Source organism: Erinaceus europaeus, chromosome 19, assembly GCF_950295315.1.
Source record: "Erinaceus europaeus chromosome 19, mEriEur2.1, whole genome shotgun sequence".
NCBI lineage: Eukaryota > Metazoa > Chordata > Mammalia > Eulipotyphla > Erinaceidae > Erinaceus > Erinaceus europaeus.
Window position 1 is genome coordinate 43,767,572 of NC_080180.1, and position 72,089 is coordinate 43,839,660.

The 72,089-nt window shown below is 41.0% G+C and overlaps 1 protein-coding gene across 1 annotated transcript; it reads right to left on the minus strand.

The window, feature by feature from the left end:
• Window positions 1-48,482: 48,482 nt before the first annotated feature.
• LOC132534691 (uncharacterized) lies at window positions 48,483-49,850 on the minus strand. Its single transcript, XM_060179158.1, has one exon. The coding sequence runs from the start codon at window positions 49,848-49,850 to the stop codon at window positions 48,483-48,485; it is 1,368 nt and encodes a 455-aa protein (XP_060035141.1).
• Between the last annotated feature and the right edge of the window lie 22,239 nt (window positions 49,851-72,089).

Consider the following 72,089-nt stretch of genomic DNA (forward strand, 5'->3'; position numbering starts at 1 on the left):
TGTTGCCCTCACTCCCTACAAGCATTCTCATTAATTCATTGGCATTTCAGACATACCATACTGAATGGGTGATTTTGTTGAAAGTGAAGACATTTTATTCTCTTTCTCTGAACCTAAAGTTTTCACTAGTACAGGCTCTCTATGTTCCACTCAAGATGGTACTAGAAAGAAGTAGTATTGCTCTACTGCCTTAATGAAAGACAACTCTGGACTGTAGTGTATCATTTATTAATAATGACAGCACAAACGTATGTAAGGTGAACATTTGATATTGGTTAAGGTAAACATATTCTGTACAGTGAAAAATATACTTTAAAAAAAGTAATACTAATCTTCTTGGTATTCTTTTTTTTTAATGTTTTATTATCTTTAGTTATTGGATAGAGAACCAGAAATCCAGAGGGTAGTGGTAGAGAGAAAGAGAGATACCTGCAGCACTGCTTCACCACTTACAAAGCTTTCCCCTACAGGTAGGGACCAGGGGCTCGAACCTGGGTCCTTCCAAATTGTAGCATGTGTGCTCAACCAGGTGCATAACTACTCAAACTTTTTTTTGGTATTCTTTAGCTAACTGATATTTAGGTTTCTCTTTCTTCCTTCCTTCCTCCCTCCCTTTCCTTCTTTCTTTTTTATTTTATTTCTCTTTTTCTTTCTTTCTTTCTCTCTTACTTTCTTCTTTTCTTCATAATTTATAGAGATTGTGAGGAAGCACCATGGCACTCAAACACAACCCTAGACCATGTGCATGGCAATGGTATGAACCCAACCAGGTGAACTATTTTTCAAAGGTTTATTTTTTTTAACATTTTATTTATTTATTTATTTGTTAGAGACAAAGAGAAATTGAGAGGAAAGGAGGAGATAGAGAGGGAGAAAGACAGAGAGACACCTGCAGCACTACTCCATCAATCATGAAGCTTCCCCCTACAGGTGGGGACTGGGGGCTTGAACCTAGGCCCTTGCACTTAACCAAGTAAGCCCCCACCCAGTCCCCTGATATTTATGTTTCCATTATTAACAGTGTTACATTTGTGATTACAAGGGAGGATTATTTTCATTTTATGCTACTTTAATCAAAGAAGTAGCTAAGTTTTGTTACTTGCCACCTGCAGGCATTTCATTACCACAGTTAAGAGGTGAGAAAATAAGTCATTAATATGCATAGATGCTTTCCTTAAGCAATTGAGAAGGGTATATACAACAAGAATTCTTTCCAGAACTCCACCACTGAAAAAACTAAAAATTTATGTTGAAATTTAGCTGTTTAACCTTCATAAATGAAGTAAGCGGCACAGCTCACATTAAATGTTTGATTGAATTTACTTGCACAGGTAACTCACTAAGAAGGCATTTAACCTTAAAGTTAATGATAGCAGATCTATTCCACAGTGTATGTGCTTCCAATTGCTTTCTACAGCACTGCACAAACTAATATTAAATCCTCATTTTAGTAATATCTGTGGGCAGGAGGGAGACATCATCCTCAATTATATCGGCATAACATCTTTGCCAACTTCAGATGCCTTCCACTTCAGGAGCAGTCAATAAGGGCAGTGGAGGCAGGACGTGGTGTAGATAACCTCTGAAGCAGATTCAAGGAGCAAACTCTTAGAAACAAACAGGAACATCTGTTTTCAATTATGTCTAGGCCAGCTAGGCCTCCTCTTTGATTCTGATATTTATACTTTGACCACTGTTAGAATGATTAGGGGAGAGAGAGACAGAGACAGAGAGAGAGAGAGAGAGAGTTTAATGGCAAAATGTGATTCTGAAAGACTTCTTTGAAGAAACTGTCCTAAGAAGACTTTTCTAATCATGATTTTCAAACACTGAAGTTGTAAGATTTTGAAATGAATCAATGTAACCTACATACATATCAAACAATTCAGAATAGCAAAATGCACCAAGCAAAGTCCATACACATGACAAACTATAGGAGAAATACAACATCATCATAAAGTGTTTCTCTCCCATTTAATGTATACTTTCTACAAATTAATAAGTGAATGAAATAATGTCCAAGTTCACTCATAGTAAGAGAAATAGAATGGTGTCAGGATCAAAATATTGACTGTCAGGCTGACAAGGATTCAAAGACTTAAAAAAGATAATGTAGGTGTTATTATAGAACAAAAGACAATCAGACAGTGTTGATTTTCCAAACTTGTATGGAAAATAATTTGCCAGTGTTCATAAAATGTATATATATATATATATATTGAATTCTGTTTCTAGGATTCTATCCTATCAATGTACCTATGCCCTTGAGTAAAGGATATTCTGTATCTTGTAATATTTTAAAAGAGTAAGATGAGTACACAACCTACATATCTGCATACAGTGGGTTTGTTAAATAAGAGCCAATACATAAATGAAAACACTAGAATAAAGAATAAATAAATGAGGTATTATAAGTAAATTAACCTTCAAGATACACTCTTACATTAAAGAAAGCAATTTGTCTAATAATACAGATAGTAAGCAAATAAGTTGCCTAAAAACAGTAAAAAAAAAAATCCACAGTAAAGATAACCAAGAGCAAATAAAGGATGCACAAAAAACTAATAATTGATCCCTACTATCAGTTGACTGCTTTGGCATTTTATACTGGAAGGACAGATGTGGAAGAAAGAATTAGTATCCTTCATACATTTGGGTTTTGAAAGTGAATCTACTTACACAGAGAGCACATAATTATTAAAGTAAATAAATAAATTAAAGATGGAGGAGGGGCCAGGCAGTGGCATTCCTGGGTGAGAACACATATCACCAAACTCAAGAATTTGCATTCAAGCCCCATACCCCCAACCACAGTGAGGAAATTTCAAAAGTGGTGAAACAGTGCTGCAGGTGTGTCTCTTTCTCCGTCTCTATCTCACATCCTCTAGCAATTTCTTTCTGTCTTATCAAGTAAAATGAAAAGAAGAGAGAAATTTTTTTAAATGAAGTCAAATAAAAGTACATAAAAATAAAGTAAAATACAAGATGGAAGCAAGTATATATAGTCATTGCCTTAACCATGGCTTATATATCTACTGTGAAGTTCACTCATTAAAAGTTTTTAATTCTTACCATAATGGAACACAGATAATTGAAGTTGTTTCCTTAAAAAAAAAAAAAAAAAAAAGAACAGTTTTAGGAATACACTTCTAAGAGGTGTAATAGTTGCTCAAGTGAGTTCCCTCTGTAGACTATAAATGCCTTCTTAGCACCCTCTCCATTCTATAGCCTATCTCACGGAACAAAGTGAGACATTACTGAGCAATTTCTCTAGAAAATTTAATACAAACTCATACCTTTGCCCAAGATCTAGCAAATGAGCCAAGACTTGTTCAAAATCAAGTTACATATCTTCTTGGGACATAATTACTGTATTCTCAGGAAGGGAGATTTACATTGAAAATGGATTCCAGAAGAATTTAAAGACAGGTGCTGTCTTTGTTGATCTCACAGCAGCCTATGACACGGTCTGGCACCGTGGTCTCCTAGTCAAGATCTCAAGATGCCTGCCTCCATGGGTGGCCAACACTATATCGTTTCTTCTCCAAAACAGAAGATTCTGGGTGCATCTGGGTGACAAGTCTAGCAGATGGAGACTTGTCTCAAGTGGCCTCCCCCAGGGCTCTGTTCTGGCTCCTACGCTATTTAATATTTACATCAATGACCTCCCAGAAACTTCTTCAAGGAAGTTCATCTACGCCGATGACATCTGCTGTGCAACTCAGGCATCAAAGTTCGACATCCTTGAGGAAACACTCATGAAAGACATGTCTCTGATATCTGATTACTGTAAAAAATGGCGACTAATCCCTAGCACTGCAAAAATGGCATCATCTGTTTTCCATCTACACCATGCCTCGGCCTCGCATGAGCTTAATGTGCAGCTTGGCGATACAAGAATCCGGCATGAAGCCCAGCCAGTCTATCTTGGCGTTACTCTCGATCGCACTCTGTCATTTCACAAACATCATAAAAACTGCAGCAAAGGTGGGCGCGAGGAATAACATCATTGCAAGACTGGCCAGCTCCTCATGGGGCGCAAGCGCTTCCACACGACAATCATCATCTCTGGCATTATGCTATTCCACTGCAGAATACTGTGCCCCAGTATGGTTCCGTAGCCCCCATGTCCACTTGGTCGATTCCAAATTATATTCCTCCATGAGGATCATTTCTGGAACCATCCGTTCCACCCCGGTTCCATGGCTGCCAGTTCTTAGCAACATCACCCCGCCAGATATTCGTCGGGATGCGGCATCATCTAAGTTCATTTCCCACGTCTACGCTCGACCGGACCTGCCAATATACGCGGATATCTTCGCCCACCCTGCCCAATCCTTGACGTCTCGTCACCCAATCTGGTCCCCTACGCCTACACTGAACTTCTCTGTTCCAGACTCTTGGAAACAGAGCTGGCAGTCAGCTGAGGTAAAGAACAAACACCTCAGCACAGACCCCTGCAAGCGTCAACCCGGCTTTGACCTAGCACGTTATGATTGGGCCCTCCTCAATCGCTATCGAACAGGCCATGGCCGGTGCGCCGCTATGTCCCATCGCTGGGGAGCCAGAGACAACCCGGGCTGCCCCTGCGGCTACAGACAGACTATGACCCACATAGTCACCGACTGCCACCTCTCCAGATTCAAAGGAGGTCTCGAAACTTTACATCAGGCTCAACCTGACGCTGTTGACTGGCTACGGAAGAAGGGCAAACGCTAGAAGAAGGAAGGGAGATGTTGTCTAGCAGATAAGTTAGCACTATTATAAGACATTTTAAATAGTGCCATTTAGAAAATTGGGGGCATGGAGCCAGGCGGTGGAGCACCTGGTTAAGTGCACATACTATAGTGTGCAAGGGCCTGCGTTCAAGCACCTGGTCCCCACCTGCAGAGGCAAAGTTTCATGAGTGGTGAAGTAGAGGTGCAGGTGTCTCTGCTCTATCTCCTCCTCCCCCTCTTAATTTCTCTGTCTAGCCTATAATAACTAAATTTTAAAAAAAGAAGAAGAAAATGAGGGGCATAAAGCAAGATAATTTTTAATATAAGATTCTTCTACTATTTTATTTCCTTTTTCTTTTCTTAATGTGGATGCTGTTTGATTACTGACTAGAGCCAAATGTTCAATCCTAACAAAAAGAGCTGTGAGCTCTCCCTCAAGGCTAAGCCATGGAAGAGTGGGATGACCAGGAAGAGACAGAAGCTGATGCCAAAGGCTAATGTGAATGAGGTAAAGTCATGATTATTCACTTTTAAAAAAAAAATTGTTTCTTTGTTTGTTTGTGGGGGAGAGAACCAGACATGACTATGGTATATAGGTTGCCAAAGATGAAACCCAGGTCCTTATGTGTAACAGTCCAATGCTTTATCCACTGCACCCCCACCCCTGGGTCCAGAATTATTATCATTTCAATCCTGAACATGATCCGGAGATGAAGGGAGTCAGAGAGGATGGAAAATAAAAAATGTGACCCCCTAATAACTACTAAAAAATTATCACTTAACTCCATAGCTATTTTTGAAACTTAAAATGATCTCCACTCTAACAGGACTACAGAAAAAAAAAAAAAGCATGTTATCATAATTGAAAATAGATGGTTTTTAAATACCACCCAGATAGCAATGTCAGACAAAGCCAAAATGTATTTTGTCTACACAAAATTTATGATACTGATGAAAAAAAAAACTAAGCCAGATAATTCTCCACATTTACATTTTCTGAAGTCATAAAATATTTTCCTTCTGGCGCAAAATCTTTTTCTTCAGAAACTCAAGCTGGACACAATATGTTCCTTCTCCATTCTTCTTTTTTTTTTAACTTTCCCTTCCAGCTTACACTTTGGCATTGGTTTGTTGTCATTAGCATCACCTTCAACAAATCAGTTTCCTCACTTGTCCAATTACAGACAACATAAAAATGCCTGTCCTCCATGTTTCTTATTTCAGCACTGGACTTGACATGACTATCCTCTAAATCACAGAGGCTGCTTGTCAGATTCTATGACTTCAAGTTAATTTTCACTCAGCTTTCTCCTCTTTTTATTTCACATTCCTTATGGGTAATAGCCAGGGTGAAAATGATGGTTTAAGAGCTTCTCTCCTTCAGACCTCTACCTTTTCCACCATGGATTTATAGCGCACTTTTCCACAGCAAAATTTTAGTATGGCTCCCCTCCACTCAACAGTAAAAGAGAAAAGATGCTCATAAACCTGTATACACATCCTCTTCTTGAGGGGCAAGGTCCTTCTCTTATTCCAAAACATACAGTAGTTAGTTACTATAGCAAGTGAAGAAAATGGAGCCATCGGTGTCCGAAGAACACATGCACCTTGTTATTCGTGTCATTCTACTGTACCCAATCTGAGAATAACAGAAAAGGTTGTTTACCTCTGGGCTACATTCAGACATTGGCAAATCCAGTGAAGTGAAAGAAGATCCTTCTTTCAATCTCAATTTCACTGAAGAGGAGAGTAACTTCTGTGGTTTTAATGCCAACATTCTGCACAGAATAAGCCACAATGGAAATATTAGATAAAAACATTAAACAGAAGATGTCAAAGTCTGTGTATTTTGTTTCACTGTGCTATCTTGGCTTCTCTTGAGGTCATTGACTTTCAATTATGTTTGACGTTTTCTTCTTTCCCATAGTTTCTTCTTCCTCTCGCGTTCTTTTCTTCATTTGGGTACCTTTCTAAGATTTTCAAATGATTGGCTTACAGTCCCTACTTCTAGATTCCCATGGGAACCAGGATTCACCTTGAAATATAAGATCATATTCTGTCCAGCATTCTTAAACACCTCCAGGGCTCTGCATTGCACTGATTGAATGATTACTGTCAAACTTTTATAGGTGAATTTCAGAGTTCCCTTGGATTAGTTGAAAATGAGAGTGTTTTGAAGATGAAACATCTCTCACTACCAATGTCTCCTGCCTGTGTATGCTTTATCTGCAGTCCTATGTGTGTCCATATTACTTTTTAAGCAAATAGATAGATAGATAGATATAGATAGATACATATAGTCACGGTTTACACTCCAATCATTTATTTCCAATTCAATTTATGCTTCTTTAAATTCTAAATCAGTTTTTTTGGACCATAAATTACACACATTTATCAAAAGTAAAGTAATAATGTGCCAATACTACAGACTCACCTATCATGGCTTTTATGATTTACAGTTAGTGATAGACTCTTCACCAAAAATCATTCACTTCACCAATTTTCTTCTTATTTATTTGATAGAGAAAAGAAGAAGTTGAGAGGGAGGTGGGGAGATTGAGATGGAAAGAGATAAAGAGACTCTTGCAACACTGCTTTACCACTTGTGAAGCCTCATCCCTACAGGTGGGAATCAGGGACTAGAACCCTGGTTCTTGTGCACAGTAACGTGTGCACTTAACTGGTTATGCCACAGCCTGGCCCCAAATAAATTCTTTTTAAAGGTTTATTTATTTTTAAGAGAGAGAGACAGACACAGAGAGCCAGAGCACTGAGCTTACATGTGATGTAGGGAGTCAAACCCCAGTCCTTAGTCAGCAAGTCCTATGCTCTTCGACTGAGGCACCTCTTCAGCTCTTAAACAGTTAACTTTTTAATATTCTGTTGGAATATGAGCATGCACTGATCAAAGAAAAGTAGCCAAAGTCAGTTTACTGAGGTCAGAGGGAACGAATATGCTTTTTAAATTTTTTTTGACACCTGAAGACCTGCTTCACCGCCTGTGAAATGACACCCCTTCAGGTGGGGAGCCGGGGGCTTGAACTGGATCCTTATGCTCGTCTTTGCGCTTTGCCCCACGGGCGACGAATATGCTGTTCATCTGCACTGATGCTGTTTAGTTCTGCATCATGCTGGTATTTTATATGAGCTTCCCAACTTAACAAATCCTTCACGGCCTACTATAGAGCTTTGCAGTCACATGTATTCAATTCTTATTCAAATTGTATGTTGAAATTATAACATTTTACTTATGGGATTACAAAAAATATGTTATGAAGATTAATTTCACTTGTTTTTAATATTTTTAATATGGTTACACACACACACACACATAAAAATTCAGATTTGATCGTTGTTCGCACTACACTTCTGAAAAACACTGAAGTAGAGACAGCGGCATTTTAACGGACTCATGCAAGGGAATAGGATCACTGTTGTTTCCTGTCTCTCAAGGCCTAGCACATGTTCGAATGATTCCTAGTCCTTGAGTGCTCAGTAAATAATTATTAAATAAAATAACAAATGAAATGGAATAAACAACTTCTTAGCTATCAAGTATATTTTCTCCAAGAGAGTCAAAATGTCTCATAAATATGCAGAAGTGAATAATTTGCATGATTGAGGCCTAAAGGAAGGCAAGTGCTAAGAGAGATAATCTCAAAAGTAAAGAAATGGTGCTTAAAACAAAAAGTATTAAAGTTGTAATACCAAAGGCAAATATATATTTATTAGCTGTACTATATGTAGTAAAATAGATAGATAAATAGATAGATAGATAGATAGATAAGGTTTCTAAGGAAGGTGGAGATATAAATTAAAGATCAATATAACATATAAAATTTAAATCATTTGTTTGAAAGGCAACGGATGTAAAGTCATGATTTAGGTACGTCAAATCAATATTTGCCTCTAGTAAATTTAATGAAGTTTCCAAATGCTATATAGAGAAAAGAAATAGCCTTCAACGTGGAACCATTGTAACAAGTGGCATCACATCTAAATTGATTTGGGCAGGAAGACAGCTCATTGGGTAGGACAGGCTCCTTACCACGCACTCACTCCAGGTTCAAGGACCAGCACCACTTGAAATGTCACAGCACTGGGGGAAATTCAGTTGTGTGGCATCTTTCCCTTTTACTCTGTCTCTCCTTCTGAATGAAAAGTTAACTTGAGAGTGGTGAAATCATTCCTGTGTGAAGCCCCCATTCCACATGGAAACATAAAAATTACACACACACATATATATATATATATATATATATATATATATATATATATATATAGTTTTAATATATAATTTTAATGTATATGTTGGTTATAAATGTTCACTCGGAAAAGTTTCCTTTTGTTTAGAAGATTAATTAGAGATAAATATCTATTAGTTTGACCAGATTATAGAAATTCACAGGAAGAATTTCTAAATGTTGGGAAGCAAATTGGGCAGTTTGAGAGTATAGGAAATACAAAATAAGGGTGACATCTCTCTTGGTAGTTTTGACTGTGAAGCATAGAGTACTAGATATATGAAAGAAATCAATAATAATATTAGTTAACATCAAATCATGCTTAATAAAATCAGGCACTATCCTAAGCAGTTTAGATTAACTCATTTGATTTTCACAAGAATTTCATGATGTAAACACTATAACTATTCCTATTTTGTCAATAAAAAAATAAAATAACAAATAGAATAGTTTCCAAAGGTTGCACAGCTCAATGGCATAACCAGAACTGAAACCCAGGTAGACTGGCTTTTGACTTCTCACATCTAATCTTCTTACATTTCTGAGACTGTTTCCTGTGGCAGGTAATTTACATACACCATTCATTTAATCTGTATACATTTGGATGATGAGATACAGCTATGGCTGGTTTAATAAGTTAAAGAGATCAGGATTCAGAAACCTTGTGTTCAAAGTGACCCACTAACAAGTAGCAGATTCAAATATAGATCAATCTGATACCAAAATCCCACTAAATATTACTACCAGGTATATCATGCTGCAAGTGACTAAACCTTTGTCCCTAATTCTATGTCAATTGCTCATCTTGGTTAAGACAGATTCCTCAGATGATCTGTCCCCAGTATTCTAAAACTGTGCAATTTGCTATTCATGTTATTTTCAAATATTGCGGTAGGTGTTGAATTTAGCATAAGACAGCATATACAGTGCTATGAACAATGCAAGTGTATTGTTGGTACCCTGGGAAGCTCCACCAAGTAATTCCCTCTCCAACAAAGGCTTGATGGATTTTACAGAAAGGTCTTCTCTCAGCAGAAACTTTCTTTCATTTTTTTTTAAGCCAATTTGTATTGATTTACCACTGGTCCACAATGCTGTAAAATTTGAGCAGGACAGCCTCACAGCTGCATATGTTAACGGAAATTTTCTATGTTCCTTGCAATCTAACCCACAAATACATGAGTTTCAAATGTCAGTAGCAGATAAAGCAAGGAGACAGATGGTCATCTTTTCTTTTTTTTTTTTTTTTACTTTAAGATCTCAAGTGAGAGGCAAGAGGAGAGAGGCTAATTCTAATTGTGTTGAAAAACTGGGATGCAGGGAAGTTAGAAATAAAAAGTTATGCTTCCCCTAGTAACTGTAACTTGGCATATTCTATATAAGGGCATAAATATAACAGCAAATATAGTACATAAAATACTATCATGTGTGCAGGGAATGAATAACAATAGCTGGGACGATCATAATTTTGACATTCCTGGCTTTTATGTATTTAAATTCTCAGCTGCATTGTTGCATTAATACATACATGGTTTGTTTTTTTAACAAATCCTGACTTAATTTTCACCTCTCCATATACAGTTGCCCCCTGGGCTTTCTTGACACTACAGTAGACTAAAGCAGTAACATTTGAACACTGACCTTCTAAGTTTGTTTCTGATTCAAGCCTTGACCTTTAAAGGAAAAAAAGAAAATGGGAGGAGTGAGTATTTCCTCTTGCACTTCATTAAGCAAAGGGAAAGAAAGCAAAGGCAGAGCTTTCGGCTGTGCATGATTGTTAAACAGTGAGGAAAATTCAGAAACCGTTAAATAAGACAAGTCACACATTGGGCCAGGAATAAAAGCTGAAGCAATCATTTAAACCAGCATGCTGCTGTTTTTTATTTAATGCTGAGGGGTGTTTACAGTGTTGTGATTGCCAGAGAAGGGTTAATCCAGATGAGTAAGAATAGCCTTATATGAGACTGTTTTGCACCAGCTCTTTGCAGTGAATATTTTAGTAACCACTGTGAATCCATGTCAGCAGTGCAACCATCAAATGTAACAGGAAAGAAAGCAAATATTACCCTGAAGAATGAATTCTGATTTTAAACAGAGGCAAAAGGCATTTTCATTGCCCTCTTCTGTAGCGATGATGGGGTGAACAACAGTTTTCATCAGCGTAAAATGCTTTTTGTGAGCTCCTGTATTCTCAACTCACTATCCCATTTGTGAACTTGAGAGACAGGGAGGAGTAAAAACCTTCACTCATTCTCCTTCCCGATTTCATTTAGTTTCCGCCCCCTCCCTATGAATTTCCAAGCATAGCAGCAATTTTCACCTTGGAGAGTATTACCTTGCCTTTGCATCAAGCTATGTCAAAAACTATTCAATATTCTAAGCAGTTCTACTAGGGTATATGCTCCTGTCTTATATCCTTTTCTGAAAAGTATCTTTATTGATCGCTCCAAAACCTCAGGGCCAAATGAAAATAGCAGGAGAGGCTTTAGGCAAGAGGAGGATGTAGATTTTTACTGTCGGTTACTTTTTCCAGAATATCGGTGCAGACAGAACAGTACTGGAAACTCAACATTAGTTTCTCTCGTTTCTTCCCGGAGGCTTTGTTAATAGCAACCGTTTGTGGTCCTGCCTTTAGAACTTTAGGACCAAACATCAATCTTAGTCCTCGTTCCAACTTTTCCTTCCAAGATCAACTGCCCAATCATAAAAGAAAAGGCAACTTTACTATTGTTGTTCATGGTTGCCAGTTTCTGCATATTCAGCAATTCAAATTTAGTTTGGTTCATTTCTGGTGCCCAGTTCACTTTTTTCATGACTCTGAATTCCGTTAAAAAAAAAAAAAAATTTCTGATATTTGTTAAGGATAAGGCAAACTTTGCTCAAGGAGGGTTCTTCTAAGGGGGAAGAGATTAAGGCAAAAGAGAATTTGAGTTCAGTTCAGAATACTAAAAGGGCAAATAGAGAGTTAAAGTCAATGAATAGAGAGGGCAGATAAGTGAATGGAAAATTACTATAAAGAAACATTAGGAGTAAGTGGAATCTGACTAAACCTGACTGCTGACAGATGATATTGGTAAGCTATCAAGGGTGAAGACTAAGACATTTGATCAGATTATCGAGGGTGGGAAGTTCTCCATAAAATAACCAGCAGGATTTTTTTGTTAAAACTGGACTAAATCAGTCAAGGACAGACTGAGCCCAAGAGCAAGGATTAGTCTAACAAGAAAACATAAGAAATCTACTGACAAATATTAAGTCAAAAGAGATAGTCTTTATCTCACTTTTTGAAAATTAACTGCATATTTAAGTTAAAAAAAAAAAAGAATCTGTGATCAGGCATAGTCAATAAACCATATTATTCTGACTGTAATACATATTGCAAGCAAATGAATTTTGATACTGACATAGTCCAAATGAATCTAATGTCCCTTCCTGCACAAACAAAAGCAAAACAGTGTACACCATCCTTTTGTAAGCAGGAAAACTTTAGATATATTGTACACTATGAAATCAGAGTATCTTTGTTATTCAAAAGAACTTTCCTCTTCCTGGTCATGTCCATTTTTACATTCTTGGAAATGGTGGAGGGGTGGATCTAGAGGTTTAATATTTGGAGTTTTCAACTGTCATGAATTTTTCTTCTACTCTCTTCCTGCCTGAGAAGGTGTTGGGTAGCATGATGCTATTTCCTAGACTCTTCTCTTCCTGGCACAAGAACCTATTTCTTCCTTAAGAAGTCATCAAGAAGGTGGTAAAGACCTAAGTCCCCAAGGGGGTGGGGGAAGCTCTACTAAGATTTTCTTACATTTTGCTGGGATTAAGTGTTACCCAGTTCCTCAGCTCCACACAATCACACAATGCAGTCCACACACAGTTTGGAGTTTGTTTGCAATATTATGATTCTTATATCTATGACTATTTTCAAATAATATATTACTAAAAACATTCCAGTATCTCCTACATAAAGCAATGCCCAAAAGTCAGGGAAATAAACAATTTCCTAATTGGCTTGGTATCTGAATGATAAATTAATAAAAACATCTATCTATGAGAGATTTCATATTTAAGCTATTTTTACAATATCCATAATATATAATGTTCTCTTATGTTAATGTCCCCTAGCAAGACCCCTACTGAAACCCTGCTCACTTATCTAATTTAATCCTTTTTAGATTGACTTATTATTACCTTCATTTTAAGTATTAGTAAACTATCACTAAGATTATTACAAAAATAATAAGTGTTAGAATTCACATTTACATATATAGTTAGCCACTGTGGTATAATAATAATCTGTGATTTCAGTTTCTCTTTGTTGCATTCTTATAAAACACATAGGAGATAAAATTTTATTTCTGCTTGACAGATGTGCAGACTCTAAAAAGAGAAGCTATTCTATAGGCCTATATGCACTATGTTCAGATTTCAAAGTGCTAACTTTCATCTAGATATATAGGTTTTACTGATGACTCAAATCACATATTCTTACAATATGATTTATTGAGGGAATCCACATTGTAAGGATATAAGCATGCAATTTAGTGGGGAGATTATAAACCATTGAGGCAAAGTTCAAGAAATCTAAAAGCAAAGATATGGAGTTCATATTCTGGAATGTTCCATGGGACATCAACTCCTCTGGGATGGGAGTTCCTCTGAACAAAACCTCTGCCAATATCTGTAGAAGGCTTCTGAAAATCCACAGGCTAAAAGTTCAAGCATCTAAGATTGGCTTATTTCAGTTCCTGTATTCTGTCTTCAGAGAGGAATTATCAGGTGCTGGAGAAAAGGACTTAGATGCCGTGTGTGTGTGTGTGTGTGTGTGTGTGTGTGTGTGTGTGTGTGTGTGTGTGTGTGTGTGTGTAAATATCACTTAGACGTCTCCTTGGCCCAATTTTTATTTTATTTTATTTTATTTTATTTAGCAAGGAACATACAGAGGGAGAGATACCAAAAAGTTAAAAATGATTCAGACAACTTTTCAAGGTGTGATTCATTTAAGCTTACATGCAATTATGTTGTTTGTAAATAAAGGAAATCACATTTTACCACCAAAATGTAAACATTCCTTTTCACAGTGTTATTTACTATGTGCAGTTGCTTATTTTTTCATTTATGAAAGTAAACTTTGAGATTAGCAAAATAGCATATTTGGGAAGGTGCCTGTTTTGCCATGCTTGAGTCCTAGGTTCAAGACACTAGGAGAAGCTTCAGTGCTGAGCTCTCTCTCTCTCTCTCTCTTTCTCTCTCTCTCTCTCTCTTCGTTTCCAACTTCAGTATCACCTTATTGATGAGAAGCTGTACTATAAGATTGTTGTTGTTAAAAGGTTTATTTCAAGAGTTGGGGTGGGAGGTGGTGCACCCGGTTGAGTGCACACCTTGCCATGTACAAGGACTCAGCTCCAAGCCCTTGTTTCCTACCTGCAGGTGGGAAGCTTCACAAGTGGTGAAGCAAGTATTGCAGGCGTCTCTGTCTCTCTCCATCACTCTAGTCTCAATATCTCTGTCCTACCAAAATTTTTAAAAGGGGGCATGGTCATCAGGAGCAGTGGGTTCACTGTACAGGCATCAGCCACAGCAATACCCCGGTGGCAATGAGAGAGAAAGAAGGAAAGAGAGGGAGGGAGGGAGGGAGGGAGGGAGGGAGGGAGGGAGGGAGGGAGGGAGAGAGATTTAGACCTCTAATGGATCCCTCTCTGCACCACTACTGGTCACTTCCATCAGGAACTTCATCACAAGTCCTCCTGTGTGCCCTCCCAGGACCTTGCCCTTACCATAGAGCAGCTACCCTAGTCTCCAAAGGGAGGCTGGGGTATCTTGTCCCAACACTAGAGGAAGATTGACCCTGAAATGAGTGCAGCCTGCACTGTTCCCAGCTGTGACCATGAGATGCGAGCTCAGACCAATAGGAACTCAGAGGCTGCAGAGACTCTGGCACTAAATATAGACATACATACATACACACACACATACATACATACATACATATATACGGGTCGTGGGTCAAGTGGATGGAGGAAATGATCCTATCCACAGAATACTTACAAGAATGGGAACTATTCTCTGCTGTAATCTAACTTTCAAGCCCTTTTCTCTATTTTCTCAGACAATGTTTATCCAACTTCATGCTAGCTATCAAACTCAGGCAGGGACTACCATAGACATGTGCCCCTGGAAACATGCCTAGGGTGGACCTACTAGCTTTCTTCCACCCTAGGATTCCTGACCTCATCTGCTCTGTTGCTACTTTAGGTTCCTGCTCATTAACCATTTTGTCTCACTTTTTGTGCTGCCATCTTTGACACCAGTTGCAGACCCTATCATCATTCCATCCTGACTTCCATCCTGGAACCTTGCCTCTCCAGAGCTCTATCTACCCCACTAGGGAAAGACAGAGACAGGCTGGAGGTATGGATCAACCTGCCAACGTCCAAGTTCAGCAAAGAAGCAATTACAGAAGCCAGAACTTTTACCTTCTTCACCCCCAGAACAACTCTGATCCATACTCCCAGTGGGGGAAAAGTGATAGGAGGAAGAGGATAAGAGGGCTCTGAATTCAAGCTCCATTGGGTCTAGAGAGAGAGTACAAAAAGGGAGGAGATATTTGGATGTATTAATAGGAATATGTGTGGCTTGGAGGGGAAGAGAGGACTGGACTTAGAAGAAAAGCGGTGATAATTATGTACAAATGCAGACAGATAGCTGTAGAGATGATGGTTAACCCATGCCTGCAACCTTGGGAGAACCTCAGTGAACTGTAATGGAGGGATCAGGAATTCTGAACTCTAGTAGTGGGAATGGTGTGGAATTGAACCTGTGTTGACATGTAATTTGGTAAATTAATATTGAATCACTAATAAAAATAATTTTAAAATCAAAAAGAGTTTATTTCCAAAATTTCCCAAGTATCAGAATATTTTATCCTCAACCATAACATCATCTTGTTCCATCATAGGAACTTAAGTCCCAGCCTCCTCATACTACTTGTCCCTTCCCCCTTCTGGATCTTTAAATCTGCTGCAACGGATTATAGTCCCTTGAGGATTCACCAGTCTCATCCTTTGCTTTGTTTCTTTGATCCCAACTGTGTATAAGATAGATCATTGGTGTTCATCCTTCTCCTTCAGGCTTATCTCACTCAACAGGATTCCTTCTGGTTCCTTCCATGTTGTAGCAAAGGAGAAACTGTTAGTGTTACCTCTCTCTCTTTTTTTGGGAAAATTTGTGTAGAGTGGTAAATACCACATGATAGCAAAAAAAAAAAAAAGTAAACTTCAGAATAGGTTGTGTTCATGTAAAATACTTACTTATTTAGAGAGAGAGGTGGGAAGAGAGAAAGAGAAAACACTGCCATGACAATATAAAATACCAGTGATCAAACCCTGGGCTTCAGGTTTGCAAAGCATACACTTTGCTCACTGAACTACCTCCCTGATATAAAGAGGTAGTTCTTATATTAATTAATTACCTCCCTGATATAAGGAGGTAGTTCTTATATTAGTTAATTAATTAGCTACCTCCCTGATATAAGGAGGTAGTTCTTATATTAATTAATTAACTACCTCCCTGATATAAGGAGGTAGTTCTTATATTAATTTTAAAATTAATATAACTTTAAAACTTACTTATTTTAACCTGTATAACAACTTTGTAATTTTTTAATATGTTACTTATTTCTTTACTTATTTTGGATAGAGAGAAACATTGAGAGGGAAGGGGGAGATAAAAAAAAAAAAAAGGAGAAAGATAAATACTTTCAGTACTGTTTTACCACTTGTGAATTTCCCTCCTTACAGGTGGGACCCAGAGTTCTAAGAACTTTTAAGTGCTTATTTAGGGAATAGGGAGATAGTGCAACAATTTTATATAGAATTTACATGCTAGAGGTCCCAGATTCAATCCCTTATATCACCAATAGCCAGGGCTGATCCGTGTCATGGTTAATATATATATATTTGAAGAACTATGTTCTATCTGTAACTCAGAAGGTCATGCAGTGGTAAATAGCCCAGACTTACAGTTCCAATTTCCTGAATTTCATTTCTGGAAGTATATGCCAGAATAATTCTCTGGTGTACACTCTCAAATAAATAAACATTTTTTTATTTAAAAATTTTTTATTATCTTTATTTATTGGATAGAGACAGTCAGAAGTCAGAAGAAGGGGGGGAAACAGAAAGGGAAAGAGACAGAGAGAAACCTGCAGCACTACTTCACCACTTGGCTTGAACCAAGGTCCTTGAGTATTATATCATGTGTACTCAGTCAGGTGCGCCACCACCTGGCCCCAATAAATATTTTTTAAAGTACTGCTTTCCATTGAGAACAAACTTTAGCTTAAAGGACGCATTTTTAAAATTAAGACTTCAGCCCAAAATCAAAAGTCCTGGACCAGATGGCTTCACAAATGAATTCTACAAAAACTTTAGGAAATAGTTAATACCTATACTTCTAAAGCTTTTCCACAAGATCGAAAAAACAGGAACACTCCCTCCCACCATCTATGAAGTCAACATCACCCTGATTACTTGGATGATACCTTTCCTTTCACAGTATTCTCTAATTCCATTCCAGAAGGCTCACTTCCTAACAAAGTCCCAAAACCTAGATATAGACCAGGTCCCATGAGATAGAGCATATGTTCACATGTATTCATAAATTAGGGCAAAATATATACCTGAAAGCAAAAATTCACAGTAGTCTGCAGTGAGTCAGTGTAAATTTCATAAAGAAATAGTGTCCACTTAGACTTAGATACGTGCCTAACCTATTTCCTATTACAGTTCTCTCACGCACTCCAAAGCTAACCTCATCAAAGCAAGGACTACAAAAGCTGAATAAGGGCAAGAGACTGGCATACATTAAAGATGACTCTTTAGTCACTATAAGGTCACCCCATCAGCTGGGGCCCTAATTGGGGAATCCTGAGATTCCCCAATTACAGACATGATGGTCCTAGACCTCAAATAAGTCCCTTTTTCCATTGCTACCGGACATTTTTTTTTAATCTTTTAACCTCTAACTATATTTATAATGTACATATCTCTGCAAAAAAATGTGAGACCTGTAATGGCACAAATAATGATGATAAATAAAAGTAGAGATTGGGTCCAGGGAACCAGTGTAATGGTTATGCAAAGAGACTCTAATGTCTGAGTCTCCAAAGTCTCTGGTTCAATTCTTCTCACCACCACCGATAAGCCAGAGCTGAGCAGTACTCTGATAAAAAACAGAAGACAAAACCCAGAGAGATTGACAGTTACATTTAAATGTACTTTTTGAGAATGGAAAACACAAAGCAGAACTTTGGCCTGGAGTTGGTGTATTGCACCAAAGCAGAGGACTCTGGGACGGGGTGGGGAAGTGTTCAGGTCCTGGGACATGATGGCAGAGGAGGACCTAGGGAGGATTAGATTCTTATGTCTAGGAATGTTACATGTATACAAACTACTGTATTTTACCGTCGACTGTAAACCACTAATTCCCCCAATAAATAAAAAATGTACTTTTTGCTTGCCTGCCAATAACACATCATGGGGAAAATGAATACTCACCTGGCAAAATCAGGAAATGTTAGCCTCTTCAATGTGAAATTACTTGGAGTGTAAAGTTATATAGTTTTTTTTTTTTTCTATCAGGAACAACAGAATAGACCCCTTTGTGGGCCCCCATAGGAACTTGCTCTCAACTTGGATCAACAATTGTAAAGAATGTTCCATCCTCAGAAGGAAGGCTGGACAATATACTCTATGCTATACCTGAGGAAGATGGGTCCTGATATTGGGCCAGCTTGGAATGTTCCTACTTATGACCACAGAATGTGAGCTCAGATCTACAGGGATGCAGAGGTCACATAGGCTCCTAAGCTGAATATGGGCCCCAGATCACATCAAATCAATGGGGTATACAATCAAAAATATTTATACACCTTTCCAGAATTAGGTAGCTATTCCCCTGATCCAGCTTTCTGGTCCTTGCAGGCCATGACATCATCTCCCCAGACAATAATTAGGATCCACCTGCATATCAGATTTCAGGCTCAGGAAAAAAAAAAAAAAACCACTAGTGTAGTTACAGTGCCTTTGGAATATAACTAAAATATAGCTATCTACAAAATGGAGGACTCCCCCCCAACTCTTCATCTGCATTATTCCAGCCTTAAGTCCATGATCGGTCAACAATTTGTTTGGCTTTGTATGGTAACTCTCTTTTCAACCACCAGGTTCCAGATGCTAGCATGATGCCAGCCAGACTTCCCTGGACAGACAACCCCACCAATATGTCCTGGATATGCTTCCCCAGACCCCTTCCCCACTAGGGAAAGAAAAAGACAAGCTTGGAGTATGGATGGTCTAGTCAATGCCCATGTTCAGCAGGGAAGCAATTACAGAAGCCTTCCACCTTCAGCATCCCATAATGACCTTGGGTCCATACTCCCAGAGGGATAAAGAATAGGAAAGCTATCAGGGTAGGGGATGGGATAGAGTTTGGTGGTAGGAACTGTGTAAAGTTGTACCCCTCTTATCCTATGGTTTAGTCAACGTTTCCTTTTTATAAATAAATGTTTTTTAAAAATTAAGATTTTGGGTGCTGGGCTGTGGATTAAGTGCACAGCATAAAGCACAAGGACCCATGTAGGTATCTCAGTTCAAACCCAGGGCTCCCTACCTGGAGGAAGGTCACAAGTGGTAAAGCAGGTCTGCAGATGTCTATTCTTCTCTCTCCCTCTCTATCTTCCACTCCCCTCTCAATTTCTCTGTTCTATAAAAATAAAAAATCCTCAACACCAAAACATCTACTTTATACATTCACACTGTGTGTGTAGAAAAATATTTTGTCCACCTTCCAGACACCAAGTCACAGATGCTACCATGACTCCATCCCAACTTCTCTGGGCAGAGGTCTTCACCAATGTGTCCTTGACTCTCACACCTCCAGAGCTCTGGTCCACCAGGTAAAGATAGAAAAAGGCTGGGGGTATGAATTGACCTGTCAATGTCCATTCTCCAGCAGAGAAGCAATTACAGAATCTAGAAATCCTACCTTCTGCACCCCAAAAACAACCTTGATCCATACTCCCAGTGGAGAAGTCATAGGTTGAAGATAAGAGGGCCCTGAATTCCAGCTCCACCAAAACCCAGAAAGAAGAAAGGAAAAGGAGAGGGACATATGGAAGTAGTTATGTTGTCATGAGTGGCTTATAAAGGAAGAGAGAATTGAATCAGGAAAAAGGGGGGGGGCAATTATGTACAATTGTGGACAGGTAGTTGTAGTGATGATGGTTGGCCCATGTCTACAATCTTAAAGGAACTGTGGTGGATTGTAGTGGGAAGACTGAAGATTCAGAACTCTGGTGGTGGGAATGGTGTGGATTTAAACCCCTGTTGACATGTGATCTTGTAATAGAAAAAAATGAAAAGACAAAGAAAAATATTTTATTAGCATAATGGTTATGTGAAGAGACTCTCATGCCTGAGGGCCCAAAGTCCCAGGTTCAATCCCCCTCACCACCATAAATCAGAGCTGAGCAGTGCTCTGGTAAAAAAAAAAAAAAAAAAAAAATATATATATATATATATATATATATATATATATATATATATCAAGACTTTTTGAAATGAGAGAAAGAAATTGAGAGGGGAGGGGAGATAGAGTGGGAGAAAGTAAGACAGACACCTGCAGACCTGCTTCACCACTTGTGAAGAGTCCCCCTGCAGATGGAGAGTGGGGGCAGAACTGTGGTCCTTACACATGGTGATATGTGTGCTTAGCAGAGTGTATCCCCATCTGCCCCTGCATGGTCAAGTATTTTTAAAGTTCAATTTTTTTTGAAGTTCAATTTTTATAATATTAAGTGCTATAGGCAAAAATATCCCAATACATATTTGAGAATCAGGAAATAATGTCAAGCTATTCTGAATTGTTGCAAAAACTTTGGGCATTGTTTCAGTCTCAGAATATTTATAGGTATAAGTCTGAGATAAAATGCTCGAGCCTTTTTTATGTATAAATAATAGTTGTTTCATGAAGTTTTTATAATTGCTGTACAGAAAGAAGAGTGAGAGATACAAGCTTTGAACAAGGTTACACACTTAATTTATTTCCCTCATGAATTTCTCTGCTACCCTGTGGACTTTAAAAGGTAGAACTTGGACACTGACAGTAATTATTTTGGATTGCACTGCATGAAGACAGCTGAGTATAATTCTATACTTCAAAGAAGTGCAGCCATGTGTCACTTTGAACAACCATCATGAATATAACTTGAGCTGTGCAGGGGTGACTTTAGAGAAATGATCTGCGGAGTTAAGTGATTTCCTTTAGATATTAGCTATAAACACAAGCATGTGCACCTACATATTTTTCAAAGAAGTAGAGAAATTCTAACTATGAATCAAATTGACATTTGAAAATGTTGAATCAAAATGAGATTTTTAAGTGTACCATTAAAAGGAGTTAAGAAAAAAAAAACACTATAATTAGTATTAAGATAGATGCCACACTTTTAAAGATGGATAGTATATTGTTAAGATGACCTTCTTTTGACTCCTTAAAAAAGAAGCCCTTTGGAGTAAGAGAACTGTAATAGGAAATAAGTGAGGAGGGTATCTAAGTAGATATTATTTCATTAGGAACTTTATACTGACTCACTGAAGACTGTGTACTTTTGCTTTCAGGTATATATTTTGCCCTAATTTATGGATACATGTGAACATATGCTCTATCTCATAGGACCTGGTCTATATCTAGGTTTTGGGACTTTGTTAGGAAGTGAACCTCCTGGAATGAAATTAGAGAATACTATGAAAGGAAAGGTATCACCCATGTAATGAAGCTGAAGGGTTGACATTCCACGCCTGATATCTCTGGACACAGTCTGAAGTGAAGAATGCTGAGGAGGGGAACGGAGCCAAGATGGGGACTTGGAAGCAGCTACCAGCGTGAGCTCCAACAACAACTGCTGGGAACAGTAGGATTCCTGGCCTTCAGCAGGACAGGGAACAAAGGGTTCTAAGTGTGACACCAAGGAGGTGCCTATAGCTCAATTTGGGTTAGAAAATAGAGAAAAAAGAAAAGAATTTTTTTTTATTATTCCCAAAGTGCATCCCTGCCCTCCCCATAACCAGATGCTGGGAGCCACAGAGCTGCTCCTAGCAGGCTCCCCCCACTGAGCTTCTTTCTTTACCAAGATTCCAGGCTCACCAGGGATAGCATTCCAATCTTGTTCCTTTCAGAATCCCTTGGCCCTTTTTATTTTTGTCTTAAGTGGCCAATCGGAGCTACAAATATCTAACCAGCAGAGCCTCACCCCACTTGGGAAAGACTGCCTGGAGGTTTTTGTTGTTGTTGTTGTTGTTGTTCATTTGTTTGTTTTATTTTTTTTAACAATCAGCTGCCTTTGCTCAGGCGGCCTGAGGCAATCTGGAGCCATCCAAGCTGCAGACAGGACAGGTTTTTTACTCTGTTCTATTTTATTATTAATAACATATATACACATGTATCCCTTTCCCACCCCTCCTTCAGGTTGACAGAATTAACTCTTAGTGTATTTTCCATTGCTAGGTGACTAGGTGTCTTAGCGAGGTGTCTTAGGTTGCGAGAGGAACTTGTTCCACAATTCCTACCTCCTCTACCCATTCTCCCCCTTCTCCCTCCTCCTAGCTAATTAAAATAATAAGAAGAAATAAATATAAAAAATAAAACTCTTTCCTTTCACTGCTCTTTTTTTACTTTTTTCTTTTCTTTTTTTCTTTCTTTTTCGCATTCTTGTCTTCCTTCCTTCCTCCTTCTTAGGCTTTCTGAATTCACTGATACTCATTTGTGAATTATTTTGGGGAAGAAATCTTATTCAGAGTGGACTCTCTTTGTGTGTGTCTCAGCTCTACTTCCTTTTCTCCTCAAGAAAAATACTACCTACCCCGAGGTAATTAGAGAACTGAAAGCTGAAATAGCTGAGCTAAAAGGCCAATTAGCAGAATAAGCTAATACTGTAACTGAACTAAAGAAAGAAGCTGAGGAAAGGGAAAACAGATTAACAGAAGCAGAAACTAGAGTTAGCCAGACAGAGGATGATCCAGGAAAACTAAGAAAGAGGTAAAAGAGGTAAGAAAAAAACATTGAGAGACACTGAAAACAAAAACAAAGACCTATTGGATGGTCTCAAAAGAAGTAAGATTCCTATAATTGGCCTATCAGAGCAAGAAAGAAGAAGGGGAAGGAAATATCCTAGAGGAAATAATAGAAGAAAACTTCCCAGACCTAAACAACAGAAAGAACATTAAGATTCAAGAGGCCCAGAGAGCCCCAAACAGTATCAACCAAGACCTGAAGACACCAAGACACATCATAGTAAAAATTAAAAGAAGCAAGGACAAAAAAAGAATCCTAAAGGCTGTGAGACAAAAACAAAAAGTCACATACAGAGGAAAACCCATAAAACTATCAGCAGACTTCTCCACTCAGAGTCAAAAAGCCAGAAGAGAATGCCAAGATACCTATCGAGCCCTGAATGAAAAAGGGTTTCAACCAAGAATAATATATCCTAGTAGTCTTTCATTCAAACTAGATGGAGAGATCAAAACCTTCTCAGACAGGCAACAGTTAAAGGAGGCAACCATCACTGAGCCTTCCCTGAAAGAGCTACTAAAAGACTTCTTATAAACAAGAACATCACCATAATACTTGCCATATATCAGAGCAAATAAAAAATTGTTGAATAATGGCACTGCAGTACCTTAAATCCGTAATATTGATAAATGTCAATGGCTTAGACTTACCCATTAAAAGTCACAGAGTGGGAGGATGGATCAGAAAACACAACCCAACCATATGCTGCTTGCAAGAATCCCACCTGACCCAACAAGATAAACAGACTTAAAGTGAAAGTATGGAAAACTATCATACAGGCTAATGGACCACAAAAAAAGGCAGGAACAGCCATTCTCATCTCTGACACCACAGACTTTAAATAAAGTAATAAAAGATAGGAAATTACATAATGATTAGAGGATCAACCACCAAGAGGATTTAACAATTATTAGCATCTATGCACCCAATGAAGAACCATCTAAATACACCAAACACCTATTGAAAGAACTACAAAAATATATCAATAGTAATACAATAATAGTAAGAGACTTCTGTACTCTACTCTCACACTTAGATCAATGAAGCAAAGAATAAACAAAGACACAGAATTAATCGAGATAGGTAGACTAGACCTCCTGGACATTTTCAAGGCTCTTCACCCCCCAAAAATGGAATACACATTTTTTTTCAAATCTCCTAAGACCCAGTCTTGATTTTCCAGCTAAGTCAGTCTTCCTTGCCAGAACAAACCCATCCCCAGAACAGTAAGCAGAGAACTGAGACAGAGTGAGGGGGAGAACGAGGGGTGACCCTTGCCCCATGGACAGACAGCATCCATCAACAGGACAGAGCTGCAGAGCTGGGGTGCCAACTTCCATAAGCAGAATGGAGACACCAAGAGATGGGTCTAAGAGCTAGAGAAGAATGTGAAGACCCCCAAGGGAGGCTTATATCCACCAGGAACTTAACAGGCTGAAAGTGAACTTCCCCAAAACCTCCCTTTCTTTCTGCCCGCCTTGCCCCAGCTCCAGTAAGAAACCCCTTGTTCCCCTCAGGGATCCCCATGGGGGTGTCTCCTTGGAACCAGTGAGAGTCATCTCCAACAGGAGTTGCTGCTTCTGCTCCCTCCCCGCACCCATGAGAATTTTGCATCCCTGGTTGGTCTTCAGTGTCTTGTGGAGACTCCCAGACCAGCCTGCAAGGTGGATGACAGACACCTCAGAGTCAGTGCAGGAAGAAGCTGAAGGAAGCTGTCCCTTCTGGGAGTGAGAACTCCTCAGGGAAGGAAGCACAGGTCAGAGGGCAGCAGAACACAAGCTGGGCCCATGGGGAGGCTGTGGGAGCAGTGACAGTGGGAGTCCAGCAGGTTCAGGAATGGCAACCCTGCTCATACAGCAGCACCCAGAACCCAGCACTGACACACAGGAAGTACATATGTTATACCCAGCCCACCCATACTGAGCAAAGACACTTGCTGAACAGACAGCTCTCTCTCCTCTGAAAGGCAGTCCCCTGCTCAGGCACCTCAGGCTTAGGTAGCATGGAGGGGGGCTGGGCTAGGAGCTCCTTCAGTGCTGGACTAGGAAGAGAGCACTAGGCTGGGTCCTGTGGTATTTCCAGAGCTGGAGGAGGAGGTGGGGGGTGTTTCTGTGTCTCTCCAAAAAACTAAGATCCCCACTTAGCTTCCTCCAAACTCTACCACCACACTGACCAGACTGAATGGGAGTAAGCTCACAGACTCCGCTGTTACGAAATAGGTTTCAATAAAAACCATTTTACCTGTAAAATCAGAGGCCTAATGGAAACTGAGATAGTTTCTCCAGTAAATAAGTCTTATATAGTTCTGACATTCTAGATGTTATAAAGTAAGAACCAAATATGTAATCTTCCAATAGGATTTAAAAAATTTTTTATTTTGCTTATAAAAAGAAAACACTGACAACACCATAAGGTAAGAGGGGTACAACTCCACACAATTCCCACCACCAGATCTCCGTATCCCACCCCTTCTCCTGATAGCTTTCCTATTCTTTAACTTTCTGGGAGTATGGACCCAAGGTCATTATGGGATGCAGAAGGTTGAAGGTCTGGCTTCTGTAATTGCTTCCGGCTGTACATGGGTGTTGACAGGTCGATCCATACTCCCAGCCTGCCTCTCTTTTTCCCTAGTAGGGTGGGGCTCTGGGGAAGCGGAGCTCCACAACACAGTGGTGGGGTCATCTGTCCAGGGAATTCTGGTTGGCATCATGGTATAATCTGGAACCTGGTGGCTGAAAAGAGAGATAACATACAAAGCCAAACAAATTGTTGAACAATTATGGATCTAAAGGGTGGAATAGTGTAGATGAAGAGTTGGGGGATCCTCCATTTTGTAGACAGGTAGTATGCATATTTTAGTTATATTCCAAAGTGCCTGTGGTTATACTATTTTTTTTTTTTTTTTTGCCTGAGCCTGAAATCTGATATGGAGGTGTATCCAAGTTATTGTCTGGGGAGATGATTTCATGACTGGAAAAAGAACAGAAAGCTGGATCAGGGAAGAGAGTAGCTCCCAAATATGGGAAAGGGGTATAAATATAGTTGACTGTAAACTCCATCGATTTGATTTGGTCTGGGGCCCATATTCAGTTTAGGAGCCTATGTGACCTCTGCATCCCTGTAGATCTGAGCTCACATTCTGTGGTCATGAGTAGGAACATTCCAAGCTGCCTCAATATCGATCCATCTTCTTCAGGTGTAGCATAGAGTATGCTATCCATCCTCCCTTCGGATACTGTTGTTGATCCAAGTTGAGGGCAAGGTCCTGTGGTGGAGCCCACAAAGGGGTCTATTTTGCTGTTCCTGATAGAGATGACTGGTAACAATGGAGAGAGGGATTTATTGGAGGTCTATGCACATCATGTCTGTTTGGGAATCTCAGGACTCCCCTGTTAGGGCCCCAGCTGATGGGGTGGCCTGATAGTGACTAAAGAGTCATCATTAAAGTATGCCAGTCTCTTGCCCTTATTCAGCTTTTGCAGTCCTTTCTTTGATAAGGTTAGCTTTGGAGTGAGTGAGAGACCTGTAATAGGAAGTAGGTGAGGAAAGTATCTATGTCTAATTAGAAATTATTTCCTTAGGAACTTTATACTGACTCACTGCAGACTATTGTGTACTTTTGCTTTCAGGTATATATTTTGCCCTAATTTATGGATACAAGTGAACATATGCTCTATCTTACAGAATCTGGTCTCTATCTAGGTTTTGACACTTTGTTAGGAAGTGAACCGCCTGGAATGGAATTAGTGAATCCCATGAAAGGAAAGGTCTCACCCAAGTAATGAAGCTGAAGGGTTGACATTCCACACCTGAAGTCTCTGGACACAGTCTGAAGTGAAGCATGATGAGGTGGTACTCATTGCGTTGATTAGGTTGGAATCAACAGATACAATAACATTTGGGATGAATTGAGAATGGCATGCAGGAAAGAAAGTCCAACCCTAGAGGTTCCAGGACTGGAGGAAATATAGGCTCTATAGAGGAAATGGGAGGTTCCTGCTGTCTTATGGTTAAGAAGACAGTAGTTATTGCTATAATCACATTATCTGGTAATTGGGTTAACTTTCAAAAATCCCTTTGTTAGGATTTGCTGAATCATACACAACATCACCGTAATTTATGTCCTTTGACATTTGCCATCAGGTGCTTCTGTTCTCCCTGGTCTAGGCTTTTAAGAGAGCCAACATATCAAAGACACAGCCTATGTATTAAAAACTTTGAATGTTTGAGACATTCAATCAATTTTCCCCTCTCATATTAATTAAACAATGGTTTATATAACTACAAATAGGAGTGTACATAAATATCATTCCCATCACCAAAACATTGTGTTTTATCCCATCCACCCCCCCCCACAAACCTGAACATCCACCCTCTCCCTCACCACAGAATTTTTATGTTCCTACCCTCTCCAGATTTAGTCAAATCCTTCTTTTAGTTTCTCATTCTGTTCTTCTTTCTCAACTTCTGTTTATGAGTGGGAACATCCCATACTCATCTTTATCTTTCTGACTTAGCTCACTTAACATAGTTCCTTCTAGCTCTGTCCAAGATGGGTCAGAGAAGGTGGGTTCATTGTTCCTAATAGCTGTATAGTATTCCATTGTATATATATATATATATATATATATATATATATATATATATATATATATATATAACCACAGCTTTCTCAGCCACTCATCTGTTGTTGGGCACCTGGGTTGCTTCCAGGTTTTAGCTATTATGAATTGTGCTGCTGTGAACATAGGTGTAAAAATATTGTTTTGGTTGGCTATTATGGAGTCCTTGGGGTATATCCCCAGGAGAGGAATTACTGGGTCATATGAAAGGTCCTTGTCGAGACTTGTAAAGAGTTCTCCAGACTGCTCTCCACAGAGGCTGTGGACCAGTTGACATTCCCACCAGCAGTGCAGAAGAGTTCCTCTGTCCCCACAGCCTCTCCAGCATTTGTTGCTGCTGTCCTTTTTGATATATGCCATTCTCACAGGGGTAAGGTAGTATCTCAATGATCTCTTTATTTTCATTTCGCTGACAATCAGTGACCTGGCACAATTTTTCATGTGTTTGCTGGCTTTTTTAATCTCTTCTGTAGTGAATGTTCTGTTCATATCCTCTATCCATTTTTGAATGAGGTCACTTACTTTTTTGTTGCTAAGTTTGCTGAACAATTTGTATATTTTGGATTTTTTTTTTTTTTTTTACCAGAGCACTGCTTAGCTCTGGCTTATGGTGGTGCAGAGGATTGAACCTGGGACTTGACGGAGCCTCAGGCATAAGTGTCTGGTTGCATAACCGTTATGCTATCTACCCCATCTATGTTCATCAGAGATATTGATAGGTTTCCTTTTTTGTTGTGTCCCTATCTGCTTTTGGTATCAGGATGATGTTGCCTTCAAAGAAGGTGGAAGGGAGCTGTCCTGTTTCTTTCATCTTTTGGAAGAGCTTTAGAAGTACAGGTATTAGCTGTTTCCTGAGGTTTTGTAGAATTCGTATGTGAATTCGTATGTGCCATCTGGTACAGGACTTTTGTTGTTAGGAAGATCCCTTTTTTATTATTATTATTTGTTTATGAAAAGGAAACATTGACAAAACCATGGGATAAGTGGGGTACAACTTCACACAATTCTCACTACCAGAACTCTGTATCCCATGCCTTCCCCCTGATAGCTTTCCTATTTTTTAACCCTCTGGGAGTATGGACCCAAGGTCATTTTGGGATGCAGAAGGTTGAAGGTCTGGCTTCTGTAATTGCTTCCTTGCTGAACATGGGCGTTGACAGGTCGATCCATACTCCCAGCTTGCCTCTCTCTTTCTCTAGTGGGGAAGGGCTCTGGGGAAGCAGAGCTCCAGGACACATTGGCGGGGTTGTCTGTCTAGGGAAGTCTGGTCAGCATCATGGTGGCATCTGGAACCTGGTGGCTGAAAAAAAGGTAACATACAAAGCCAAACAAATTGTTGAGCAATCATGGACCTAAAGGCTGGAAGAGTACAGATGAAGAGTCGGGGTTCCTCCATTTTATAGATAGGTAGTATGCATATTTTATATTCCAAAGGGCCTGTGGCTATACTAGTTTGGTTTTGTTTTTGTTTTTTTTGCCCCTGAGCCTGAAATCTGATATTCCAGTGGATCCAAGTTATTGTCTGGGAAGATGTTGTCATGGTTGGAAGAAGGACAGGAAAGCTGGATCAAGAAAGAAAGTAGGTCCCTAATATGGGAAAGGGGTATAAATATTTTTAAAAATTTTTTATTTAGTATTATTTTTCTTTTTGTAATATTTTTAATTTCTTTATTGGGGAATTAATGTTATACATTCAACAGTAAATTCAATAGTTTGTACATGCATAACATTTCCTAGTTTTCCATATAACAATATAACCTCCACTAGGTCCACTATCATCCTTCTTGGATTCTGTATTCTCCCCACTCACCTACCTCAGAGTCTCTTACTTTGGTGCAGGGTATAAATATTCTTGACTGTAAACCCCATAGATTTGATGATATCTGGGGTCCATATTCAGATTAGTAGCCTATGTGACCTCTGCATCACTCTGGACCTAAGCTCACATTCTATGGTCCTGAGTAGGAACATTTCATGCTGCCCCAAGATTCTTAATAACTGTTTCAATTTCTTTGTGATTGGTGCATTTAGGTTTTGTAGTTCTTCTTGGTTCAGTTTTAGAAGGGCATATGTTTCTAGAAATTCTTCCATTTCTTCCAGATTATTTTACTTGGTGTCGTATAGTTCTTTGTAGAAGTCTCTCATGGATTTCTGTGGTGTCAGTTGTGATATCTTTTCTTTTTTCTTTTTTTTTTTTTACAAGAACACTGCTCAGCTCTGGCTTATGGCGGTGTGGGGGATTGAACCTGGGACTTGAGAGCCTCAGGCATGAAAGTCTCTTTGCATAACCATTATGCTATACCCCCACCCTGTGATATCTTTTCTATCGTTTACAATTCTATTTGTCAATCTTATTTATTTTTTCAAAGAACCAACATTTGGCTTCTCTGATCTTTTGTATGATTCTCTTTATTTTCAATGTTGTTTATTTCTGCTCCAATTTTAGTGATTTTCATCCTTCTGGTTGCTTTAGGGTCACTTTGTTCCTCTTCTTCTAAGTCCTTAAGGCATGCAGTAAGGTCATTTATTTGAGATTTTCCGTGTTCTCTAATATGTGATGGCATGACTAGGAGTTTCCCTCTCAATACTGCTTTAGCTGTGTCCCAAATATTTTGATAACTTGTGTCTTCATTTTCATCTGTTTTCAGGAACATTTTAATTTCTTGCTTGAGTGTCTCTCTGACTCAGTGGTTCTTAAGCAGTATGTTGTTGAGTTTCTGAATTCTGTGACTTTTAGTAATTTTAGTAATTTTCTGTTTGTTGTTGAATGTTAACTTTACTCCACTGTGGTCTGAAAAGATACTTGGGATAATTTCAGTGTTCTTTAATTGGTTGATACTGTCTTTGTAGCCTAACATGTGGTCTATCCTTGAGGATGTACTGTGTGGATTTGAAAAAAATGTGTATTCCAGTTTTGGGGGGTGAAGAATAATGAAATTGTCCAGGAGGTCTAGTCTACCTATCTCGATGAATTCTGTGTCTTTGTTTATTCTCTGCTTCGTTGATCTAAGTATGAGAGTGGAGTGCTGAAGTCTCCCACTATTATTGTATTACTATTGATATATTTTAGTAGTTATTTCAATGGGTATTTGATGTATTCAGATGATCCCTTATTGGGTGCATAGATACTAATAATTGTTAAATCTTCTTGGTGATTGACCCTCTAATCATTATGTAATGATGAACTGCCTATCTCTTATTACTTTATTTAATTCAAAGTCTATGGTGTCAGAGATAAGAATGGCTGTTCCTGCCTTTTTTTATGGTCCATTAGCCTGTATGATAGTTTTCCATACTTTCACTTTAAGTCTGTTTATCTTGTTGGGTCAGGTGGGATTCTTGCAAGCAGCATATGGTTGGGTTGTGTTTTCTGATCCATCCTCCCACTCTGTGACTTTTAATGGGTAAGTCTAAGCCATTGCATTTATCAATATTATGGATTTAAGGTACTGTAGTACCATTATTCAACAATTTTTTATTTGCTCTGATATATGGCAAGTATTATGGTGATGTTCTTGTTTATAAGAAGTCTTTTAGTAGCTCTTTCAGAGAAGGCTTGGTGATGATGGCTGCCTCCTTTAACTGTTGCCTGTCTGAGAGGGTTTTGATCTCTCCATCTAATTTGAATGAAAGATTACCAGGATATATTATCCTTGGTTGAAATCCTTTTTCATTCAGGGCTCGATAGGTATCTTGGCATTCTCTTCTGGCTTTTCGACTTTGAGTGGTGAAGTCTGCTGATAGTTTTATGGGTTTTTCCTTGTATGTGACTTTTTGTTTTTCTCTTGCAGCCTTTAGGATTCTTTATCCTTACTTCTTTGTAACTATGATGTGTCTTGGTGTCTTCAAGTCTGGGTTGACTCTGTTTAGGACTCTCTGGGCCTCTTGAATCTTAATGTTCTTTCTGTTGTTTAGATCTGGAAAGCTTTCTTTTATTTCCTCTAGGATATTTCCTTCCCCTTCCTCTCTTTCTTGCTCTGGTAGGCCAACTATAGGAATGTTTCTTCTTTTGAGAGCATCCCATATGTCTCTGTTTTTGTTTTCAGTGTCTCTCAATCTCTTTTTAGCTATTTTACCTCTTTGTTTTCTCTAGCTCATCCTCTGTCTGGCTAATTCTGCTTTCTATTTCTGTTATTCTGCTTTCCTTTCCCTCAACTTCTTTCTTCAGTTCAGTTATACTATTTGCTTATTCTGCTTATTGGCCTTTTAGCTCAGCTGTTTCAGCTTTAATTTCTCTAATTATCTTGAGGTAGCTTGTATTTTTTTGAGGGTCTCACCTGTCTTTTCCCTAATTCTGATAGCCCTTTCCTCCATAGTTGTCTTAGTTTCTGTGATTATTAGGTTTATTATTGCTTGCATGCTTTTCTTATCTGTTGTTACTTCTGACTGATTTGGAGTTTCTTCTGGGCTCCTGTCGTGATTCATTGTGTTAATTTTATTTGCTCTTGATTTAACCATTTTTTAACTGATGTGGTTTTTATTTTTCTGTTCTGTTGTTCTTCAGTTGTGTTTTGAGTACAAGTCACCCTATACTCAAGACATTTATGACAAATACAATCACAAACCTCAGAAATTACAACAATAGTAACTGAAGCAAGGATTGACACAATTCAACCAATAGTAGTTAGCCAAACAACACCTCCAGTCCAAGAATAAAATAGCAAGCAAACAAAAGGAAAAAGAGAAAGGCAAAAAGGAAAAAGCAATAGACAATTATGCAAATCTGCTGTACACTATCAATTCTAGGAATAGAAAGAGGGGAAAAGGAAGTAGAGAACACACACACACACATAGAGTCTACTTTGAGTCAGATTTTTCCCCCAAAATAATTCACAAGTGAGTATCAGTGAATTCAGAAAACAAAAGGAGGAAGGAAGAATTTTAAAAAGGGGGGGGAGGAAGAGCAGTGAATTTTTTTTTTTAAATTAGCTAGGAGGGAAAAAGGAGCATAGAGGTAAGAGGCAGAAGAAAGAAACAAATTCCTCTCACAGTGGATAGGACACCCAGTCACATAGCAATGGAAAAAACAACAGTTATTTCTGGTCAACCTGAAGAAGGAGGGGGCAAAAGGAACACACGTATATAATAAAATAGAGTAAAAACCCCTAACAGACAGTCTGCAGCTTGGACATGCTCCGGAATGGCTGCAGGCAACCTGAGCAAAGACAGCCAATTGTAACAAGTAGCAAAAAAAAAAAAAAAAAAAAATCCCTCCATGTAGTCTTTCCCAGGTAGGGATGAGGCTCTGATTGTCCAGATATTTTGTCACTCAAATAGAGGTCCAGCCACTTTTAAAAAAAGAGAGAGAGAAACATTAAACAAAAAGGAAAAGGCTTGGAATAAGACCCATGATGAGCCAGGAATCTTGGTAAAGAAAAAAGCTCAGTGGAAAGCCTGCTAGAAGGGGGCTGTCCAGACCCTAGGGGCTGGTTCTGGGGTTGGGGGGATGAGCTCAGAAATAAAAGATTTTCCTTTATCCCCCTGGCCTCCATTTGTCAGCCCAAGAGTGAGTTATGGGACTGTATTAGGGTGTGACTCTGACCAGCCCATGTTCACCCTCTTCCAGACTGCCGAGTATCCTACCATATCCAGAGAATCACAGGTCGCAAGTTGCTTCTTGGAGCTGACGGCAGCTGCTGCTCCAACATCGCATCTTGGCTGTGCCCCACTTTTCTATTCTTTAACCCTCTGGGAGTATGGACCTAGGTCATTATGGGATGCAGAAGGTCGAAGGTCTGGCTTCTGTAATTGCTTCCATGCTGAACATGGGCGTTGACAGGTCGATCCATACTCCCAGCATGCCTCTCTCTCTCCTAGTGAGTTCTGGGGAAGTGGGGCTCCAGCACACATTGGTGGAGTCCTATGTCCAGGGAAGACTGGTTGGCATCATCTTGGCATCTGGAATCTGGTGGTTGAAAAAAGAGTTAACATATAAAGCTGAACAAATTGTTGACTCATCATGAATGTAAAGGCTGAAATAGTTTAGATGAGGAGTTGGGGGTGGGAGGGTCTCTCTTTTGTAGACAAGTAGTAGGCATATTTTAGCTATACTCCAAAAGGCCTGTGGCTATACTGTTTTTTTTTTTCCTTAAGCCTGAAATTTGATATGCAGGTGGATCCAAGTTATTGTCTGGGGAGATGATGTCATAGCAACAAAAAGGACCAGAAACCTGGATCAGGCAAGAGAGTAGCTCCCAAATATGGGAAAGGTATATAAATATTGTTGACTGTAAACCCCACTGATTTGATGTGATCTGGGGCCCATATTCAACTTAGGAGCCTATGTTTTAAATGACCTGCAATACATCAAAGAGAAAAAAAAAAGACTGAAATGTTTCCCATCTCTAATAAAAATTCTGTAGGGTGGTAAAATTGGATAAATTATCAGAGACTTTCCAACTACTATGGGAATGCTCTGAAGGATCCTACACTTTAGGACTCAACAAATGTTAATCTCTAGTCACTGCCAGATACTTTTGGTCACAGGGACATATAAGGAGGTACAGAGTCTCCTGCCATATTAAGGGCAAAATATGTGGTTGACTTCCCCATGAACCCTGGCCATGACTGCCCCACCCAGGCCATGCCTGCCCTGCCCTGCTGACACAGGTTGGCCTTGACTGCCACACCCTGGACAGGCATGCCAAACATCCAGCCACAATTGGGCCATGTCTGCTGCGCCCTGCTGCCACAGGCTGGCCTTGACTGACAGACGCTGCTGCCAAACCCTGACCAGGCCAGCCCAGACATCCAGCCACAATGTGGCCATGCCAGCCCCCTGCCACACCTTGGCCCCGCCTACCCCGCCCCCCTCCCACACCTTGGCCCCGCCGGCCCCGCCCCCCTCCCACACCCTGGCCCCGCCTGCCCCTCCCCCCTCCCACACCCGGGCCCCGCCTGCCCCTCCCCCCTCCCACACCCGGGCCCCGCCTGCACCGCCCCCCACCCACACCCGGGCCACGCCTGCCCCGCCCCCCCACCCACACCCGGGCCCCGCCCCCCACCCACAAACGGGCCCCGCCCCCCCACCCACACCCGAGCCCTGCCCCCCACCCACACCCGGGCGCCGCCTGCCCCGCCCCCCCACCCACACCCGGACCCCACCCCCCACCCACACCCGGGCCCCGCCCCCCACCCACATCCGGGCCCCGCCTGCCCCGCCCCCCACCCACACCCGGGCCCCGCCTGCCCCGCCGCCCTCCCACACCCGGGCCCCGCCCCTCCCACACCCTGGCCCCACCCTACCCCGCCCCCCTCCCATACCTGGCCAGGTCAGCTCCACCCACCACCCAAACCGTGGCCAGGCCAGCTCCGCCCTCCTCCCACACCCTGGCCAAGCCAGGTCCTCCCACCTCCCACACCTGGCCAGGCCAGCTCCGCCCCCCTCCCACACCCTGGCCAGGCCTGCCCCGCCCCCCTCCCACACCCCGGCCCCGCCTGCCCCGCCCCCCCACCCACACCCCGGCCAGGCCAGCTCCTCCCACCTCCCACACCTGGCCAGGCCAGCTCCGCCCTCCTCCCACACCCTGGCCAGGCCAGCTCCGCCCACCTCCCACACCCTGGCCAGGCCAGCTCCACCCACCTCCCACTCCCTGGCCAGGCCTGTCCGCCCACCTCCCACACACACAGGCGAGGCCTGCCCCGCCCTCCTCCCACTCCCAGACCCCACCCACCCCGTCCTCCTCCCACTCCCTGGCCCTGACTGCCCCGCCCTCCTCCCACACTCCGCCCCGCCTGCTCTGTCCTCCTCCCACACTCTGGCCCGGCCTGCTCTGTCCTCCTCCTACACTCTGGCCCCGCCTGCTCCGTCCTCCTCCCACACTCTGGCTCCGCCTGCTCCGTCCTCCTCCCACACTCTGGCTCCGCCTGCTCTGTCCTCCTCCCACACTCTGGCTCCGCCTGCTCTGTCCTCCTCCTACACTCTGGCTCCGCCTGCTCTGTCCTCCTCCTACACTCTGGCTCCGCCTGCTCTGTCCTCCCACACTCTGGCCCCGCCTGCTCTGTCCTCCTCCTACACTCTGGCCCCGCCTGCTCTGTCCTCCTCCCACACTCTGGCTCTGCCTGCTCTGTCCTCCTCACATACTCTGGCTCCGCCTGCTCTGTCCTCCTCCTACACTCTGGCTCTGCCTGCTCTGTCCTCCTCCTACACTCTGGCTCCGCCTGCTCTGTCCTCCCACACTCTGGCCCCGCCTGCTCTGTCCTCCTCCTACACTCTGGCCCCACCTGCTCTGTCCTCCTCCCACACTCTGGCTCTGCCTGCTCTGTCCTCCTCACACACTCTGGCTCCGCCTACTCTCTCCTCCTCCCACACTCTGGCTCCGCCTACTCTCTCCTCCTCCCACATCCTGGCCCCGCCTGCCCCACCCCCCTCCCACACCCTGGCCTGGCCAGCCCCGCCCCCTCCCACACCCTGGCCACCCCCGCCCTCCTCCCACATCCTGGCCAGGCCAACCCCGCCCTCCTCAAACACACTGGCCAAACCAGCCACGCCCTCCTGCCACACCCTGGCCATGCTTGCAGCATCCTGCAGCATGACCTGGGTGCGACATCTCCTCACATTCCATGGAAGTCTTGGTGAGCTGTGGAGGTCCTAAATAGGATTACTAGCTCCTCAGAAACACACACACTCTTTACACTCCTTCTCAATCTTTCTCTGTCTCCTTCTCCCTTGGACACTTTTTTTCTCCTCTTCCTATTTGGGTTGGGGTTGGGGTTGGGGTTTAGACAGTAAGAGTAGCAGTTAAGTTAATTGTTTGTTCTTATATTTAATGGTTGATAGATTTGTTTGATTACGAGTAATTAGTTACCATGGACCGGGAGATTCTCCCTTGGTCCCAAAATGCTGCCATGTTCTAGGCAGCATTGGGAAAGGTGCCCTTGCAGTGCCCACACGAAGCTGGGCAATTCAAACCTGGAGCTGGCTCGAGTGGAAAGGAACAGGATGTGCGAACTTGGGCACATCCTTACATCATGCGGTTGCTAGAACCACTGAGGACAGGCAGGGCTACTATGCCCACGCCCTTTCGTGAGTGGGAGGAAACTTGAGGCAGTACCTGAAAAGACCAGGCCAATGAAGGAAGAGTGTTTCTACAGCCTACATCCACAATACACTACTAGCCACTCCCAACGCTGCAGATAGCAGCAGTAGGGGGTCCACCTAAAGCCTCACCCCTCCCACCAGGGAGTCCCAACACCAATGATAGCAGCTTTACTGGGTTGATCTCGAGCCTTGACACCCCACCGGGGGCCCCCAACACCCCTGATAGCAGCAGCTGAATCCTCTCCTCTGAAGCTGTCCTCACTGCCTCTGTTCTACCCTCAGCCAACCAGGGCCGAGCGGGAAGCAATGCCCCAACCTCCACCTGGGCAAAGAGGCTGTTAAATGCCTTCCTGCAGCTGTGCTGCTACTGCTGCTGTCCATCCTCCCACACAGGCAGGAGAACCTTGTCTAGCCGGCCAACGCATGAGGGTGTCCCTGTCAGGTCTGGTGAGTCCACAGATCCCAAGCCCCTGGTGACAGCAACACACTGAGAGTCTCACTGGCCTGTTCCCTCCTATGCAGGTGCGGATGGGAGCTAAGTGATGGCCCTGTGCCTGTGTTGGGAGAGTGGGGCCCACTGCCCTGGAAAGTCCATGTCATTGTTTCCATTGTTCCCCTCCACACCCTGGGCCCACCTGCCCTGCCCCCCTCCCACACCCTGGCCCTGCCTGCCCCGCCCCCCTCCCACCCCCTCGCCCCGCCAGCCCCGCCCCCTCCCACCCCCTCGCCCCGCCAGCTCCACCCCCCTCCCACACCCTGGCCCCGCCAGCCCCGCCCACTTCCCAAACCCTGGCCAGGCCAGCTCAGCCCACCTCCCACACCCTGGCCAGGCCAGCTCAAACCCACCACCCACACCCTGGCCAGGCCAGCTCCGCCCACCTCCCACACCCTGGCCAGGCCTCCCCTGCCCTCTTCCCACACCCTGACCCCGCCTGCCCCGCCCCCTCCCACATCCTGGCCCCACCTGCCCTGCCCACCTCCCATATGCCCTCTTCCCACACCCTGACCCCGCCTGCCCCGCCCCCTCCCACATCCTGGCCCCACCTGCCCTGCCCACCTCCCATACCCTGGCCCCGCCCACCTCCCACACCCTGGCCAGGCCAGCTCCACCCACCTGAGTGGATTGACCCCCAACTCTCCCTTCCAGTCTGCTGGGAGCCAGCTCCAGCAGGTAATTGGTGTAACCTGAAAGGGGAGGGGAGTCAGCATGGGATGAGAGAGAATGAGAGACAATGAGTTGATGTTGAATCATCTCTGTCATACTTAAGCAGCACTTATAGTCTCATATCACCCAGTAAGAACAGCACAGGTAGGGAACACCTCCTGCTTTGTAGAACATTCACATTCCAGGAGCACTTTTCTCCCTAGAGAGCACATCACAGTTTCCATGTTTTTTGCTATTCCCATACCTGTGTGCTAGGCAAAAATGAGGTCCGTGTTTTTCTGTTAACAAGATTGGAAAGCTGTTCTGAGAAGGAAGTAGCTATTTCAGAGGCTGTGGCCCAAAGGACATAGGCCTATCCTACAGATAGTATTTGTGTTTAGGTCTTGAAGATCTACAGAGATATTAGTGGCTGACCATAATCTTTTCAAATATTTCTGAATTTTGTCCCAGGGATGAGTAGTTTTGTTCTGGAGATAAAGAGTTACACAAATCCACTTGAAATTTGAATAACATCTTGTGGTCATTCTGGTTTTAATATTTTGTATCTGGGTCCCAGTGTATAGAACTGCCTCTTCTTTAAGGGCATTAACTCTTGCCTCGAACTTCCTATCTATCTTTTCTTGTGTCCTAAGTGTTACAGAGACATTCTGAGCGAGTTGACCACCAACTCACTTAGGGTTGAGACAAGGGCAGGTTACCCTGGTCTCTGGAAATTACGATGGTTGGACCCCCAGACATGGGCACCTTTCTACTCATGCCACCCCCCTTCCTTCTTTAATTAAAAGCCATGGATTACTGTGTTAAGCTTTTCAAAAAAATTTTTATTTGGGAATTTTAAAAAATTTGTAATTAGATTTATTTATTTATTGGATAGACACAGCAAGAAATTGAGAGAGAAGGGGGAGATAGAGAGGGAGAAAGAGACACCTGCAGCCCTGCTTTACCACTCATGAAGCTTACCCCCTGCAGGTGAGGACCAGGGGCTCGAACATGTGTGCCTGTGCACTGTAACATGTGCGCTCAAACAGGTGCACCACCACCTGGCCCTTTTTATTGGGGAATTAATGTTTTACATTCAACAGTAAATACAATAGCTTGTACATGCAAATATTTCTCAGTTTTCCATATAAAGATACAACCCCACTAGATCCTCTGTAATCATTTTTGGACCTGTATTCTCCCCATCACCCACCCCAAAGTGTTTTACTTTGGTGCAATACACAAATTCCAGTTCAGATTCTATTTGTGTTTTCTCTTCTGATCTTGATTTTCAACTTATGCCTGAGAGTGAGATAATCTAATATTCATCCTTCTATTTCTGATTTATTTCACTTAACATGACTTTTTCAAGGCCCATCCAAGATGGGCTGAAAATGGTGAAGGCACCATTTTTTATAGCTGAGTAATATTCCATTGTGTATATATACCACAACTTGCTCAGCCTCTCATCTGTTGTTGGACACCTGGGTTGCTTCCAGGTTTTGGCTATTACAAATTGTGCTGCTAAGAACATATGTGTACACAGATCTTTTTGGATGGGTGTGTAGGGTTCCTTAGGGTACATCCCCAGGAGAGGAATTGCAGGATCATAGGGTAGGTCCATTTCTAGCCTTCTGAGAGTTCTCCAGACTTTTCTCCACAGAATTTGGACCAATTTACATTTCCACCATCAGTGCAAGAAGGTTCTTTTGACCCCACAACCTGCCAGGAAATTGTGAGGAGCCTCAAAAAGCACCCTGCATTCCTGATACTAAGGCCTATCTACATAATCATGGTTTTGCCTGAAAGATCCCCACCCATTCTATTCCTTTGATCTATGTTCTTTCTACCCTCAAGACCCTTCCTGCCTCCAGGGTATTATTAATCCCACCAGGTAAAACCCTTGCAACAGTTGCTAAGGAAATTCCTACCTTTCCAGCCTACTTTTGCCTTTCTCAGCCCCTTTCCTACCCATTTCCATTTCTGACTTGCCACTTTCGGGTCTGTCCTTTAAAAGCTTTGGCTCTCTGCTCAATAAATATATATTGCATTGCCCCACCACAAGCTTGGTTCATGAGTCATCTCCCTCGCATCGCTGAGGACCAGACCCAGGTTGGCTCCAGTCGAGTTCTCTCCAACCCAGAGAGTAAGCACCTGGGAAGAGGCACCCCCGTGCTAGCCTGGCAACAACCTCTCCCACATTTGTTGCTGTTACCTTTTCTGATGTATGACAACCTCACAGGAGTGAATTGCATTGTTGCCTTTATTTGCATTTCCCTGACAGTCAAAGACTTGGAGCATATTTTCATGTGTTTCTTGGCCTTTTGGATCTCTTCTGTAGTGAATATTCCAGTGTCCTCTCCCCATTTTTGCATGGGGTTGTTTTCTTGTGGTTGAGGTTGGCAAGCTCTTTCTATATTTTGGTTATTAGCCTCTTTACCGATGTATGGCATATAAAGATCTTCTCCCATTCTGTGAGGGGTCTCTTGGTTTGGGTAGTGGTTTCTTTTTCTCTGCAGAAGCTTTTTAATTTCATGTAGTCCTATAGATTTATGCTTGCCTTAGTCGTCTTTGTGAGTTCTGCCAATATTTTCCTCTAAGTATCTGATAGTTTCTAGTCTAACATCCAAGTCCTTGATCCACTTGGAATTTACTTTTGTATTTGGTGAAATATAGTGGTTCAGTGTAATTCTTCTGCACTTTTCAACCCATTTTTTTCAACACCATTTGCTGAAGAGACTCTGCTTTCCCCATTTAATAATATGGACACCTTTGTCAAAGATTAGATGTCCATAGGTGTGGGGGCTTACTCTGGGCTCTTAATTCATTCCACTGGTCAGTGTGTCTATTCATGTTTCAAAAACAAGAAGTTTTGATGACAGTGGCCCTATAATACAATTTGAGATCTGGGAGTGTGATGCCTCCACTTCTGTTCTTTCTTCTCAAAATTGTTTTGGCAATTTTAGGTCTTTTCTGGTTCCAGATAAACATTTGTAGCATTTGTTCTATTTGCCTAAAAAATGTAGTTGGGATCTTGATAGGGATAGCATTGAATTTGTATATGGCTCTGGGTAGTATATTCCTTTTGATGATGTTAATTCTTCCAACCCATGAACATAGAATATCATTTTTAAACTTTAAGTTTCCTTGAGTAGTGACTCATAATTTTCATTATAGAAATCTTTCACTTCTTTGGTTAGGTTTACTCCTAGATATTTGATTGTTTTTGTTGCTATAGTAAAAGGAATTGATTTCTGGATTTCAACTTCCTCTAACTTGGTGTTTGCATAGAGGAATGCCACTGACTTTTGAATGTTAATTTTATAGCCTGACACCTTCCTGTATTGCCTGATGATTTTCAAATGCTTCTTGCTGGATTCCTTAGGTTTTCCTATGTATACTATCATGTCATCTGCAAATAGGGAGATTTTGACGACTTCTCTTCCAATCTGTATCCCTTGAATTCCTTGCTCATGCCTGATTGCTATGGCAAGAACTTTCAACACTATGTTGAATAGTAATGATGATAGTGGGCAGCCTTGTCTAGTACCTTATCTGAGGGGAAATGCTTCCAGTTTTTCACCATTGAGTATGATGTTGTCTGTAGGTTTACTATATATAGACTCCACTATCTTCAGGAATTTTCCATCTATTCCCATTCTTGTAGTGTTTTGATCATAAAGGGATGTTGTATTTTCTCTGCATCTATTGACCCCTGGTCATTGGCACTGGACTGACACTTCTGTCGGACTTGCTGGTGGAGCTCTTGGACACTCCCTTTGCATTGCTGGACTTCTCAAGGACCTCAAGGACCGACTGCTGCAGTATATGGACTTCTCAGCCAGCTGTCATGGAACCCTGTAATGCAAGATCACCCCTCTCGCCTCTCAGCTCCCCACTCCTCTGCCTATCAGGCAGCCCTCTCAGCCCACCAGGCCTCCCCTCGACCTCACACTGGCTCTTGCTGCTCTCCTACTCGTAGCTCCCTGTCTTATTCCAGTACTTTTAAAAATGCCTGCATGATATCATTCAGGTTTCTGCCCAAAAGGTTTCTGTTCACCTCTACACTTCGATTCCTTTGGCAGAAATGGAGTTCAGAAATTTTCTGTTTCTGGCAGAAATGGAGTCCTACAGATTTCAGTCCTACAGGTTTCTGTTCACCTCGACACTGCTATTCCTCTGCCAGAAATGGAGTCCTATGGAAATGTAGGAAAATTGTGAGGATGTGGTTGAGCTTGGAAGGCTTGATCTGAGGGCCACCTCATTCTTGTCAGTCTCTCTCTAATGAGAGGTCGAGCAAGGAGGGACATGACTCCCCATATTTGCCTCATTTTATCAGACTCCCTGCCTCACAAAGTACCCCGTATTCCTGAGACTGTGGCCTGCTCCCTTATTATCTCCATAATAATTGTAAAGCCATCTGTTCCAGGACTTTTATTCTTGGGAAAGTTTTTGATAACTGTTTCAGTTTCATTCACTGTGATGGCCCTGTTAACGTTACCTAGTTCCTCTTTACTTAACTTTGGAAGTTCATAGGTATCTAGGAACTTGTTCATTTCTTCCAGGTTTTCTAGCTTGGTGGCATATAGTTGTTCATAGAAACCTCACATGATATGCTGAATTTCTGCGGTGTCTGTTGTGATATCTCCTCTTTCATTTACTATCCAATTTATTTGGGTCTTCTCCCTTTTTTGTTTTGTGAGTCTGGCTAAAGGTTTGTCGATTTTATTCACTCTTTCAAAGAAACAACATTTACTTTCATTGATCTTTTGTACGGTTTTCTTCTTTTCAATGTTACTGATTTCTGCCCTAACTTTAGTGATTTCTGTCCTTCTGGTTTCCTTAGGGTTCCTCTGTTCTTCTTCTAGGTCTTTAAGATGTGCAATCAGGCTGTTTATCTGTGCTTTTTCTTGTTTCCTAATGTGTGCTTGTATAGCTATGAACTTCCCTCTTAGGACTGCTTTAGCTGTGTCCCAAATATTTTGATAGCTTGTGTCTTCATTTTGATTGAAGTCTCAAAACATTTTGATTTCTTCCTTTATTTCCTCTTTGACCCAGAAGTTGTTAAGAAGTGTACTGTTAAGCTTCCACATTTTGGGACTGTTACTAATCTTTTGTTGATTGTTAAGTGTAAGTTTAATTCCACTGTGGTCAGAGAAGATGCTTGGGATGATTTCAATGCTCTTGAATTTGCTGATGCTGTCTTTGTGGCCTAACATATGGTCTATCCTTGAGAATGACCCATGTGGATTTGAGTAAAATGTGTATTCCAGTTTCTTGGGATGAATGACTCTGAAAATGTCCAATAGTTCTAGTTTATCTCTTCATTTAGCTCCCTTATGTCTTTATTGATTTTCTGCCTGGATGATCTGTCGAGAGAGTGGGGTGTTGAAGTCCCCTACTATGATTGTGTTGCTGTTAATATATTGCTGTACCTTTTTCAGTAGAAGTTTGATGTATTTAGATGGCTTCTCATTGGGTGCATAGATATTAATAATTGTTACGTCCTCTTGATTGACTGATCCTCTGTGCATTTAGTGTCCATTCCTATCTTTTTTTATCTTATCTATTTTAAAGTTTATCATATCAGATATGAGAATAGCTGTTCCTGCCCTCTTTTGTGGGCCATTGGCTTATATGATAGTTTTCCATCCTTTCACTTTAAGTCTGTGTTTGTCTTGTTGAGTTAGGTGGGTTTCCTGTAGACAGAATATTGTTGGGTTGTGTTTTCTGATCAATCTTCCTACTCTGTGTCTTTTAATAGGTGAATTCAGGCCATTGACATTTATTGATATCAAAGATTGAAGATATTTTAACGCCATTCTTGTAGAGTTTTAGAGTGTTCTGATGTATGTCCTATTTGTGGTGGTCTAATTGTTTATAGGAGACCTTTCAGAACTTCTTTCAGGGCAGGCTTGGTGATAGTTGATTCCTTCAACTGTTGCTTGTCTAAGAAGGTTTTGATGCCTCCATCTAGTCTTAATGACAGTCTAGCTGGATATAGTATTCTTGGTTGAAAGCCTTTCTCATTGAGCACTCAATAGATATCTTGCCATTCTCTTCTGGCCTGTAGTGTTTGTATGGAGAAGGCTGCCGCTAATCTTATGGGTTTTCCTTTGTAGGTGACTCTTTTTCTCTTGCAGCCTTCAGGATCCTTTCTTTATCCTTATTCTTTTCCATTCTAAGTATGATATGTCTTGGTGTCTTTAGGTCTGGGTTCATTCTGTTTGGGACCCTCTGGGCTTCTTGAATCTTTATGTCTTTGATGTTGTCTAGACTAGAGAAGTTTTCAGCTATTATGGCCTGGAAAATGCTTCCTTCCTCTCCTTCTCTTTCTTCCTCTGGTATGCCAATAATGCGTATATTGTTTCTTTTGAAGTCATCCCATAGGACTCTGTTGTTGTTTTCAGCATCTATTAATCTCTTTTTGAGATCTCTTACTTCTTTTTTCATTGTTTCTAATTCATCCTCAATCTTGCTAATTCTGTCTTCAGCCTCATTGATTCTCTCTGCCCTCTACTGTTTTCTGGAGTTCATCTATTTTGTTGCCCTGTTCTGATACTGTTTTAGCTTGTTCAGCTAGTTGCATTCTTAGCTCAGTGATTTCAGCTTTCAGCTAATAACCATGAGTACCCATTTATTGGGGAAACTGACGATCCTTCCTAGCCGACTGAATCCACATGGATCCCAGTCACTTTCAAAGCCAGCAACAAGCAGACATCAGGCTCAACCTGACGCTGTTGACTGGCTATGGAAGAAGGGCAAACGCTAGAAGAAGAAGAAGCTAATAACCATGAGATAATTAGTATTTTCTTCCATAGTCTCATTTGTTGTTCCTATATTTATGATTACAATTTTTTCAAATTCTTTACTCACTCCTGTTATTATTTCCCTAGCTAATGTTTGGATGTTGAACGTTATATTTTGCTTCACCCTCTGGAGGACTTTTAGCTGGAATCTTGTTCTGGTTCGATTCTCCAATATTTCTTCTTGTTGTTTTAACCATTTTATATATTATGTTATGAGTTCCCTTTATCAGTACTTTTCAAATTACTGATCGCTATTGCTTGGAATGACTTGTATCTAAGTAAGTTAATTAAAGGGTTCACAGTGGTGGAAGTTAACAGTTGTTTCAATAGTATTTTAACCCCTGAGTTGGAGCTCAGTGGTTTAAAAGCCTTTTTTTTTTTTCTTCTCTGTAGGCTATGGGAGCCTGAGGGCTTTTAAACTATCAATAGGCTTCTTAGCTTAATCACTGACTCCTGACCAAGAGATAAAGCAGGGTGTGGCTGAGAAAATCCAGTGGTTTTGCAGAGACTTTCACAGCCCCTCAGTTTCCAATAAAATGTCCAATAGTTCTAGTTTACCTAGAACTATTGGACATTTTATCTAGTTAGATCTCTGTCCCCTGGTGTCCCTCCCTGTTGCTGCTCCAGATTCTGAGGGTAGTAGCAATGGAGACTCAGAGTTGCACTTGGTGAGTCTCTGGGGAGTCCTCTCCTCCCTTCAGCTGTCCCCTTGTTGGTGGAGCAGACTGGAGGTGGTGTCTCAACTGCTGGACTGTTAGCAGTCACTTAATCTCTCCTTATGCTCCTCTCTCCTCTCTGTCACCAGCCACACGTGTTTGTACTCACCGGTGATTTACTGGGTTCCTGTGGTCATTCTAATCCTGTCTTGTTTCGGTCCCGGGTGGTCTCCTTTGGTATTCCTAGTGATCCTGAAGTCGTTGTTTTGTGCTTCACCCTTTGGGGGGCTTTTAGTTGGACTCTTGTCCTGGTTCGTTTCTCCAATATTTCTTCTTGTTCGTTTACCGATTTTATATATTATGTTATGAGTTCCCTCTCTTAGTACTTTTCAAATTACTGATCACTATTTCCTGGGTTGACTTGTGTCTAAGTAAGGTAATTAAAGGGTTCACAGTGGTGGAAGTTAACAGTTGTTTAATAGTATTTTAATCCCTGAGTTGGAGCTCAGTGACTTAAAAGCCTCTTTTTAAATTGTTTTTCTTCTCTGTAGGCTATGGGAGCCTGAGGGCTTCTAACTATAAGTAGGCTTCTGAATCACTGACTCCCGACCAAGAGATAGGGCAGGGTGTGGCAGAGATAGTCCAGTGGTTATGCAAAGAGACATTCACAGCCCCACAGCTATGCCACCGAGGTATAGGTCTTCTGAATTTCCTGGTTTGATCTCTGTCCCCCAGTGTCCCTCCTTGCCGCTACTCCAGATTCTGAGGGCAGTAGCAATGGAGACTCAGGGTTGCACTTGGTGAATCTCTGGGGAGTCCTCTCCTCCCTTCAGCTGTCCCCTTGTTAGAACAGACTGGAGGTGGTGTCTCAACTGACAGACCGTTGTACTGTTACCAGCCACTTAGTCTCTCCCTAGGCTCCTCCCTGTCACCAGCCACGTGTGTTTGCACTCATCAGTGATTTGGTGGGTTCCTGTAGTCATTCTAGTTTTGTCTTGTTTCAGTCCCGGGTGGTCTCCTTTTGTATTCCTAGTTGATCCCAGAAAGGAGAGGAAGGAGAGGAGAGAAACAGATCTGCTGCTGCTCATAGCCCCGCCTCCAGAAGTCTCATCAGGACTTTTTTTTTTCTACTAAAATGTCCCTGCTGTCCACAGGAAAAGCAACCTTCTAATTTTCTACCTTCTTTCTTGTTATGTAATTTGGTCAAAAACTGAGTAGATGTTTCTCCCTATAAAGCTGCAACAATAGTAATGCCCTGTAGGAAGGAAGGTGTGACTTTGGAGCAGGCTGTCACCAAGTCACTCAATGAACCTGTCTTATGAAAGGGACAAATTAGTGTTTGAGAGGTAGGATTAGCATTTTCAAAAGCCAATTGTCGAATAATTATTTGTGCTGCCTCCTCTTGCAATATGATTTGTGAAACCTGATCCATTAATCCAGACAAAGTTACATAAACATTTGCTTGACTTTGGGTCCATGATTGCTCAACAATTTGTTTGGCTTTGTATGTTAACTCTCTTTTCAGTCACCAGGTTCCAGATGTCATCAGGATGCCAGCCAGGCTTCCCTGGACTGAAGACCCCACCAATGTGTCCTGGAGCTCCGCTTCCCCAGAGACCCACCCTACTAGGGAAAGAGAGAGGCAGACTGGGAGTATGGACCGACCAGTCAATGCCCATGTTCAGCGGGGAAGCGATTACAGAAGCCAGACCTCCCATCTTCTACAACCCTCAATGACCCGGGTCCATGTTCCCAGAGAGATAGAGAATGGGAAAGCTATCAGGGGAGGGGGTGGGATATGGAGATTGGGTGGTGGGAATTGTGTGGAGTTGTACCCCTCCTACCCTATGGTTTTGTTAATTAATCCTTTCTTAAATAAATAAATAAAACAATTGCTTTACTAGCTGACACTCCCTTCAACTAGGGAGTTCTTTCTGTGGCTAAAATATCAGAACAAGCAAGCCGCTGTGAAAACGAAAGTGGCTGAGCAAGTTGTGGTATATGTATACAATGGAATACTACTCAGCTGTAAAAAATGGTGACTTCACCGTTTTCAGCTGATCTTGGATGGACCTTGAAAAAATCATGTTGAGTGAAATAAGTCAGAAACAGAAGGATGAATACGGGATGATCTCACTCTCAGGCCGAAGTTGAAAAACAAGATTAGAAAAGAAAACACAAGTCGAACCTGAAATGGAATTGGAGTATTGCACCAAAGTAAAAGACTCTGGGGTGGGTGGGTGGGTGGGGAGAATACAGGTCCATGAAAGATGATGAATGACATAGTGGGGGTTGTATTGTTAAATGGGAATCTGGGGAATGTTATGCATGTACAAACTATTGTATTTTCTGTTGAATGTAAAACATTAATTACCCAATAAAGAAATAAATTATTTAAAAAAAAAAAAAAGAAAGAAAACGAAAGTCATTGATGAGCGGGCTCCAAAACATCTCTTACAAGTTCCATAGTGAAAAAGTTTCAACCAGAAGTAGCTATTTCAGAGGCTGTGGCCCAAGGGACATGGGGACATGATAATGTGACCCAAGCTACTTCCTTCTCAGAACAGCTTTCCAATCTTGTTAACAGAAAAACACGGACCTCATTTTTGCCTAGCACACAGGTATGGGAATAGCAAAAAACACAGAAACTGTGATGTGCTCTCTAGGGAGAAAAGTGCTCCTGGAATGTGAATGTTCCACAAAGCAGGAGGTGTTCCCTACCTGTGCTGTTCTTACTGGGTGATATGAGACTATAAAAATAAAGTTCTGCTTAAGTATGACAGAGATGTCTGCTTGAGCTTGATTCAATATCAACTCATTCGTCTCTCACTCTCTCTCATCCCATGCCGACTCCCCTCCCCATTCAAGTTACACTAATTACCTGCTGGAGCTGGCCCCCAGCAGACTTGAAGGGAGAGTTGGGGGTCAACCCACTCAGACCTCATGGAAACAATGACATGGACTTTCCAGGGCAGTGGGCCCCACTCTCCAACACAGGCACAGGGCCATCACTTAGCTCCCAACAGCACCTGCATAGGAGGGAATAGGCCAGTGAGACTCAGTGTGTTGCTGTCTCCAGGGACTTGGGATCTGTGGACTCACCAGATGGGTGAGGGACACCCTCATGCATTGGCCGGGTGGATGCGGCCTCTCCTGCCCAACGGACAGCAGCAGCAGCAAACACGCAGGAAGGCGTTCACTATCCTCCTGGCTCTGCCATGCCTTATGGCAATGAAGTTGGCCACTGGACTCTGGCTGGCAGGGGGGACAGATTCGGGGGAGGGAACAGAAGGGACAGATTCAGAGGAGGAGACAAAGGGGACAGATTCAGAGGAGGGGACAGAGTTAGAGGAGGAGACAGAGTTAGAGGAGGGGACAGCCTTGGAGGAGGGGGTGGAGATGCTCCTCTCAGGGCTGTTCGGGTTCTCCTGTGGGGTGCCCAAGCTGGAGATGGACCCAGACCCAGAGCTGCTACTCCCTGATGAATTGGGAGTCCCAGGTGGAGGGGCAGGGGTCGAGATGGGAGTCACCGATGCGGACGCAAGGCTCCAGCTGGAGATGTCCGAAGGACTAGAGCTCCTGGAGGGGCTGCCAGGCTTCCGGGCCTTGGCCACAGCAGCGGGTGGTGCAGAAACACACCTTTGCCGAGGAATCAAGGCAAAGGGCACGCTGGATGGGATGGACTCAACAGCTGGCTCAGGTTCCAGGTGAACCCCTATTGGCCCGGAGCCCTGGGTCACCCAGGGGTGACTTAAGAGTTGGGTCCACCCCATTCGCCTCCTGGGGTTCACCTGCAGCATGCCCTCCAGTAGGTGCTGGACACTGGAGGAGAGAGTGTTACTGCAACCAGCCTCTGCTGGGTCAAATGGTCCGTGTCCCTTCAGGAGCTCGTGCAAAATGATTGCCAGTGACCACAAGTCGACCCCTGGGCCATAGATGCCCCCAAAAATGACTTCGGGAGCTATGTAGCCTGGCGTGCCACAAAAAGATCTCATGGGTCTTCTCAAAAAATAATGTGCCAAACCAAAATCCGAAATGAAGACCCTGCCCTCACGGCTGTCCATGAGGATGTTTTCGGGCTTTAAATCCCGATGGGCCACGCCCTGGCTATGGCAGTAGTGCAATGCGGACGTCAGCTGCAGAAAGACTCTTCTGGCCTCCTCCTCTACCATTGGCCCATTGGTGTCAAGGTAGTTCCTCAGGTCTCCCCCACTCACATACGGAAAGGCCATGAAAAGTCTGCCTCCCTCCTCAGTGGCGCCCAACAACCGCACTACATTCTGGTGTTTTAAACCTCTGAGGATGTCCCTCTCTTGTCGCGCCAGCTCCAAATTCGAGGTGCCCAGCTTTGTTACTTTAACTACAAACTCCTCCTTGGTGCTGATATGGCAGACCAGGATTACTACTCCAAAAGCCCCTTCCCCAATGACTCGCACTACACGGCAGCCTTTGGGGACCCAGACCCAAGGCTGGGTCTTCCGAAGGTCCATGCTAATTACTCTTACTATGTCAAACTAAGCTATCAAGTGTTAAAAATACGAACAAAGAACTAATTTAACTACTACTATATATATAAACCAAACTATTTAAACTATATATAATAATTAACTAGGAGAGGGGTGAACAGGGGAAGGGGGTATAGCAAAGAGTTGGGGTATGGACAAGTGTGGGGGAGGGGGGTAAAGAAGGGGGAAGGAGGAGAGTGGGTGGAGAGTAAGGTACAGAGAGAGAGGAAGGTCAAAGAATGCAAGGGTGAGGAAGAGAGAGAGATGGAGTGCGCAGGGTATGTATTTGAGGAGATACTAATCTGGATAGAGTCCACCACAGGTCAGTCAAGGAAGGCTTCCAGGGCATGTAGATAAAAATTCCACTGGGCCGCGCTTTTTATATACTTCTGGCCAGCATCATAATGGCCACGATGATGTCACAGTAGCAGGGCGGGGCAGGGCCTGGCCATGTTGTGGCAACAAGGCGGGGCAGGCCTGGCCATATGGCAACAAGGCGGGGCAGGCCTGGCCAGGGTGTGGCAGCAGGGTGGGGCAGGCATGGTCTGGGTGGGGTAGTCATGGTCAGGGGTCACGGGGAGGTCAACCACATATTTTGTCCTTAATGGTGGAAAATTCAACACCTTTGTATGACAGGGGTCTCCGTATCGTCCTAATATGTCCCTGTGACCAAAAGTATCTGGCAGTGACTAGAGATGAACATTTGCTGAATCCTGAGCTATAGGATCCTTCAGAGCATTCCCACAGCTAGCTAGAAAGTCTCTGATAATTTTGCCTCAACACTTGTGCCTCATTTCCAAATGAAATGGATCCATACAACTTAAGAAACATCACACCAGTCTTTAGGATATTTAGGGAACTTAGGAAAGTTGAAAAATATATATATATATATAATATTTATTCAATTTTACCACCCTACAGAATTTTTATTAGAGATGGGAAACATCTCATTTCAGTCTTTTTTTTTTCTCTTTGATGTACTGCAGTTCATTTAAAACATAGGCTCCTAAGCTGAATATGGGCCCCAGATCACATCAAATCAATGGGGTTTACAGTCAACAATATTTACACATTTTCCCCATATTTTGGAGCCTGATCCAGCTTTCTCGTCCTTTTTGCAGCTATGACATCATCTCCCCAGACAATAACATATCCACCTGCATATCAGATTTCAGGCTCGGGGAAAAAAAAAATAACAACCAAAAACTAGTATATATCCACAGGCCTTTTGGAATATAACTAAAATGTGCGTACTAGCTATCTACAAAAAGGAGACCCTCCCAGCCCCAATTCTTCATCTGCACTATTCTAGCCTTTACATTCATGATTAGTAAAATTTGTAGGGCTTTATATGTTAACTCTCTTTTCAGCCACCAGGTTCCAGATGCTAAGATGATGCCGACCATACTTCCCTGTTCATTTGACTCCACCAATGTGTGCTGGAGCCCCACTTCCCCAGAACCCTGCCCCACTAGGGAAAGACAGAGGCAGGCTGGGAGTTTGGATCGACCTGTCATGTTCAGGATGGAAGCAATTACAGAAACCAGACCTTCGACCTTCCGTATCCCACAATGACTTTGGGTCCATACTCCCAGAGGGTTAAAGAATAGGAAAGCTATCAGGGGAGGGGATGGGATACAGAGATCTGGTGGTGGGAATTGTGTGGAGTTGTACCCCTCTTATTCTATGGTTTTGTCAATGTTTCCTTTTTATAAATAAAATAAATTTTTAAAAAGATGAAATTCTTGAAAAATTCATGTTAAGTGAAATCAGTCAGAAACAGAAGGATGACTATGGGATGATCTCACTCTCAGGCAGAAGTTGAAAAACAAGATGAGAAAAGAAACCACAAGGAGAACCTGAAATGGAATTGGTGTGTTGCATCAAAGTAAAAGACTCTGAGGTGGGTGGGTGGAGAGCGTACAGGTCCAAGAAGGATGACAACAGGGGACCTGGTGGGGGTCGTATTGTTATGTGGGAAACTGGGGAATGTTATGCATGTACAAACTATTGTATTTACTGTTGAATGTAAAACATTAATTGCCCAATAAATAAATAAAAAATGGATGAAATTCGATGCTCCTGTAGCCACTTAGTAATTGGGAAGAAAGACGTCACAACAAAAATGACATAAATATTGCATTATTCATTGATTTGTCACATTTTTTCTGGTTTTATCCTAGAGATTCTACTAACCACTGCTTAAATAGTATCAACGGACTGAAAAATCAAACCCAACTATACAATTGTGCTTTTAGATTTGTCATGTTTTGTGTTTGTATAAATATGTACCTAGTTTCAATGTCAAATAGAAAGTGGAGATTAGGGGGTCGGGCGGTGGCGCAGTGGGTTAAGCGCATGTGGCGCAAAGTGCAGGGACCGGCGTAAGGATCCCAGTTCGAGCCCCCGGCTCCCCACCTGCAGGGGAGTCGCTTCACAGGCGGTGAAGCAGGTCTGCAGGTGTCTATCTTTCTCTCCCCTTCTCTGTCTTCCCCTCCTCTCTCCATTTCTCTCTGTCCTATCCAACAACGAATTGCGTCAACAAGGGCAATAATAATAACCACAACGAAGCTACAACAAGGGCAACAAAAGGGGGGAAAAAATGGCCTCCAGGAGCGGTGGATTCATGGTGCAGGCACCGAGCCCAGCAATAACCCTGGAGGAGGAAAAAAAAAAAGAAAGTGGAGATTAAAAAAAACAGTTGTGTATAACAAAGAATTGTTTAAATTTCTTTTCAAACTTGATTGCTATTCACCAATAATAAAGATATTATATGTATCTATGGCACCACCGTGGTCATGGTGTAAGGCAATTACATTGAGAGTGTCATTTGCAACCATGATAAGGACTGTTATAAATGTCAGTGATATTGAGGAACAAGATTCCTGACAACTTTTCTCCAAGGTTAGTGTTGTGTCTTTTGGGGAAGGAGTCCAAATATTCACACAACATCATTTGTAGAGATATTACATTTCATACACTAACTTTGATATTTCTGAGCAATTTTGAATATTGAAGTGACTTACTCAAACTCCAAATATAGCAAAATTTTCTCAAGCAAAACAAACTCTTTCTAGAAAAGGATGAGTAGTATGTATTTTATCTTTGTAGATCTTGTTATCCTTGTTACTTTATTCTGTCATTCTGCAAGGCTAATATAGCAGCCACAGTCAATATGCACATGAATAGTTATGCTGAGTTCCCATATTTAGAAAATTAGGTAGCAAATTGAATGTAATTCACAAGCAGGTTTCTGACATCTGCACTGAAATTTCATTTATTTTCCAAAAGCTTAAAAGAAGTTCTGTAGCTTTTATTATGCTGTGGAATAGTTGGACATATTTCTACTCTAGACATCTCTCCAGCTTGATATCGCTGTTTCTGGTCTTCTGACCCTCTCTTCTTTCCTCTATTTACAGCTATCCATGCTTCACTCAATAAGATAGTCTATCCACTGCCAGGGCTTCATGCCTGCCTGATCCCACAATTCCTGGTGAACATTTTGTTTTCTTTTTTCCAGATAGAGGGTGAGAGATACCAAGGGAGAGAGAAAGGAGGAGCGGCGCCAAAAGACCGCATCACCATGTGATTCTTCCTTTGTGTATGGCGTTCCAGTGGGTTGGCCTTAGGTCCTCACACATGGCTAAGGGTGCACTCCACTGAGTAATGTATCTCCCAGTCTCCTTCATGGCATACTTGAAGTGGCAGGGCTATCTTCTTTCTTTTCTTTGTAAAATCGTCTTTCACAGCAGATCAAGGTCATTTCTAAAGTAATGGGATCATTTGTGAGAAGGAGCCATAGTAGTCTTTTTGAGTATGTTCTTTGCAGATGAAGATAATGGGGTAAAGAAATTAAAGGAGTGCTGAAACTAATCTAAACTGGGTAGTCAAAATAAACACAATGCCAGAATGGAAGTTTATAGTCTTCTAACTCTATGATGTACCTTTGTTCTCACAAAGTCCTTTATCACTTGATACATAGAACTATAGGAATAGGAAGTACAAGGGAAGCCTAAAACCCTGGCTACTACCAAGACTGTGTTTCTCTATCAGTCTCTAAAACTGACTCCAAATAAACTTGTGTTTTTTACAACTTGGTTGATTCACTAGTTAAAAGGCATCATATATTCTAAATTAAATTGCAATGATCATATTTTCCTTTCCATTTTAGCATGAAGACTGCATATTCTCACCCCCTTTTAAAGACATATTTATTTATGACAGGGGAGACAGAGAGAGAATGAATGAATGAATCACTCTGGCACACACAATGCCAAGATGCTAAGATGCCAGAGCTACCAAGGCCTATTTGACTGCACTACCTCTGGGGCCATGGCCCTTGTTCATTTTAAAATATATATACTTCTAACAACAAATTCTAGAGAGGAAAAAAAACAATTTCATTTATGGAGACCATTTTATGATCTATTTAGTGCTAGCCAACACAGCTCTGATCTGCATGCTGGTGAAATGCATTGTGAACAGTTGGACCTATCTTTTAGAGCAGTGAAGGTCAGTCTAGATGTGTGTGTGTGTGTGTGTGTGTGTGTGTGTGTGTGTGTGTGTGTGTGTGTGTGTTGAGCTTCCCCTCTGAGCTTATGGAGATGAGCAGAATGTGTGTAGAGTGTCATCTCTAGGAGGGTACCAGAAACTGGATGTGAAGTTGCTAGGCAATCTCTCCTATTGTTTTAAACAAACTACACAGGGCTGGCAGCAGCTGTCAAGAGTTCCCGGCTCTTAAGAATAACAGAGCTGAAAAACACAAAGAACAAAGGTCTTCCAAAATAAATGGCAACAAATAATGGGAACATTCTATGCCAGTAAATGCAGGCACTTGGATGCTAAAGCAGTTAATAAGGTGAACAGACACACGAGGTTGTTTGAATTCTATTTGTTTTCAGATACTTCCCTTCCCCCTCCCCCCCCAGTTCTCCCCAAACCCTGATACGTTAAACGGTAAGACAATCTGAAAAGAGAGTGGCAAGCTGTGATTTTAATGAATCATTCCTATAAAACCAGCCTTTTCTTGCTTGTTTATTCTTGTTTTGTTCTTGGAGAATTGAATCTCTGGGAATAATAAAAGCTTCACTCTAAATAAGTTCTAAAGATCATCAATAGGATGAAATTCTACTATTTGTTTTTAAAAAACAGTCCACTCAACTATATCCTCACTATTAAGGTTCATGTTCCCCATTTTTTTTCACCTCTCCCCCCTACATCATGGAGATTCATAGTCAACATATGAAATTGAATGACCAAAGCTCACTCACTCATGCACACACATATGAGAAAGTGGATAATCACTGCAATCTGAACAACTCTAAGAGTCCTTGACTTTCCACTGCCCCATAGTTATAATAGAGACGACCAATGGGCGCCCTACCGTACCTAAGATATGTGTATATAGCTTTCCAACCTACCATGAATTCTTTCAAAGTAAAAATATTTAACTAATCAAAGATCCTGAAATACAAACTTTAGTTTGGCTATGGAGCAGGAGCAATTTCAAGCCTCTCTCCTGTGAAACTAGGAAAAACTATGACAGGTTAACCACTTGCACACTTAACAAGACAATCAGGACTTCTGCAGAAACACACTAAGCCACAGACACCAAGTTGCAGATGTTAGTATGATTTCATCCTGTCCCTGGGCAGATGACCTCACCAATGTACCCCAGCACCTCATGTCTCCAAAGCCCTTTCCACTAGGGAAAGATAGAAATAGGCTGGGGGAATGGCTCTACCTACCAGTGTCCATGCCCTGTGGAGAAGCAATTACAGAAGCCAGAACTCCCACCTTCTGTACCCCATTAAGTATTTTGGTCCATACTCCCAGAGGAGAAATGTTACAGGAAGGTGATTAAAGGGCTCTGAAACCCTATTTTATCAGGTCCCAGAGAGAGGAGGAAAAAAGGAAGGACATACAGAAGTAGCAATAGGTGTAGGTGTAATTTAAAATGGAATAGAAGGCAGGACCACAGGAAAAAATGGGAAGGGGCCACGTGGTGGTGCACTTGGTTGAGTGCACATGTCACAGTGCTCAAGGACATGAGTCCGAGCCTTCATTCCCCACCTTCAGGGGGAAAGGTTTGCGAGTGATGAAGCAGTGTGGCAACTGTCTATCAATGCTCTTCCGTCTTGATTTCTGGCTGTCTCTACCCAATAAATAATAAATATAATTTGAAAAAAATAAAAATGGAAATGTATATATTTATACCATAGAATTCTGATAGTGGGGATGGTGTTGAATTGTACCCGTATTTTGTAAATCACTAATAAATTTAACAAAATATTTAAATGTCCTTAATTTGTAAAGTTTTCAAACTATGTTTTTTCCACTAAACAATGAATCAGTCTTCCTGTTTAATTTCTATTAGTATGTGAAAGAGTCTTTGCTTCAACCGATTTGTGTGCTTGATCATGCTTTTTAAAATAATTTGAAATATGCAATTCAAACATTTCATGGTTGTCAATTATTTTGACATATTGTTAGACTTAAAGGTTAGAATTGTGACTTCAATATTATACATACATATATATCAATAGTTTCAATAATTTGGAAACTTAAAAACAAGAAACATTACAGATGTGATGAAGACTTAAGATCGTACATTAAGGGGAGTCCGGCGGTAGCAGTGGGTTAAGCGCACGTGGTGCCAAGTGCAAGGACTGGTGTGAGGATCCTGGTTCGAGCCCTGGCTCCCCACCTGCAGGGGAGTTGCCTTACAGGTGGTGAAGCAGGTCTGCAGGTGTCTGTCTTTCTCTCCCCCTCTGTCTTCCCCTCCTCTCTCCATTTCTCTCTGTCCTATCAACAATGATGGCATCATCAACAACAACAATAATAATAACTACAGCAACAATAAAAACAAGGGCAACAAAAAGTAAATAATTATTTTAAAAAATAATAAAAATAAAAATAAATTTAAAAAAAGATCGTACATTAAGAAAGAGACCTTTTAGAAACAACAATCCAGGGCCTGGTGGTGGTGCAGCAGGTTAAGGCAGGTGGCGTAAAGTACAAGGATCAGTGTAAGGATCCCGGTTCGAGTCCTCGGCTCCCCACCTGCAGGGGAGTCACTTCACAAGCGGTGAAGTAGGTCTGCAGATGTCTGTCTTTCTCTCTCCCTCTCTGTCTTCCCCACCTGTCCCCATTTCTCTCTGTCCTATCCAACAATGACAGCAATGGCAACAATAATAATAATGACAACAAGGGCAACAAAATAGGAAAAAATGGTCTTTGGGAGCAGTGTATTCATAGTGTAGGCACTGAACCCCAGCAATAACCCTGGTGGCAAATAATTAATAATAATAATAAATTAAATTAATTAAAAAGATTCCTTTTTATCAAGTGTGTGCGTGTGTGTGTTCTTTTTGTTTGGAAGTAAATGCTAGCTCAGATGTGAAGGTGATGCGACTGCAACACCTATCATTCCATTGATTCCACTAATCCCGAAGGCTGATTCTGTTGGCTTTCCTATCATAATGGCAACCTTGACACTTCTCAGTGCTCACTATGTGACCCTCCCCAGGCTAGGTCAAAGAGAATCTCCCCAGACTAAATGGACCTGAATAGACTTCATTGAGGGTATACGAATTGCTATGCGCCCTGTCTCAAAATTCTGAAAAAGCTCTGAATAAGTAAGACTGGTTTAGCAGAAGTCATAAAAAGAGTAGTTCTAAGTAGAGTGGCACCTTGACACTTATTAACTGGGTCTAGAAGGCACGAAGAGTGGTGAAAATGATGAGTATGAACAGTTTTTCTTTATTGAATTCAAACAGGTAAGATGCAGTGGGGTGTCTTCCATCATAGCAACAGAGCAATGGATACTGAACAAGTATTAAGTGCCAAAGCACTTATCTTGAAATGCACTGAATACTGCAAGTGAAGAGTTTTGAAGTCAAGGAGTATGACTAGATTGTTCACTAAGTCCTTCAGGTAGTTATATCTCATGTAATTTCAACTGAAGTCAAAACCAGGAGTTTATGCTGGTAGAATGTGTGAATAGATTCAAAGGACTTCGTCACATATGTAAAAAAAATTCAAACAATTTAAAATCCTCAAGATAAAACAGAAAAACTATAATGGACTCACATTTACTTATTGCATTAATTTTTATTATTCCTAATGTTTCAAGATACTTTCTTAATTTATTTTTTTAATGAAGGAGTATTCTTTCACAATTCTTTTAAGGTAGATCTGATTTTACCTGAGGATTTCTGATTTTTCCTTCATCCCTGAACAATAGTTTATTATTGTATATAAAATTCAGGGCTGGTAATCTTTCAGCATTTGAAAATATTGTGCTGTTATTTTCTTGTCTCCATGATTTCCTGGTGAAAAATACACTGCCATTTGGATTATTTTAAACTCAAATAGGTCAGGAATGCTTTCTCTCTTAATGTTTTCAGGGCTATTTCTTCTTTTCTTTACTTTTTAAATGGACTATCATGATGCATTCATTGAAAAATTCAGAATGACATATGCATTTACTTTTGCATCTTATCCACAAACTGTATAAATGTATATATGCATATGCGTGTAAATGTTACTAAAATTTTCTTGCTACAAATGTATGATTAAGCTTTGTTCTTGTTTCTTTTCTAAATATTCACAATTTTATTCTCTTTTAGTATTCACCTCCTTTTGTAAACAATATATTTTAAGTTCTGGGTGATCTTCTTCTATTCTCTTTCCATCTCCTTCTTTATTCCAGAGTCTCCTATTTACCATCTGTACATTGTACTTTATCAACATGTCTCCAAAACAAACTTTCTACTTTTGCCATCTTAAATGATCTGAAACACCAGAGCCCATCCATCACTTTATAGCTTTGTTTTCCCTGTCTGGAATGTGTCTATTCAATGTCCATGCTACCTATTCAAATATTCAATTCTAATGGTTAGTTGAAATCTTTCCCAGTCAGCATAGACATCCTGTCTATTCTGTTTGACAATACAACTCAGTAGCCTCTTGTAAAGACCAACAGAAAGTCTCTTAAGTTCCATTATAAGGGGAAACCTGTTTCCTCTGAATATCAGGTTTGCTTTTAACTTACTCATTCTGTCAATCCTATAATAGTGTTTATATCTCTGTTGACCTGGTTAACAGAAAAATTTCAACCATAATTTGACCGATTATAATAGCTTTAAAGAATTTCAATATATCCTAAGCATTACTTTATATTGACACCTGAATTTGGCTTACTTCTCTTTCACACACATATAAATTTATTTGTATCAGTTTGTGTGTATGTGTGTGTGCAGAAATAACCCTGTAAGTAAAAAGTAACCCTGTAAGTAAAAAATCACTGAAAAGTGCAGAGAATTATGTAAAACAAAGTGCAAATAACAGTAAATAGCCTTCCAAAATAACCACTGGAAATATTCAGATCTATTCAAATTACACTGGTTTATGAATACTGTTCATAATTAATTTATAAACTTTGAATGTTTTAAAGGACAATTTTATATATTTTACAAGTTAACAGTATGTTATTTTTATATCAATATACAATACTTGAAAACTTTGTATTTGGAAGTTTAATAATATTGAGCAATTATATGGATGCATTATTTAATAGAAGTATTCTCATATGTCTTGGTAGTTAGGCTAAGTACAATTACAGAATCATTGCTACTGTGATAAACAGCTCTGTGTTGAATATCATTTTAAAATTTTTACTTTCACATTAAAAACATAAAGGAAGTCTCATTTCAAAACTTGTATATGTTTCTAAAATGGCTACTGCCAAGTTTGTTGGTTCATTTGAAAATTGAGGTCACTGTGATTCTTTTTCATACTTATGCATATTTATACATTATTTCAACATATTTGGAAGATGTATGTGTAAATAAAATAATTAATGAATAAAGTTCCAATTCAAACATATCTTCTCTATAAATCATACAGGAATTATTTATCTATTTCATTATTTTACAGCTCTCTCTTCCTGGTTTTTTATCTTCTTTTAATATATATTATATATTGAAAAAAGCCCTTGGATGTGAAGGCGATCTGGCTGCAACATCTGTCACCCCATTGATCTCCAGGGTTGATTCGGCTGAACTGGCTGGCTAGGTGGGTGTCTCCTTCCTCCTTCACCGCTCCATGTGAGTCCCTCCTTCAGCTGGGTGCTCAATGGCATGGCCTTCCCTGAATAGAGACAGACTGGTCTTTGGTCGAAGGTATATGAGTAGCTGCGACCCCCTGCTAGAACTGACAAACAAGCTCTCAAGGTCCATTTCTAGGAGAACATAGGTAGTCAAGCTTCCAAGACTCCAGATATTAAGGCGCTGCATGCAGCAGTCTGCCTTTTAAAAAAATTTAAATTTAAATTTAAAAGCCCTTTAATAAGACACTGCATTTTTAATCTGTATCTATTAGTTTGCAAGACATAGTAGACTTCTGGGCTGACAATTACACTTCACAGTCTAAATAAATAAAAACTGTAACAAGAAAATAAAGGAGAAGAAAAAGAAGAACACACAAACTCAATTAAGTAATATTGAGCATTATGATAAAAAAGACAAATAATCACAAGGGTAGAGATGTAGTTAGCATAATGGTTATGCAAAAAGACTCTCATGCCCTAGGCTCTGAAGTTCCAGGTTCAGTACTCCATACCACCATAAGCCAGACCTGAAAGAGCTCACACTATAAATAATCAGAAACTCTCTTATTATCAAGAGTAATATCATGGCAGATAAAAAGAATTCTTGCCAACTTTTGTCCTTATTCCAGAAAGTTAGATGATGACAGCATCACATTAAATTCCTTCCCAAATTCTGCTCTTAGTCTCTAAAGTGTCAAAACTGCAGAACATTGAATCCTTAGAGCTTGTAAACAACACAACAAAATCATTCAGTTCTGTCTGAACCCTATATTATACAGGGAGAATTTACAGATGTATCATCTTGAAAGCATTTTACTCAACAAAAAGAAATGCATAGATGGGACAGAAGGTGGTGCACCCAATCGAGGGCACAAGTTACCGTGTGCAAGGACCTGGGTTCAAAACTCCAGTCCTCATCTGCAGGGGGCAATTTTATTAGCTATTAAAAAGTGCTAGAGGTGTCTCTCTTTCTCTCTATCCCCTTTTAATTTCTTTTTGTCATATCAAATAAAATAAATTAATAAACATTAAAAATGAGAATTTCAAAAGTTCTACTGCTTGTTTTGAAGAATGAGAATGGAGGCATGAATCATAGGAGGCAGGTAGTCTCTAGAATTTAGAAAAGATTATAAAATAGAGTCTCACCAGAGCTTCCAGAAGTCCTGTCTTGCTTTTAGCAGAGTGAGAATAGTTTTGTACTTCTGACATCCAGATAATAGTTTTATGCAACTGAGTTTATAACTTTTTTAAATTTTATTTATTTATTTTCCCTTTTGTTGCCCTTGTTGTCTTTTTGATTGTTGTTGTAGTTATTATTGTTGTTATCAATGTCATCGTTATTGGATAGGACAGAGAGAAATGGAGAGAGGAGGGAAAAACAGAGAGAGGGAGAGAAAGACAGACACCTGCAGACCTGCTTCACCGCCTGTGAAGCAACTCCCCTACAGGTGGGGAGCCCAGGGTTCTAACCGGGATCCTTATGCCAGTCCTTACGCTTTGTACCATGGGCGCTTAACCTGCTGCGCTACCACAGGACCCCCAAGTTTTTAATTTATTATAGCAGTAATTGAAAATGAATATATATCTGTTAGTATATGTAACAAATACATAACAACTATATATATAATAGCAAAACTATATAAGAAAAATGTTGAAATCATATATAACAAAAACATGTATGAAATATAGCATATGCAGGTGGGTTTGGGTCTCTGTTTTCAATATCAAGGCCATGTTGTACATTATGTTTTATGATGTGTGCTTTTCAATAAATAAAATACATTTCAAAAAACAAAAAAGTGCGTAGAATACACAAAAATGATTTAAGAGGATGATCTTGAAGTCAGTTATAGAAAGCCAACAATATTAATAGGTTAATTTTGAAGTGAGGTGAACAAGCACAGCGTGTAGATACTATACTCTATAAATGTTTCTTATCTACTCACAGGGACCAGCATTGATTAGAAAAAGAAATGATTAATAGGATAGCAGAGGACCTAATGGGGGTTGTATTGTGTGGAAAACTGAGAAATGTTATGCATGTACAAACTACTGTTTTACTGTTGCCTGTAAAACATTAATTTCTCAGTAAAGAAATTAAACAAATATATTTTTATTTATTATTGGATAAAGACAGAGAGAAATTGAGAGAGGGAGATAGAGAAATCTGCAACAGAAGAAGAGGAAGAGGAAGAAGAAGAGGAAGAGGAAGAAGGAGAAGGAGGAGGAGGAGGAGGAGAAGGAGAAGGAGGAGAAGGAGAAGGAGAAAGAGGAGGATGAAGGGAAGGAGGAGAAGAGGAGGAGAAGAAGAACAATTTCAGCTTAGAAGAAAAAATTAACAGTGGGTTAAGCGCATGAAAAAAAAAAAGAAGAAAAAATTATATGACAGGACAAGTTCACATATCAGAGAACAAAGAAACTCTCTAAGCAGCTGGAGTCATGTTAAAGTACACAGAAGACAATTTAAAGAGGATCCTACTGGACCAAAAACTTTTTTTTAAAAACACAAAAAACAACGGGTTGGGGGGTATTTGGTGCATCAGTAAAAATGGCAAGTATGATAGAGGAGACACAGAATGCACAGTCATGATGCAGCTTCCTTGTTTTCTGTGTATGTCAACCAAAACAAAATCAGAAAAGAGAAATATATGTCATCAATCCTTATGAAGTCAGGGGCAATACTTTGCATACTTTTGTTGGTTTCCTTATTTTTAGATGAGACAGAGAAGGCAAAGAGAGTGAAGGAGCCACGGTATCTTTTACAGTGAGGGCCAGGCTTGAACATAGCTGTCCAGCCTATAGAAAAATAGCACATAATCCATGGGAACTGTTTTATTAGCTCACTTTACATACCTTAAACACACACACACACACAAACAGGATCTTTCTGTCACACTGGAATAATGTTAAAAACAGATTTAGATGTGTCTTTCACTGAACAACTATCACCCTCTCTGTTTCATTCAAATAATTTTTTCTTGTGGCACTTTTTTTAAATTTTAAATTTAGATAGAATGCAAACGTGAATAATTCTAGGAGAGTTTCTTGCATGATATATATGTGTGAAAAGAGTTAAGTCATTTTCTGTGTTTTTTTTTTTTTTGCTTGTTTTTATTTCTCATTTGATAGAATGGTAGCGATAGAGAAGAGAGACACCTGTAGCACTGTTTTATTGGTTATGAAGCCACCCACAGTTGGGACTAGAAACTTGAAACTAGGTCTTTGTACATGTAATGTGAGTGTTCTACGGGGGACACCAAAGCACCAAAATTTTTTTTTCACATAGAAAGAACAAGACAGAGAAGCACAGAGAGGCAAAGAACCTACTGCACTGAAGCTTCCTTTAATATGATGGGAGCTGGTCTCAAACATGGGCAATTAGGTGCATAGTGTGGAGAGAAAATTAAGACCACATTAATTTTCCTCTTTCCAAAAGGTTTCAATTTTACGTTCTATTCATCCATATTAGAAAAACACATACCAGGATCAGTATAAACTATTCACACCAGGCACGGGGAAAATAAAGAGAAGCATGTAGTATAGCATAGAAGGAAAACAGACACTGCTCTAATTCTACTGGTAACTTTTAATTTATTGACGTTTCTAACTTCGTGAGTCTGTTGCTTTATGAGAAAATTATATAGCTGGAAAAGTAACAACTTAATGTCCATAAGTGATTTGAGTCTTTACTTCCGAACTAAAGGAGTCAACATACTGAACTCATGACAAAATACTTTGTGCCTTTGGAATGGAGAGGTATTATTTAGAAAAGGGTAAAACACAAAGCTTTGGAAATTCCCCTATGGGTTTTGAACTTCAAACTCATGTTCCAAACTGTCAAGTTAAAAATGGTTCAAAATTGGGGGCTGAGCCAAGATGACAACATGGAAGCAGCTATTGGCGTGAGCTCCCGACAACAACTGCTGGAAACTGTAGGATTCCTGGCCTTCAGCAGGATGGCAAATAAGGGACGCTAAGCGTGACCCCAAGGAGATGACTCAATTTGGGTTATAAAATAGAGAAAAAAGAAAGGAAATTTTTTTATTATTCCCGAAGCACAGCCTCCCCACCCCCATAACCAGACCCTGGGGACCAGAAAGCTGCTCCTAGCAGGCTCCCTAGCTGAGCTTTTTTCTTACCATGATTCCTGGCTCACCAGGGTGTCATTCCAATCCTGTTCCTCTTCTTGAACCCTAAGACAGCAGGAACCTCACATTTCCACTATAGAGCCTATATTTCCCCCAGTCCTAGAACCTTAGGGTGGGGCACACTTTCCCATATGCTTCACCCAATTCATATCAAATAATATTGTATCTGCCGATCGCAACCTAGTCAATGCAATGAGCACCACCTCAACATGCTTCACCTCAAACTGTGTCCAGAGACTTCAGGTGTGGAATGACAACCCTTCAGCTTCATCACTCAGGTGAGACTTTTGCTTTCATAGTATTCTCTAATTCCATTCCAGGTAGTTCACTCCCAAATAAAATCCCCAAACCTAGATATAGACCAGGTTCTGTGAGATAGAGCATATGTTCACACATGTCCATAAACCAGGGAAAAATATATACCTGAAAGCAGAAGTACACTAGCATCTGCAACACTTCATCTCCACTATTCCAACCTTTGGGTCCATAATTGTTCAACAATTTGTTTGGCTTTGTATGTTAGCTCTCTTTTCAGCCACCAGGTTCCAGATGCCATCACAATGCCAACCAGGCTTCCCTGGACTGAAAACCCCACCAATGTGTCCTGGAGCTCTGCTTCCCCAGAGACCCTCCCTACTAGGGAAAGAGAGAGGCAAACTGGGAGTATGGATCTACCAGTAAATGCTCATGTTCAGCAGGGAAGCAATTACAGAAGCCAGACCTTCCACCTTCTGCAACCCACAACGACCCTGGGTCCATACTCCCAGAGGGATAGAGAATTGGAAGGCTATCAGGGGAGGGGATGGGATATGGAGATTGGGTAGTGGGAATTGTGTGAAGTTGTAAGCCTCCTATCCAACGGTTTTGTTAATGTCTCCTTTCTAAAATAAAATAAAATAAAATAAAATAAAAAAGAATGCTGAGGTGGAACTCCTTGCGCTGATTAGGTTGGGATTGGTGGATGCAGTATCATTTGGTATGAACTGAGAGAAGCATGCAGGAAAATGAGCCCCACCCTAGAGGGTCCAGGAATGGGGAAAATATAGGCTCTATAGAGGAAATACAGTTCTCTCACTCACTCCAAAGCTAACATTAGCAAAGCAAAGACTGCAAATGCTGAATAAGGACAAGAGACTGGCATACTTTAATGATGACTCTTTAGTCACTATCAAGCCACCCCATCAGCTGGAGTCCTGAGATTCCTAAACAGACATGATGGGCCTAGACCTCAAATAAATCCCTCTCTCCATTGTTACCAGTCATCTATATCAGGAACAGCAAAATAGACCCTTTTCTGAGCCCCCCATAGGACCTTGCCCTCAACTTGGATCAATAATAGTAGAGAATATTCCATCCACTGAAGGGAAGATGGACAGCATAATCTATACTACACCCGAGGAAGATGGGTCAATATTGGGGCAGCTTGGAATGTTCCTACTCATGAACACAGAATGTGAACTCAGATCTACAGGGATGCAGAGGTCACATAGGCTCCTAAGCTGAATATGGGCCCCAGATTACATCAAATCAATGGGGTTTACAGTCAACAATATTTATCCCCTTTCCCATATTAGGGAGCTACGCTCTTTCCTGATCCAGCTTCCTGGTCTTTCTTCCAGCCATGACATTATCTCCCCAGACAATAACTTGGATCCACCTGCATATCAAATTTCAGGCTCAGGAAAAAAAAAAAAAACTAGTATAGCCACAGGCCCTTTAAAATAAAACTAAAATATGCCTACTAGCTATCTACAAAATGGAGGACACCACCCCCCACCAACTCTTCATCTGCACTATTCCAGCCTTTAGGTCCATGATTAGTCAACAATTTGTTTGGCTTTGTATGTTAACACTCTTTTCAACCACCAGGTTCCATATGCTACCATGATGCCAACCAGACTTCCCTGGGCAGTCGACCCCACCAATGTGTCCTGGAGCTCCACTTCCCCAGAGCCCCACCCTACTAGGGAAAGAGAGAGGCGGGTTGGGAGTATGGATCAACCTGTCAATGCCTATGTTCAGCAGAGAAGCAATTACAGAAGCCAGACCTCCCACCTTCTGCATCTCATAATGACCTTGGGTCCATACTCTCAGAGCATTAAAGAATAGAACAGGTATCAAGGGAGGGGATGGGATATGGACTTCTGGTGGTGGAAATTGTGTGGAGTTGTACCCCTGTTATCCTATGGTTTTGTCAGTTTCCTTTTAATAAATTTTAAAAAATAAAAATAAAAAAGCAGCCCTGCTGGAACTTGACTTGGTATAATTGGGAAGAAAAAAGTCTCTCCACCTTCTAGAGCTCATGAACTTTACATTTGTCTTCAAACAGCAAGATCAATCAGAAAGCTACCTCCCTTCTAGTAGTAATTGTCAACCTGAAAGCAGAAGGTATTGATTCTCTTAGATATACACTGTACAGACATACATTCACACCATCTCATTAAAGCCAGAGAATTCAGAGGCTTAAAAATCATTCACAGGACTGGAGGGGAGGGTGGTGAATGGGGGGGAGTGGTGGACAGCATAATGGTTCTGCAAAAGACTTTCATGCCTGAGACTCTGAGGTTTTACATTCAATCTCTGGCACCACCAAAGCCAGAGCTGAGTAGTCTCTCCCTCCCCCCTCTCTCTTTCTCTCTCTCTCTTTCTCCCTCTCCATTTCTCTCATTAAAATAAAAAAAAATCACTCATAGAACATTTGGAAGCTAATTTTACACCAGAAACTACACAGCAATCTATGAATTTAAAGATGAAAAGGATACAAAAAGGGCCCTGATCTAGATCAATATAATTATAGTGATTGAGAAATTCATGCTGGGACCAGGTGGTGGTATACCTGGTTGAGTGCACATGTTACAATGCACAGGGACCCAGACTCAAGCCCCCGGTTCCCACCTACAGAGGGAAGGCTTCACAAGTGGTGAAGCAATGCTGCAAGTGACTCTCTGTCTCTCCCTCTCTATATTCCCCTTCCTTTTAGTTTCTGGCTATCTCTAGCAAATAAATAAAGATAATAAGAAAAAAATTTTAAAAGAAAGAAAGAAATTTATACCCCCTGCCTAGTCTCAAATATTGCATTACTAACTAGTGCAAATATAGGTAATATTCCAAGAAAGATCATTATCTCTTGGAAATTATGGGAATACAACAAATTGTAAATGTCTTAACTCATGATAAAACAAGTTATTAAAATAATCTTCTTTCAAAACAGAGTACTGAAACTATTTAAAACCTCTATGAGATAGTAACACTTTCCTGAACCATCTTCCTCTTTTACTCAGCAAATTGCAGTATATCATGATGAAGTATTAAAGCAAGTACTTTCATGCATTCTAGATATTTTTTTGTATCTTTTTATATATCTTCCATTAATGCATACTGCAATAAAGTTGGGATTAAGATCTCTTTTTTCTCTGTTCTTTTCTCAAAGGAAAGATGGTTTGGCCACAAGAGAATAGTTCTCTCAGTTCTAAACTAGGCAAAAGAATCCTAAAATGAAACATAGAAGAGAGAATAGACTTCAAGGCAAAAACTTTCAAAGACAAAATCCAGGATTTTGAAGAAAGTCAGCCCTCAGAGAAAGAAGTGGTAAAGAATTACAATCATCTTTTAATCTATCCAATGCAGTGATTTACTTTTGCTGGCTGCATACTTCCATTATTTAGTTTTTGTGATATAATAGAAAGAAAAGTGAATAGGAATCAAAACAATTATACTCTAAAGAAAAATCTGCCACTAATAAGAAGTCATAAATAATATATTTTAGTTGTTCTAAGCCTTATTCTTCTCATGCAATTGATGTAACAATGAGCAAGACATTTCCAGTTTTGAAACCCTATTTGGTAAAGAGTTGTACTTAACCCTGTGGAAAACAGAAACACATATAATTAGGCATTGGGTTAACACTGTTAAAGAGATTAGGATGCAATTGTTAGAATAAATAAAATGAGAAACAATTTAAACTATAAAGCATGTCCCCTTTCTTGATTTCTAAATATTTTTTTCCAGCACAAGAAGCAAGAGCTTGCTGGGAAAATAGATAAGTAAGAGGCTCTGAAAAGGAATAGCAAAGTGAGATTATATGATGAAAAGGCAAAGATAGTATATATCTTAATAATGGCCTTTTCGTTCAATACCAGGTCATCCCATCGCCTCGGGCCCTAGTCAGGGAATCCTAAAATTTGTCCAAAGATATGATGGACTAAGGCCTCTAGTAGACTTTTCTCTCCATCATCATTGGTCACTTCATCAGGAACAACACCATCAGCCCTTTTGACAGCCTCTCCAGGACCATTCCCTCAGTATAAAGCAAATATATATAAAGCATATATACATATATATATATATATATATATATATATATATATATGCAGAGAACGTTATATATATACACAGAGAGAGAGATCAAAAGGACATGAAATCATGGTTCCACAAAGAAAAAAAATTAAAATAATGAAATAGTCACAGAGCAGGGGCCAAGTGGTGGCACACCTGGTTGGGTGCACATATTACAGTGCACAAGGACCCAGGTTTGAGCCCCTGGCCCCGACCTGCAGGGGGAAAGCTTCACAAGTGGTGAAACAGTGCTGCAGGTGTCTCTCTGTCTCTCTCCCTCTCTATCTCCTCCTTCCCTCTCAATTTCTGACTGTCTCTATCCATCAAATAAATGAAGATTAAAAAATTAAAAAATAGTCACAGAACAGTGAAATCTCAGTTCCAGAGGCGGAGCTACCAGCAGCAGATCACTTTCTCTCCTCTCCTCTCCTCACCCGGATCAACTAGGAATACCAAAGGAGACCACCCGGACCGAAACAAGACAGGACTAGAATGACCACAGGAACCCAGTAAATCACCCGTGAGTACAAACACGCGTGGCTGGTGACAGAGAGGAGAGAGGGGCCCAAGGAGAGATTAAGTGACTGCTAACAGTTCAACAGTTTATCAGTGGAGACACCACCTCCAGTCTGCTCCACAACAAGGGGACAGCTGAAGGGAGGAAAGGACTCCCCAGAGACTCACCAAGTGCAACTCTGAGTCTCCATTGCTACTACCCTCAGAATCTGGAGCAGCAACAGGGAGGGACACCAGGGGATAGAGATCTAACCGGGAAACTCAGGAGAAGACCTATACCTCGGTGGCATAGCTGAGGGGCTGTGAAAGTCTCTTTGCATAACCATTGGATTATCTCTGCCACACCCTGCTTTATCTCTTGGTCAGGAGTCAGTGATAAAGCTAAGAAGCCTATTGACAGTTTAAAAGCCCTCAGGCTCCCATAGCCTACAGGGAAGGAAAAAAAAGAGGCTTTTACACCACTGAGCTCCAACTCAGGGATTGAAAAAACTGTTAACTTCCACCACGGTAAAACCTTTAATTAAATTACTTAGACACAAGTCAATCCAGGCAATAGTGATCAATAATTTGAAAAGTACTGATAAAGGGAACTCATAACATAATATATAAAATGGTTAAAACAACAAGAAAAAATATTGGAGTCTCGAACCAGGACAAGAGTCCAGCTAAAAGTCCTCCAGAGGGTGAAGCACAAAACAACGAGTTCAACATCCAAACATTAGCTAAGGAAATAATAACAGGAGTGAGTAAAGAATTTGAAAAAATTTTAATCAGAAATGCAGGAACAACAAATGAGAATATGGAAGAAAATTCTAATTATCTCATGGTTATTAGAGAGCTGAAAGCTGAAATCGCTGAGCTAAGAAGGCAACTAGCTGAACAAGCTAAAACAGTATCAGAGCAGGGCAACAAAATAGATGAAGTCCAGAAAGCCGTAGAGGGCAGAGAGAATAGAATCTATGAGGCTGAAGACAGAATTAGCAAGATTGAGGATGAATTAGAGACAACTAAAAAAGAAGTAAGAGATCTCAAAAAGAGATTAAGAGATGCTGAAAACAACAACAGAGTCCTAAGGGATGACTTCAAAAGAAACAATATACTCATTATTGGCTTACCAGAGGAAGAAAGAGAAGGAGAGGAAGAAAGCATTCTCCAGGCCATAATAGCTGAAAATTTCTCTAGTCTAGACAACACCAAAGACATAAAGATTCAAGAAGCCCAGAGGGTCCCAAACAGAATTAACCCAGACCTAAAGACACCAAGACATGTCATACTTAGAATGGAAAGGAATAAGGATAAAGAAAGGATCCTCAAGGCTGCAAGAGAAAAACAAAGAGTCACCTGCAAAGGAAAACCCATAAGATTAGCAGCAGACTTCTCCATACAAACACTACAGGCCAGAAGAGAATGGCAAGATATCTATCGAGTGCTCAATGAGAAAGGCTTTCAGCCAAGAATACTATATCCTGCTAGACTGTCATTCAGACTAGATGGAAGCATCAAAACCTTCTCAGACAAGCAACAGTTGAAGGAAGCAATCATCACCAAGCCTGCCCTGAAAGAAGTTCTGAAAGGTCTCCTATAAACAACCAGACCACCACAAATAGGACATATATCAAAACACTCTAAAACTCGTCAAGAATGGCGTTAAAATACCTTCAATCTTTGATATCAATAAATGTCAATGGCCTGAATTCACCTATTAAAAGACACAGAGTAGGAAGATGGATCAGAAAACACAACCCAACAATATGTTGTCTACAGGAAACTCACCTAACTCAACAAGACAAACCCAGACTTAAAGTGAAAGGATGGAAAACTATCATACAAGCCAATGGCCCACAAAAAAGGGCAGGAACAGCTATTCTCATATCTGACATGATAGACTTTAAAATAGATAAGATTAAAAAAGATAGGAATGGACACTACTTAATGCTCAGAGGATCAGTCAATCAAGAGGACTTAACAATTATTAACATCTATGCACCCAATGAGAAGCCATCTAAATACATCAAACTTCTACTGAAAGAGCTACAGCAATATATTAACAGTAACACAATCATAGTAGGGGACTTCAACACCCCACTATCTAAACTTGACAGATCATCCAGGAAGAAAATCAGTAAAGACATAAGGGAGCTAAATGAAGAGATAGATAAACTAGAACTATTGGACATTTTCAGAGTCATTCATCCCAAGAAACTGGAATACACATTTTATTCAAATCCACATGGATCATTCTCAAGGATAGACCATATGTTAGGCCACAAAGACAGCATCAGCCAATTCAAGAGCACTGAAATCATCCCAAGCATCTTCTCAGACCACAGTGGAATTAAACTAACACTTAACAATCAACAAAAGATTAGTTACAGTCCCAAAATGTGGAAGCTCAACAGTACACTTCTTAACAACTTCTGGGTCAAAGAGGAAATCAAGGAAGAAATCAAAATGTTTCGAGAGTTCAATGAAAATGAAGACACAAGCTATCAAAATATTTGGGACACAGCTAAAGCAGTCCTAAGAGGGAAGTTCATAGCTATACAAGCACACATTAGGAAACAAGAAAAGGCACAAATAAACAGCCTGATTGCACATCTTAAAGACCTAGAAGAAGAACAACAAAGGAATCCTAAAGCAACCAGAAGGACAGAAATCACTAAAGTTAGGGCAGAAATAAATAACATTGAGAATAGGAAAACCATACAAAAGATCAATGAAAGTAAATGTTGGTTCTTCGAAAGAGTAAACAAAATTGACAAACCTTTAGCCAGACTCACAAAACAAAAAAGGGAGAAGACCCAAATAAATCGGATAGTAAATGAAAGAGGAGATATCACAACAGGCATTGCAGAAATTCAACATATCATATGAGGCTTCTATGAACAACTATATGCCACCAAGCTAGAGAACCTGGAAGAAATGAATGATTTCCTAGATACCTACCAACTTCCAAAACTAAGTAAAGAGGAAGTGGATAATATGAACAGGCCCATCACAGCTAATGAAATTGAAACAGTTATCAAAAATCTTCCCAAAAATAAAAGTCCTGGACCAGATGGTTTTACAAATGAATTCTACAAAACTTTCAAAGAAGAACTAATACCTCTACTT

Excerpts from the sequence above, each read along its gene's own strand:
- LOC132534691 (XM_060179158.1), bottom strand. The coding sequence starts at position 49,850 with ATGGACCTTCGGAAGACCCAGCCTTGGGTCTGGGTCCCCAAAGGCTGC.